The sequence below is a fragment of the Felis catus genome, chromosome X (genome assembly GCF_018350175.1).
Source record: "Felis catus isolate Fca126 chromosome X, F.catus_Fca126_mat1.0, whole genome shotgun sequence".
Lineage (NCBI taxonomy): Eukaryota > Metazoa > Chordata > Mammalia > Carnivora > Felidae > Felis > Felis catus.
The window spans coordinates 23,412,756-23,484,844 of NC_058386.1; the positions used below are offsets into that span (position 1 = coordinate 23,412,756).

Here is a 72,089-nt window from a genome sequence, read left to right on the forward strand (position 1 = left end):
TCTTGCCATTTGCAATGACGTGAATGGAGCTACAAAATATTATGCTAAGCAAAAGAAGTCAGACAGAGAAAGACAAATACCATGTGATTTCACTCATATGTAGAAGTTAAGAAACAAAACAAATGAACAAAGGGGAAAAAAGAGCAAGGCAAAATGTGTATGTGTGTGTGTATTTATACTTATTTTTATATTTGTATTTATGCTTATTCATTTTGAAAGAGAGAGCATGAGCAGGGGACGGGCAGAGAGACAGGGAGAAAAAGAATCTGAAGCAGGCTCTATGCTGATAGCACAGAAACTGATGCAGGACTTGAACTCATGAACCATGAGATCATGACCTGAGGCAAAATCAAGAGTTGTACATTTAATTGACTGAGCCACCCAGGCACCCCAAAAGTGTGTGTTTGTGTGTGTGTGTGTGTGTGTGTGTGTGTGTGTGTGTGTATGTGTATTTTAAGGGTATATATTTTTTATTTTTATTTTTTAACGTTTATTTATTTTTGAGACAGGGAGAGACAGAGCATGAACGGGGGAGGGGCAGAGAGAGAGGGAGACACAGAATCGGAAGCAGGCTCCAGGCTCCGAGCCATCAGCCCAGAGCCGACGTGGGGCTCGAACTCACCGACCGCGAGATCGTGACCTGAGCTGAAGTCGGACGCTTAACCGACTGAGCCACCCAGGCGCCCCAGGGTATATATTTTTTAATGAAAAGAGAAATCACAAGGAATTTCTAGAGCCTTAACAATTCAGATTCATTTCTTTTGAGGTCTCTTTAGATAATTTTCTAGAAGTGCTTACAGAGAAATACTTTCTGTGCAAACTGGTTCCGAGAATGTGCTGCAACTCCAAGCACTCCTACAAACCTAGGGACTCGTGCAAGAGAGAGACCCTAAAGCTTAAGCTTCATCACTCTCAGAAAATCTGCCACTGGGTATATGCAGTGTGGGTAGCCAGTGTATAGAGCTTAGTTGTGCAAAAAAATACAATTATTTTATTTTTCTCATATCTACTTTATTTTTATTGAAGATCTCCATTCTATTGGAGTAGTGGAAACTTGTTCTAGTCAGTTGGGGCTTTATCCTTTTTCTTAGAGATTTGGTCAAAATTCACGGAGACTTAAAGGTGCAAAGGAATGAAAACAGATAGTGCTTGGTAACACCTTTGAAGATCTGAGTGTCTAGGCCCATCATATAGCCAGTTTTTCTCCCTTGGTTCTTTCTTTCCCAGGGCTTGTTCCCTCTCTCTGGCACACTCCAGTACTTGGACTCTTATGTAGCAGGTTATCTCCAGAATAGCTCATACAACTTGTTTATAACACACATGTGTGCCTGATAGGTCAACAGCAGACCAGTACTGGTCATTCCCTATTTTGAATACCACTCTATTGTTTTCTCCTTACCCTCAAACTTATAAGATAGCTTGTGTAGAGACAATTGTAAAACTGAAGAAATTCTGCTCATTCCTATAGATTTTCCCCCATTTTCATCAATGCTGAACATGTTCTCTATCTAAGGACTTTAGATTTTAGGTGTCTATATCCAGAAGAAACATGAAGACTCTTTTCTTTCTCATTCTTCCCCTGGAGCTATGAACTTAGGAATTTGAGTGGGGTAGGGGGACAGAATGGGATGGCATGAAAAGTAGTGGATAATTACCAGGGAAATAATTAGTTAAAATTTAATAAGTAATCTAACTGTATGTTTTCCAGCATATAAAAGATATCATCAATTATACCATTACATTAAATATACACAATTTCGTTTTAAAATTTTTACCACTTGATTACATACATTAATCTATGCAGTATCTTACTGATTTCTTTTTCCGTATCACAGTCAAAGTTTGAGGATTAGCTGATATCACGTGGAGAATATAAAGATTCTGTTGCATCACTTTAGGACCCCAACAGTGAAGGCATAATATTACCCCTTTTTAAAATTTTTTTAAAAAATGTTCATTTATTTTGAGAGAGAGAGCTCAGGCAGGGGAGGGGCAGAGAGAGAGGGAGAGAGAGGGAGAGAGAGAGTCCCAAGCAGGCTCTGAGCTGTCAGCACAGAGCCCCATGCGGGCCTCGATCTCACAAACTGTGAGATCATGACCTAAACTGAAATCAAGAGTCAGTTGCTTAACTGACTGAACCACCCAGGTGCCCCTATATTACTCCTTTGATATACATTGAGAACCTATTATATGACAAACAATGTTCCAGGCGATGCAAGTGCAGGGGTTTGCAAAAAAGTCTCTGTCCTAATGAATCTTTGATTTCACTGGGAAGAAGGATAATAAAGAAGTATACACATTTATAATGTCAGGCAGTGCAGGTAAAGGCTATGAAGAAAAACAAGCCTTGTGAAGTATTAGAGAATGAAGAGGGTAGTCAGGGAAAGTGTTTTTCAGGAGCTCTGAAAAATTAAGAGTGGGCCCCGTGACCATCTGGAATAAGTTCCTTGAGGGAGGAGCAGGTGATGGAGGTACTGTGAGAAAGGCAGTCTCTGGGAAGAGCGAAGGCGGGCTGCAGGAATGGGAGATGGAGAGAGGTGTCAGAGCCCGATCACGCGATCAGCTCTGGTATTGTAGGCTTGGAATAAGTGTGATAGGCTTTTGAGAGTTTTCTTTTTTGCTTTTGTTGCTTAGCTTTGTTTCTTAACCAGAATGTCGTATTTTTCATAAACAGTGCACAGCGTCATTATATTTAGGACTGACAACTTAATCTCAAGGCATACATACTGAAGTATAACCAGGTCTCATTTGCATTCTGAATTTAATAAAAATAGGATGAAATATAAATAAAGTGTATAATTTTAAGACTAGCAGTTTATAGCACATGAATTTGGTCACAAACATGTACTTCACTTAGAATATGCCGCACTCTATATCAAGCAAATAGGCAATTTCTCCAGCCTTTAATCACATTGCCTGACAGGTGACAGACATGTTCTGTAAAAAATGTAATAAAAAACCTTTAGAAAACATATTTTTCTTAAAAAAGAAATTTTCGAGTCAGTGTAGTTGGTGCTGAAGAAAGATTTAGGTTCAAAGATCTTTGTCCTAGTATGATAAAAGAAAATTTGACAAAATGTAAATGCTCAGCAATAAGGCAATAATCAATATATTGTGCTATTTTGTATCATGAAGTATTACCGTGACAGTGAATGTTCAATATTCAACATTCGAAGTTTAAAATAAAGGAATGAAATCTCTGTGTTTTTTTGTTTTCCCTTTCAGGTTAACCAAGCTGTCAAGTTTGATTCTTCAAAATATTCATCTTTTAACTTGACAAATCCAACATTTGCTTTTTCCAATGTTACTATTATTGATCTTAAATTCAGAAATACCAACACTAGTCATTGATTCATTTGAGGTCTTTTGGGATACTTCCTAGATTACTTTTGTCTACATGTACTTCATTTTATTTTATAACTTGGAGAGCTGAGTAAGCAGTCACAAGGACTTCCTGTCCCCGTTAAAGCAAAATGTACTATTAGTCCTGTCTTTCCCTCAACATTTGTAGATATATGTATCCAAAAAGCATGTCAAGGCCACATATTTCTGAGTTTACTCCCTTCTGATTAAACAACAGAATATTCTTTCAATAGCTCAGTTTTGAAGGGAGAGGATCTCACTTGTTATCAGTTTTATTTACTCTTACTCGAATTTTCCTTTTTTTTGCCAGTTGTCAAGTCATATTATATTGAAGATATGAGTGCCATGCCAGTCTCTGGAAGTATTGTTCTACCTTATCACTTCATTCCAATCTTATTTTATCTCCCTCTCTGTATTAGAAGTAAAATTGCCAAACATCCATTTCTGAAATTACCACTATATTTAACCATTGATAAATTTATAATTTAATGATAATTTATAATTATAAACTTATAATTTTATTTATAGCATAAATGAAAGTTACATATTTTCTTAGATGTTTGTATGTTATTGGTAGTAGAATGTATGGCTCTAAGAAAAACAAAAGATAAATTGTAAGTTTTCTTTCTCTGAAATGAATAGTAAATTGACCATTCAATATCTGTGTAAACTGTAAATATGTTATTGCTAAATTTGCCTGCATCTGTGCCATATGTTCTGGCATTAAATCTTGGAGTGATAAAATCAAAAGACTAAAGGTTATAATATTTAGTAGTATTACCTACGAGAAATGCACTAGGAAATGAAACAACAATGAGGAAAATCGACGTAATTACTTCTTTTTCTGTTTTGGGCAGTATTTCACAAAAAGAAGGACTATAAAGTAGATGTAAGATCTCAGCTCTATAGATATCTGTACCATGAAGACTCAGGTATAATTAGGCATCTGCACCAGAGAAAAGTCAGAGAGATTCTTCACGGCAGAATATTTCCTATGTAATGTATAATTTTAATTTTCCAGTAACTGCTTAAGTGACAATGAAAGGTAGTATGTGTTATAATGGTTAACAGAACAGCCTTTGGAGCCAGCCTTCCTTAGTTCAAATCCAGGATCTGTCATTCACTAGCTGTTTGACCTCTCTGCCTCAGCTTCTCATCTGTAAAATGGGAAAGGCAATAATATACTTTTAAATGTTTCTTTGTTTTTGAGAGAGAGGGAGACAGAGGATGAGCGGGAGAGGGGCAGAGACAAAGGGGGACAGAGGGTCCAAAGAAGGCTCTGTGCTGACAGCACAGAGCTCGATGTCGGGCTTGCACCCATGAGCCGCAAGATCATGACCTGAGCCAAAGTTAGGATGCTTAACCAACTGAGCCACCCAGGCGCCCCTGGAATGACAAAAACATTATGCATTTCATAGAGTTTTCTCAATGTTAAATGCGTTACTAATGTGTATGAGCACTGGGAACTATGGCTGACAATGATAGTGTTCTTTAAATATGAGCTATTATTATTATGACCCCTCTTTTTGTCACCCATTCATGTTTCTCATATTTCAGGAGTATTACCTCATGGTGTGCTGGAGAAAATTTCAGAAAACAAATCAAACAGAAACACAACAAAATATACTGCTGTAACCAGATATTAGAAGATTTTACTGACAGTAGAGAATTATTCTTATATCCAATTCCAAAAGCATCTAAGCAAAAAGGCTAGCTTTTGTTTTGTTTTAAAAGCTCAGTTTAGGGGCGCCTGGGTGGCGCAGTCGGTTAAGCATCCGACTTCAACCAGGTCACGATCTCGCGGTCCGTGAGTTCGAGCCCTGCGTCGGGCTCTGGGCTGATGGCTCAGAGCCGGGAGCCTGTTTCCGATTCTGTGTCTCCCTCTCTCTCTGCCCCTCCCGCATTCATGCTCTGTCTCTCTCTGTCCCAAAAAAATAAATAAACGTTAAAAAAAAAAAAAAAGCTCAGTTTAATGTAAATCTGGTCAGAATAAAGATGAAAGAATATAGATTTGGTTAAACTACAAAAACACTAAAATGTTTGGTCTCCTTTCCCATTCATCATCTAGAAGTAAATTATGTCATGATATGCCTTTATTCAATGCTCTTGAATTTTCTCCAGTCTTTTTATATAATCTAAATTTCAATATCAGGGATTATTTTTTTAATTTTAATTTTTTATTTATTTTTGAGAGAGAGAGAGAGAGAGAGAGAGAGAGAGAAAGAGAGAGAGAGAGACAGTGTGCACGTGGGGGAGGGGCAGAGGTAGAGGGAGACACAGAATCTGAAGCAGGCTCCAGGCTCTGAGCTGTCAGCACAGAGCCCAACATGGGGCTCGAACTCACAAACCATGAGATCATGACCTGAGCCAAAGTTGGATGCTTAATCAACTGAGCCACCCAGGCGCCCCTTGACTGGGGATTATTTTAATACAGGCATAGCTATAACTGACACATGATCTTATTTTGTGTTTTTAAAAGTTCTTGGGACCCCAAATATAAAGTAATTTCTCATTTTATCAATTAATATGCCAAACCAACAAAGATAATTTATGTGGTGAGCTTTATTCAAAACATACTGCCTAAATAAGGTATAATGTTACTTTCATCTGACATGATGGAAAGGAAATATGTCACATCAACTGTTTTTTTAAACCATATATTGTATGCATCCTCATGGAGATTTTATTCTTGTGTCCACAGTTTCCTGAAATTTGATATGTATACTAAAAAATAATTTGTTAAAATTGAGTAAAATTAAATCCCATTGTAACAACTTTACATTTTTTATATATGTATTTGTTCACTCTAATTTTAAAATCACAGTAAAATTTTTTGAACATTGCAGCCCCTATTTCGAAAAAAATAACCCTAACCTAAAAATCACCTTACACAGAAAGCAACTTATTGGCAGTAAATTTATTTCTAGATTATTGATCTATCCATTAATTTCTCTAAATATTCATATTGCTATCTCATCTTGGGTTCCTAACAACATATAGTCATTTCCCCCTGCTTTTCTAAAATTAAATGTTATTCCATGACTATTTCTATGCTATTCTTTATTCTCAGAAAACTAGATTATATGGGTTCCATGATAATTTGAGACTCCAACCTTGTGTGCTTTTTCATATTTCTTGGACTATCTCCTTCTTTCACTTTCTTGGGTGGTGGACAAGCTATTCCTTCCTCCCTTTTTTGAATTTGCATGAAACAGTACATTGTGAAGAGCAGTATCCAGTTTCCAGAGTGTGCACCAAATTAGCAGGGGATTAGCTACCCTTTGGTCAACTTTGGCCAATAGGAAATAAGAAACAGAAGAGAGCAGGGCATATAAGTACCCCTTTTTTCTGTCTTCAGTGGGCTATTCTCAGGACTGGTTACCCTTCAAGAGAGGTCTCATATGCTAAGTGAACATGCCTCCAGAGCTATTTGATCCCTTTGTGGCTTAGCTGAACCAGCAGCAAAAGCAGGAATGTACTGTTTGACATTGCTTTAGATCTTAACTCATTTCCTTTTTTTTCCTTACCCCCACTTCACTGGGCTGACACCTCCCAAGTGAAATTTAAGCAAACTAATCCTTTCTTCAGATTCAATTTTCTTAAGAAAATTAATTTTTCTTAATTTATTTAAACATTTTCATTTATTGGAGATGCTATTTCTGTTGTTTTGCTGTTATAAATTTTAGCATAATAACATAATGGTTATTTTGTGCATGTCATTGACTGCATTTCTTTGTATTTCACAGGACTGATGAGAAATGCCCTTGTTAAGGCTCTTAAAATATTCATTGTAAATGGATATTTCAAAAAGGTTATGCTTTTACATATACATACCCACAAAAAGTCAAAAGAATGTTCATTGCTGAAAATGTTTTTAACTTTAAAATTTGCTAATCCAATGTTCCTAAGTGGCATTTATTACTGAGACTGAATATTTTTTCATATATTTCCTGGTCATCCATATTCTTTCATAAACTGTGAGTTCACATTCCAATTATTTACATGAAAGTTAGTTTCTGTTGCTTTATAAATATTCTTTGATAATGACAGCATCCTTTACTGATTTTGACAAAAATATATTTCATATGTTTATATTTGCCCTTTTTATGGTATTTAAAAATAATTACATTTAACAATATATACCATTCTGTCACCTCCCATTGTGCTCACATATAGAAAATTTTTCCTCACATACTAAATATGAATATTTGCATATTTTTCATGAAAAATAGGTCTCTATTTATTACTTTTCTAAGTATCCTGGCAATTTTTACTTAATAATATTTCCTTTCCCTACAACTCTTCTAGTCTGTGTCAGGAACTTCTCTTTCTTTGTCATAGTACATTTGTTCATCATTGGACTGGTATACACTTTAATTAAGATAGTTTTAGATACATCTAGGTTCAAACCTTATCAAATTATGTTTTATTATGAAGATAATAAATGTACATGTTAAAGAAATTATTACAGAAAAGACTAAAATAAAAAAGTAAAACTGTCTTCCTTTCACTCACACACAATTTAGAGTCATCCACAGTCAATGGTTTCTGAGTTTAGTTCTCATGGTAATTATCATTCTAACTTCAAAAATAGTTTTATTTACCAAATATAAAATATGTACAGTTTCTATTGTCTCTTCTCCTTGGAAGTAGAGGATGTATGACATTTACATTACTTCCCACCTGTCTTCAGACTATTTTTAGTTCTTCTGATGGTCTTGTTTTTTTTTTGTTTGTTTGTTTTTTAATTTAAATCTGCCTGAATTTGCATTTCTTAATATCTCACCTCTAGAAAATAACTCCCTGTTTTAATTTTTATTATTTTTATTATTTTTTTTAATTTATTCATTTGAGAGCCAGAGAGAGAGAGAGGGAGAGAACAATGGGGGAGGGGCAGAGATAGAGGGGGAGAGAGAGAATCCCAAACAGGCTCCGTGCTGTTAGCACAGAGCCCATTGTGGGCTTGAACCCAGAAACCGTAAGATCATAACATGAGTTGAAGTCACAAGTTGAATTCTTAACTCACTGAGCTACCCAGGTGCCCCAATAACACCCTGTTTTTAAAAGAGAGAGTTATAATTAATATGTTTCCTCCTTTGTACCCCTCTTTTCCATACTTCATAATTTTTGTTCATCATGTATTTTTGATGTGACATTTATAACATTTACACTCGTTTCTCTATAATTTTAAAAGACTTTCTCTATGTGTTGATATTAAAGCATAAAAAAGCAATAAACAGTACTTTCCATTCAAATATCCAAATGTATATCATAGAATTAAGTAGTACAACTGACCAGTCTTTGAATCTATTATTATTTTCTGTGAAAAGAAAAGAAAATACAATGCACATTTAATGGGTTTCCTTTAAATTTATTTTTAATTTTCTTTGATTTTCTAGGTCATACTCTGATGTCAGTGTTTTTTATATTACGTGTTGCCATTTTTCTTGGATATCTTGTTTTGCTGAAATGTCTTTTGGGCAACTTTTTCATAGGTATTACATTTCTCTGTTCTTAAGTGTCTGAATATATATTTATTTTACCTTCATGCCTTCGTGAATGATATAACTGGGTATAGAATTCTAGTTTCAAATATTTTTCATAAAAAAATAAAGATACTGCTTCATTTTTTTGAACATCTTGTGCTTTTTTTTAATATGAAATTTATTTTCAAATTGGTTTCCATACAACACCCAGTGCTCATCCCAAAGGGTGCCCTCCTCAGTACCCATTACCCACCCTCCCCCCCCCACCCCGCATCAACCCTCAGTTTGTTCTCAGTTTTTAAGAATCTCTTATACTTTGGCTCTCTCCCTCTCTAACCTCTTTTTTTTTTTTTCCTTCCCCTCCCCCATGGACTTCTGTTAAGTTTCTCAGGATCCACATAAGAGTGAAAACATCTTGTAGTTTTGATGAAAAGTTACCTCCCTACACTTCTTTCTTTGTAAATAAAACTTATTTTTCTCTATTAAAATCTGTAGGATTTTTATGTTTTTTAATTTCTATTTATTTTTTAAATGTTTATATTTTAGAGGGACAGATCACGAGCTGGGGAGGGGCAGAGAAAGGGAGATGCAGAATCCTAAGCAGGCTCCAGGCTCTGAGCTGTCAAAGAGTTCAATGCGGAGCTCAAACTCACAAGCCACGAGATGATGACCTGAGCCGAAGTCGGACGCTTAACCAACTGAGCTACAGAGGCACCCCTGTAGGATTTTTATTTTTAATGTTGATGATGAAATTTTCTAAGTGATGTCTTATTTTATTTATCCTACTGGGAAGCGAATGGACCCTTTATATCTAAACATTTATATCCTTCCATAATTCTTTTTTCAGTTGATTAGTTCTTCCTTTCTCTGGAGTTACCGTTTCATACTTTTCCTTCACTTTGTCTCAATTATCCTGAGAGTTTTCTAGATCTACAATTCAAACATAAGTTATGTACATTTATAATTTACTCAGTCCATTGAATTTTAAATTTCCAAAAATGTAGTTTACATCTCAGATCTTTTGGTTTTCATGGCCAACTATTCTTGTGTCACAGAAGCAATCTCAGTTGTCTCCCAGGATGTGAATTAGATTTAATTTATTGTCTGAATTATTTTTCCTCTGAATTTTTTGATCCTTTAATTCTGTTATTCTGTTTGTTCTTTTTTTGTCCATCTCTTCATGTTTTGTGTTCTCCTCAAGTGTACTGTCATAAATGTTGATCTATTAATATTTGTAAATGAAGTAATGCATTAATTGGCATCGGTACATAGCATGCTGGGTTCCACAATGGTGGTGGCCATATTTCTCCAATAGAACTTTTCCATAATTAAGTCTGACCACTGATTCTGTAGAAGTAAACATGTTTTACTCTGTGACACTTATTGACCTCTATGTGGATGGTGAGCAGGCAAACAGGCCCAAAGTCTTCCTTCCTAATTGCTAAACCAAAGAGCTTTACTATGAGAACGAAAATCACAAATAATATTTCTAGTTTTTGTCCAACACCTTCCTTTTCATAACCCCTCGAGGACTGTCTCAACTTCAGTTTAGCTTCCTTCCCAAGTCACAAAATATTTACTAGTAACCGCATCCCAGAACAGACTATTTTATCTAGAATTTTTCGTAGGCTTCATTCTGAGGGCAAAATTCAATAAAGCCAGCTGTTGTGTTTATGAGCCGTAGACAGAGGAGCACAAACATCCCGGGTGTTATCAATAAAGTTTCCTAAAATAATTATCTTGAGAATTGACCCACAGCTCAGCCTGGCTTAGATTGTTGTTGACTCTTAGCTTAGTCTTCCCAGGGTTTCCTTGAGAAGATCTGCTTATTTGTGGTGTTAGCTTTCACTTCTGGCACTTCTGAATTTGCTATCAGTCTGAGCTCATTGGCTTTCTACCTACCAATAATCACCTTATCTAAAAATATAAAGTCGTCTTAACTGACAATTTTGTTATGATTTATATACAGTATATATAATATACAATAGCAGAGACCCTGGAAAATGGTGGTATAATTCAGTTAGTCTTGAGGCCTGAAAACCAAGGGAGCAGATGGTATAAATCCCAGTTTAAGGGCCAGAGAATACGAGATGAGATATTCCAGCTCGTGCAGTGAGGCAAGTTTGGGGAGGGCAAGTGGTTAAAAAGCTGAATTCCTACTTGCTTTGCATTTTGTTCTAATCAGGTCTTCAACTGATTGGATGATGCCCACCCACACTGGACAGGACAACTACTTCACTGAGTCCACCAATTTAAAAGCAAATCTCATTCAAAAACACTCTCACAGACATACTCAGAAATTATAATTAATCTGGTCAGATAACTTGACACTTAAATTTAACCATCACAAGCCTGATATGAGTCTCTATTACTCAAGTCCTTAGGTCTCAACATAAAGTTGTATAGAGTTTTTCATGAAGTTCACATTCATTTTTTATAGTCGTACCCAAATATTACCAATTTTTTGTTATTGTTATGGATGGAGTGTTTTTTTCATTATATTTCTATAGTATTTTTGATGATATATAGAATTTTTCATAATATTTACTCATTTTTTGCTCTCAGTAATAAAATGCATTTTAAGTCGTGATAATTTTTTTCAGATAATTTTCTGAGTTTTTGTCTAGACAATAACACCTTTTGCAAACAATATAATTTTCTTTACTACTTTCCAATAGCTATATTTCATTTTGTTTGTCCACATTATTCCATAGGCTAGGAATAGCAGAGCAATGCTAAAAAATATAGTAGGAACATCACCTTTGTATGGTTTCAGAATCAGAGATGCAAATTCAGTGTTTTATAGTATAGATAATACAAACGTATTCACTCTTGTGTTAAGCAAAGATCTTTATATTTTCAATTCAGTCATTTTTAAATTTTTTTTTAAAATGTTTATTTAGTTTTGAGAAGAGAGAGACAGAGCATGAGCAGAGGAGGAGAGAGAAAGAGGGAGACACAGAATCTGCAACAGGCTCCAGGCTCTGAGCTGTCAGCACAGAGCCCGACGCGGGGCTCGAACTCACAGACCGTGAGATCATGACCTGAGCCGAAGTCAGACGCTTAACCGACTGAGCCACCCAGGCGCCCCTTAAAATGATTTTCTAATTGTTTACTGCTGTCCAAAGGAGGAATCAAAGACCCCAAAATTCATGCCTGTTGGTCTCTGTCCTTCACTTCAATCAGATATCTTTGGCCTTCAAGAAGGTATGTTCAATAATTTTGCCCTGTATGTTATTTTAAGTTAGGTAAAGTTTATTTTTTAAAGTGTATTTGTTTTGAGAGATAGAGACACAGAGAGACAGAGAGGCAGTGTGTGCTGGGGGGGAGGAGAGGGGCAGATAGAGAAGAAGAGAGAGAATCCCAAGCAGGCTCAGTGTTGTCAGGGCAGAGCCTGACCAAGGGCTTGATTCCATAAACCGTTAAGCACAAATTAATTTTAATTACCTACTCCACCGTTTCTAGAAGACTGTTACCTCATTTGTTACATAGCAATATCAATATAAAGAACTTGTAGGATCACACATCATTTTCTATCTTGTACCATACTAAATCTACTTTATTTAAGGCCATCCTGTTTTCCCCAGTTTGAAGCTCCTATATTTCTGTACTCAGTATCATGGAGCTTCCCAGCTGCTGATTTTTCTTTCAATACGTGACATCTACTAAAGCCAACCAAAAGGAGAAAAGAAGCTCAAAGTAGAAAGGTTACTAGAATCAAGCTTCTATCAATATTTCTGTTCTCTGGGCCAGTTGTTTTCCCTTCTCTATGCCTGATTCTTGTCAGATTTTATTTGTCAAATAAACTCACCCTACTTGGCTTTAAATTGGGCCCCCTCAACAAAGATCTTCAATTTTTTCCTTCCCTCAATTATCCACAAACATCTTGGAACCATCTTGCTTCTCAAATATTCCAAATATTTTTGTCTTCTAGCCCTTCTAGGACACTGCCTTCAGTTCTACTGGTCCATGGAACCATAAGTTGAAAGCAGAGACATCAACATTTCCTTCTGCTCCTCTTTATATCTAATAATTGCATCATCCAACTTAAAAAGCACCTTAATATCTAGTAAATGAAATAACATTATAAAAAGGGAGATTCACCAGTTTGTATATAATGATTTGTGTACCTTAATTCTCAACCTGAAAGTTTAAAGTGAATTGTCTCACACATACCAGAAAAATCATTTAGCTTAATTCTGTTTATGTTTAGTAAACAATATATAATCAGTAGTAACAAAAGAACACTTTATGAGGCCATGAGTGTTAGAAAACCTTTCCTATTTTAAAAGTATGTATTTTCATCAAAAGCCCTCAGGATATATGAGTAAACACAGAAGTATCATGTAATAAAAAAAGTAATTCTCTACCATATTATTTTTTTACTTTTAATATGTGATCCTATATTTTTAATATGCTTTTCTTAGATTAGTCATGTTAACTTTTTAAAAGGCCCATTTTCATATTTTATGGGGAAGGCAGACTGAAATTAACAAATGGAAGTGTATTTTAAAATCAGATTCATTTGCTAATACTTTTCGATGAAGAATCAAAAGAAATTATCATGTAAGAATACATGGATAGCTGGATTATCAGCATTGTTTAAGTGAATTAATTTTGTTTCTTTATTTTTCAGCACAGGATTACAAATAATTTGGTTTCATATCCCTTTATTTATTGAGCTAGATTCGTTTTGCATCTGTACTTTCTTTCAAACATTCGCCTTTCATCTTTATTTAAATAATCAAAGACTTTTGCTAATATATCCAACTTATCTAGGACTTAATCTCATGTCTCTGCTTTCAACTTATATTTTAGTCTTTTCTTGTAATTATGACTTTGGATGATTTTTTGTCCAATCATCTCATACTTCATAAACCTTTGAACAGAGGTAATACCATAAGTTAGTTTACCTTGGAAAACTTACTTTTATTTGAAGGTTCAATTTTGAGAGAATTTGGATTTATGATATTATGTATTATAATAATAAACTAAATATCACGAATTACAGTTTTTTAATCAGTAATTTTTTTTTTTTTTTTTTTTTTTTTTTGGGACAGAGAGAGACAGAGCATGAACGGGGGAGGGGCAGAGAGAGAGGGAGACACAGAATCGGAAACAGGCTCCAGGCTCCGAGCCATCAATCAGCCCAGAGCCTGACGCGGGGCTCGAACTCACAGACCGCGAGATCGTGACCTGGCTGAAGTCGGACGCTTAACTGACTGCGCCACCCAGGCGCCCCAAATCAGTAATTTTTTAAGTGGGGTCAGCATGTAACTTCTCATAATACGTGGAAGGAAATAAAATCTGAAATATTTCAGAAGTGTATTTGAAAGTTACTTTGACGATTGTAGGATTGCCACAAAAAAGAAACAATCGCTGCGCATATATATATATATATATATCAGAAACTTACAAAGAAGGGAACCTGAGTGGCTCAGTCGGTTGAGTGTCCGACTTTGACTCAGGTCATGATCTCGCAGTTCATGAGTTCGAGCCCCGCGTCGGGCTCTGTGCTGACAGCTCGGAGCCTGGAGCCTGCTTCGAATTCTGTGTCTCCCTCTCCTTCTCTGCTCCTCCTCCACTCATGCTCATTCCTCTGATGAGGAAATAGAAAGCCATATCTTGGAGAAGACAGAAATTCAGAGTTGAAAGCAATACTTGCAATGTTGTATGTGACCCTTTGCAGGTGGCTAAGAGGCCAACAATGGCTGAGGTAGTCTGAAAGGTTAAGTGATCAAAAGATGAATTTAATTTCAGATCCTGCCAAGATGGACAACAGTTTTGTAACCTGTCCTTCATTTAGGTTAGTTCCTGGGATCCTGTAAACTAGGACTAACCATGAACCAGAAAGAAACCTGCCCTTGCATGGACCAAAGCAGTTTTAGGTCGTCTAGTCCCTAGAAAATCTCAAACTCTACAATTGGATTATGGTGATCTTAGATTACTAATGCCTCCAAACACTTGGCAGTAGAGGGGAAAAAGTTCCCTGGAAGCTGTAGGCACAAATACATAAAATCATCATATCCATGTCCAGAACACAATAAAATGTCTAAATAGGTATCCAAACAAATCATCTGTACACAATAAAAAATAACCCAGTACATGGGGAGACACGATGATTGACAGTCCCACAATAAGAACAGATACCATATATAACCGACACACAGAGACTATAAATCAGCTATGCCACCCATGATCATGGAGGTAAGTGCTGAACTTAAACTATTCAGCAAGAAACAGCAAAGTGTAAAAAGTAGCAAGACAATTTCAAAAAGAACCAATCAGAAATTCTAGAACTAAAAGATACAATGACCAAAATTAAAAAGGTAAAGGGTAGATTTTACGGCATATTTAATTCAGCTGAAAAACAAAACAAAACAAAACTATCGTGATTTGTAAGATGCGTCAGAAGAAACTACACAGAATGAATCAGGAAGAGAAAAAGTAAATGAAATACAGAAGAAAGGCTAAGAGACAGAGAATACAATGAAAGATTTTAAATTCATTTAAAGGGAGTTCAGAAAAAGAGAAAAAGAAAATGTAACTAAAAAAGGGCTATAAATTTTCTAAAACTAATAGAACAATTCAACCCACACATTCAAGAATCCCAATGAAACCCACAAAAGATAAAAGATATTCAAGAATATGTACAATATATCTGTGGAAAATCAAAGCAAAAAATAATAACATCTTTATAAAATTCATGGGAGTATCACATTTAAAGGATCAACAGTTTAAAGGGTAGCTGTCTTTGTGACAACAATGAAATACAGAAGCCAATAGAATTATAGCTTCAAAGTATTAAAATAAAATGACTACCAACATAGTATTAAATGTTCTATAAAAATACCTTTCAAAAATGAACAGGAAATAAAGACATAGACTGACAAAGAGAAATCACGATAATCCTTCAGCAACCGTACCACAATAAAGAAAAAAATACAAAGTGTTTCTAAGCTGAAAAAAAGAATCCTAAATGTAAGGTCTTGAGATGCAGGAAGGAAGCAAAACTGTAAATACGATTAAATCTGAATCAACATAGAGTACATGAAATAAAAATAACAATAGCTGCCAGAGCTAAAAATTAAAGAATGAAACCCCACAGAAATAATATATACATAAATCAAAAACAGAATTAATTGTAGTTAAAGTAGACTACGTTTCCCACATTTACTAAGAAGAGGGTAAAAACCAACAAATATTAGTCTTTGGTAATTCAGTGGTGCATGTTGTAATTTCTAGAGACAGAGGAATTGAAGAAATAAAGAATATTAAACTATAAATATCATAGAAAGGGAAAAAGAAATAACAAAATGTTCAACTCAAAAAAATGTAAAGAATGAGAAAAAGAGATTCATCAAACATCTGGGACAATATGAATGCAAATAATAAGCCAGTATTTGTAAACCTAAATATACTAGTTTATTAAAGAAATGCAATGAAAGTGCTAATTAAAGGAAAATAGATTTGGACCTGATTTAAACAATCAACCGTATGCTATTTACAAGGGAGTTATCTGAAACAAAAGGATACAATAATGTTGAAAAAGCTTAGAAAAAGTTTTACCATGTGAATGCCAATAAAAATAAGTCAAGCATAGCTATATTAATATTAGATAAAATATATTTTAAAAGCAAAAAAGCAATTTTAGATATAAAGATTATTTCTGAATGATCAAAAGTTTGATTTCCTGGGAAGATGCAAGTATTTTAATCATTATACCGCAAATAATATGTATTCTGCGTACACAGGCAAAAATTGACAAAAATATAAGAAGGCATAGAAAAATCTATAAAAATAGTGAAAGATTTTAGTATACTTCTCTGAACTGATAGATCAAGCAGGTAAAACATTTATAAAATACAGAATATTTTAAGATTTTTAAATTTGATGTTTAGGGTATACAGAGAACATTTTACCCAGTGAATTCAACACACACATTTTTTCAGGCACACAAGGAACATTTAAAATCACTAACCATATATACCAGGCCACAAAATAACTTTAAAAAATTTTCAGAGAATTAACGAAAATCATAGTCACTAATCATAATGTAATTAGGTGAAAATATCAATAATAAATACATCAAAATCTCCCTTAACTTTAGAAATAGATAAATACAGTGCACCTGGATGGCTCAGTCAGTTAAGCATCTGACTTCAGCTCAGGTCATGAGCTCACAGTTCCTGAGTTTGAGACTTGCATCAGGCTCTCTGCTGTCAGTGCAGTCTGCTTCAGAAATTGTCCCCCCTCTTTCTGCCCCTCCCCCTCTAACCCCACCACCCCCCCCCCGCCCCCGCGCGTGCTTTCTCTTTCTCAAAAATAAATAAAAACATTTTTAAAAAAGAAATTGAAAAATACATTTTTAAATAAACCACGGAGAAAAAGAAAAAAACAAAACAGAGATTAGAATGTATTTTGAAGTGAATGAAAATAAAAATACAGCATAACATTTTGAAAATACTCAACATATATTTATAGGGAATGTTACAGTTTAAAAGCCATATTTTAGAGAAGAGGAGAGGGTAAAAATTGATAAGTTAACAAAAGATAGCATCCATCTCAAGAAAATAGCAAGAGAAAAGCAAAATAAACCCAAATAATAAAAAACAAAATAAACAAGAGAAAAATCAATTAAATGGAGTTCAAATACATAATATAGTATCAACAAACTAAAAGTTAATACCCTAAAAAGACTAATTCAGTGGATAAATTCTTGGCAAGAGGGATCAAGAAAAATAAAGTGAAAGCATAAGAAAGCCACTGTTAGAATGAAAAAGGAATATCACTACAGCTCCAACACACATCCAAAATACTGTACTACAGAAAACTTATTAAACTAGATGGATTCCCAGAAAAGTGCATCTTCCTAAAATTTACATAAAAATAAATAGAAAATCTGAATAGTAATGAAATTAAACAGAATCAATAATTTAATTTCCCTCAAAGCAAATTCCAGGACCAAATGGCTTCATTAAGGAAGAAAAAACCCAATATTACATAAAAACACTTCCAAAGAATAGAAAAACAGGGGACATTTCAATTCATTTTATGAGAGTAGCCTAACTGTAACACCAAAACTTGACAAGGACATTATGAAAAATAATATTATAGGTAATTAGCTTTCATAAGCACAGATGCAACAATTTTAAATCATCAGAAAATTAAATACAGTGATAAATAAAAAGGTAAATTAAATAATAAATAATAAATAAATCTAGGTAAAAAAAGGTAACACATCATGATCAGTTGAGGTTTATTCCAGGAAAGTAAGATTTCTTTCACATTAAAAATATCAAATATTTTACTCAAAAAATGACAGGACCAAAAGGAGAAAATCACATGTATCAATGAAGAAAATGTATTTGACAAAAGTTAATAGTCATTATTGATAAAAACCATTAATCTAGAAAAGGAAATTTCCTGAATTGAATAAAAAGGATCTAAATTCCTACAGCAAACATTCTAGTTATAGTGAAATATTGGAAGTTTTCCCCTTGAGATCAGAAACAAGACAAAATAGGCCTATTAATAACACTGTCATCACTTATATTTAACCTTTTGAAGGCCACCCTAGCTACTGTAAGGAAGCAAGAACACATACATAAATACATACATTAATGTGTAAGGATCTAAAAAAACAATTAAATGGTTATTAATTGTCATTAATAACCATATAGGGTTCTACATACAATTTAAAAAGTTATCTATAGACAAAATATTTAAAATTAATAAGTAAAAACATCAAGGTTGTGGGATACAAATTGATAGAAACAAATTGGCTGTATCTTTATATTATGGTTTATAAACAAAAATGAGATTAATAAAAACATTTACAAAGTTACCTAAAAACATAAAATACCCAGAAATAAGTTTAATAAATATGTACAATATGTCCTTACAAAATATAGCTGAGAGAAATTAAAGAAGAGCTAAATACAAAAAAAAGATGAACTAAATAATTATTCATTGATTGGAGAACTGAATGATTTAAAGATGTCAAGTCTCCTCCAACTAAATATGAGATTAAACGCACTCCCAATCAAAATTTCTGCAGTTTTTTTAAAAATGGAAATTGACAAACTGACTCTAAATGTGTATAGAAACCTGAAGGGCCAAGTACAGCCAAGGCAATCTTGAACAAGAGCAAAACTCAGTAACTTATACCACCAGCTACCAAAAATGATTACAAAACCACAGTAACGCAGACAATATGGTATTTGCAAAAGAATAGTAAAATAGGCCAACAGAAAACACTGAAAAGTTCTAAGATGACCCACATATATATGACCACTTGATTTATGACAACTGAATGCAGTAGAGAAAGAAGTGTCTGTTTGCAAAAGGTCCTGGATGAAATGAACATTTATGAGAAAAAACATAACTCATCATTTCTAACACATATAATAGAAAAATCAGTTCTACATGCATTGCATACCTAACTGTGAAAGTTAAAACAATGTAGTGTTTAGAAGAAAATGTGGTAGAACATCTTTATAACCATGGAATAGGCAACGATTTCTCAAACAGGACCCCCAAAAAATAATAATCAAAAATGAGAAAACTGACAAAATAGACTGACATACTTTTGGTATTGAAATACACTATTAGGAGAATGAAAAAGCAAGCCAAGAAGCAGGAAAAGATAAATTCGGCAAAGACTTCCAACAAAGTTCTTATGTCTAAAAAACATACAGAACTTCTATAGAACGTTAAAAAAAGGGAGACAACCCAGTAGAAAAATAGACAAAAGACCTAAATAAGCACTTTCACAAGAGGATATTTAAATGGTCAATAATCATATGAAAAGCAGTGATTTTATTGCTTCAATTTATATAAAGTTCAAAAACTGGCAAACTTATCTTTTGGAACTTTTAAAATTTACGAGAGTGGTTATGTTTTAGAAAGAATGGCAATTGGAAGGAGGTACTTTGGGAGCTTCGGAGTTTTAAAACCAGATGGCATGTCTGCAACGTTTTTTTCACAGTACTGTCTCTGCTGTAGTTCTTTTTCTTGATCTGGATGACGGATACATGGATGTGTTCACTTTGTGAAAATACACAGAGCTGTAACTATGATTAGTTCATTTTTTTTGTTTTTATGTACATTATACTTCAAAAATAAGTTTATAAACACACACGCTGATGAACTGAAGCAACAACAACAAAAACTTCACTGTGTGAATAAAAACAATTCCAGGCAAAATCCAAACTATAGACCAACTGTTTATGATTTTGCCTAGTAAATATATCGGACGTTAAGAGTTAAAAAAAAACTGTGGAAGAATATTAAGGTCATTTGGGAGAAAGAACGACCTTTATAATATGACTCCGAATTCAGAAAACATAAATAAATGATAAATATGACAGATTTAACTACAAAAAAAATAAAATTTTGTATGTAAAATAAATGAACAAAGTAAGAATGTAGACCGGGAAAGTGCAACAAATACTAAAAATAACATTTAAAACACTGTAAATAAACTTTAAAAAATATATCTAATAGACTCTTTCTTATAGTTAATGCTTTATTTTTCTTTACTTTTTAAGTTTATTTATTTATTTTGAGACAGAGAGAGAGAGCAAGGAGAGAAAGGGCAGAGAGAGAGAGAGAGAGAGAGAATCCCCAAGCAGGCTCCTTGCTGTCAGTGCAGAGCCCAACACTGAGCTCAAACTCACAAACTGTGAGATCATGACCTGAGCTGAAATCAAGAGCTGAACACTCAACTGACTGAGCCACCCAGGCATCCCTTATAGTTAATACTTTAATACTGTTTTCTATTCAACATGTTCTACTTATGAGAATATAATTACTTTCTTTCTTTCTCCAAATTTTTATTTAAATTCTAGTTAGTTAACATACAGTGTAATATTAGTGTCAAGTGTAGAATTTAGTGATTCATCACTTACATGTAACACCCAGTGCTTATCCCAACAAGGGCCCTCCTTAAGCCCCATCACTATTTAACCCATCTGCCTGCTCACTTCCCCTGCAGCAACCCTCAATTTGTTCTCTACAGTTAAGAAACTATTTCCTGGTTTGCCTCTCTCTTTTTTACCCCCCATGATTATCTGTCTTGTTTCTTAAATTCTACATATGAGTGAAATTATATGGTATTCAAAGGGATACATGCACCCCAATGTTTATAGCAGCATTATCAACAATAGCCAAATTATGGAAAGAGCCCAAATGTCCATCAACAGATGAATGGATAAAGACGATGTGGGATTCCAGAAGAAACAAGAGTGCGGCGTGAACATGGGGAGGCAAAAGAAAGCAAGAAAGTATGCAACCATGAAGCGAATGCTTAGTCTCCGAGATCAGAGGCTGAAAAAGAAGGATAGATTGAAACCTAAAAAGAAAGAAAAGAAAGATCCAAGTGCACGCAAGGGAAGAGAAGTCCCCCAACATCCTTCCTGCTTATTCTTCCAATATAACACACAGCTGGGCCCACCTTACCACATCCTGGTTGATACCAACTTTATCAACTTTTCCATTAAAGCCAAACTTCACTTAGGACAATCAATGATGGACTGTCTGTATTCCAAGTGTATCCCTTGTATAACTGACTGTGTAATGGCTGAAATTGAGAAATTGGGGCAAAAGTACCGAGTGGCTCTAAGGATCACCAAGGATCCAAGATTTGAACAATTACCGTGCACACACAAAGGAACCTATGCAGATGACTGCCTAGTAAAGAGAGTAACTCAGCATAAGTGTTACATTGTGGCCACAGTTGACTGGGACCTTAAATGAAGGATCAGAATCCAGAAGATCCCTGGAGTTCCCATCATATACATTTCTAACTATAGGTACAACATTGAGCAGATGCCAGATGATTATGGAACCCCTCGGTTCTAATTCTAACACTCTAAAGATAGAGTTCCTCTGCCTTCCTTTACCAACTTTTTCTGTTGCCAGTTCATGTAGCAATATGCTATAACATTAATTATTCTCCTTCTTACCCATTTGCTCTGTTATAAGCTGAGTATGGTTAAATACACTCACTTTTGATGTTGTTTTGAAATTGATATTTTGTATCATTTGAATTTTGTTGCATCTTTTTATAAATCAGATGATTGCACACATAAAAAAATAAAGATGATGTGGTACATATACACAATGGAATATTACTCAGCCATCAAAAAGAATGAAATCTTGCCATTTGCAACGACATGGATGAAGCTAGAGAGTATTATGCTAAGTGAAATAAGTCAGTCAGAGATAAGCTATCTTTTGAGAGGAAATTATGGGTGATTTTTATTTCTTCTTGGGACAGCTCCTTACTTTTAAAAATAAGTGTGCCTTGTGTTAATGTCTGAATAGCATACAATGAATATTTTAAAAATATGTTCATATATATATATATATATATAAATTAATCTAGAAATCAAGAAATCAAGAAATCTCTACTCCCCCTCAAAAGTATTCTTATTTCTGAACACCAGCTGATTTTTATTTCACAAAATATCATTTCTGTTCACCAATTATCATACCCCATTACTTCACACTATCATGCTCATTCTGGATAAGCATATGTCTCGATACTCTTATTATTGCCTTCTCAAGTACTTTGTGAATCCTTGAAATCTTAAATATATACATTACTAACATCTTACTAAAAATACTACTTTTTGAATGTTTATTTTTGAGGGAGAGAGAGAGAATGAATGGGGGAGGACAGAGAGAGAGGGAGACACAGAATCTGAAGCAGGCTCCAGGCTCTGAGCTGTCAGCACAGATCCCGATATGGGGTTCAAACCCATGAACCGTGAGATCATGACCTGAGCTGAAGTCGGATACTTAACTGATTGAGCCACCAAGGTGCCCCTAAAAATATTACTTCTTATAGTCAACAAATGAGCAGCAGACTTTCCTGTAAAAAAAAGTCTTTTAAAGTGATAAAAAGCAGTTACTTTAAACACATGCCATAGTAAAAATCAATAAAAAGATGTGCACGCCTGGCAAACTGCCTTTAAAAAAAAATCTTTTAAGTTTCTTTGTTTATTTATTTTTGAGAGAGTAAATGAGGGAGGGTCAGAGAGAGAGAGAGAGAGAGAGAGAGAGAGAGAGAGAGAGAGAGAGAATCCCAAGCAGGCTCCACAATGTCAGTACACAGCCTGGCGTGGGGCTCGAACTCACTAACTGTGATATCATGACCTGAGCCAAAATCGAGTATCGGATGCTTAACTGACTGAGCCACCCAGGTGCCCCTGAAAACTGCCTTTTTGATCAATTTTATGTAACATGTGAAACAAATTCAACTAAAAAAGTCTAATCTTTCTTAAATGTTAATATCATAGAGGGATAATAATCTTATATCTTAGAGTCTCTTATAGTCTTGTTAGTTTTGCTTCATTGTGACTGTCATCAACTGAAATATTGACACCTCTATGATTGCAGTATTTAATTGTCCCATCATTCAAATATTAAGCCATGAACTCTTACTATTTGTTTCTTTTTTTTTTTTTTTCAACGTTTATTTATTTTTGGGACAGAGAGAGACAGAGCATGAACGGGGGAGGGGCAGAGAGACAGGGAGACACAGAATCGGAAACAGGCTCCAGGCTCTGAGCCATCAGCCCAGGGCCTGACGCGGGGCTCGAACTCCCGAACCGAGAGATCGTGACCTGGCTGAAGTCGGACACTTAACCGACCGCGCCACCCAGGCGCCCCTCTTACTATTTGTTTCTATACCAAGTTAAAGACTTTGTTTCCTCAAATATTTTTCAAGTTATTTTCATAATACTTTCTTATTATGATTGTTATATTCCATGAACCAATACGAGCTATGTACCCATAGCAAAGCCTTCTTCCAATGTCTCTTGAGACATAATCACCTACACACAAACTGTGTTTACCATTTGTAAACAAGGAAATCATTACCAATATGAAATACTTTAATGTGGAGTTCTAAATCTCTGAAATTAAAGATTAGCATCTTTCTTTGGGAATTGATATGGGGGGGGGATTACATAGATCATGAGTTTAAACCAGAAATTCATGTATCAAATGAACTATGAAAACCACAAAGGGTAAGCATTTTAGAAATAGATGTTATGTCTGCAACATTTTTCTTACAGAACTATATCTGCTGTGGTTTCTTTCTCAGTTATTAATGTCACCATGATACTCAGTTGACATTTTTAAGTTATTAATAACAGAGCCACATGCCAATGGACATCTTTTTGTCAGGGTATCGACCAAAACTAAGAATGTGAATAATTGGATTCTAACCTGGCTTTTTTTTCTTCTCCATTTTGTTCTACCCTCTTTTCTAAGATCTTAGATTAAGTACTCTAACTTGCTGAATTAAAGCTAGGTCATTCAGTGTTGTCTTTCAGTTGACTATAGCTCCCAGTATGTAAACAACTCAAAAAGGAAAATTAGTGTGAGAGTAAAATATTGGAGTTTCATAAGCTAATAAATATCCAAGTATGCATTCTATGTAATGGATGAGGGTTATTCCCTAGTGCATTCCAGAAGTGCTAAATGAACTTAAAGACCCGACAGTCTGCTGGTGGTATTTATAATTCTTTTTGTTCTAACAATGTTCTATTCGACAAATATTTATTACCTGCTTAATATGTGCAAGACACAGCTATAGATATTGTAGAGAATATAAAGGTGAGTAAGGTATAATTCTTACAGTCTAAGAATGCGAGTGGATATGCCAATTTGGTTCTTACATGAAATACCTCTTCTAATTATTTTTCTTTCAAATCAATGGTGTAGTACCTTCAACATATTTATATTTTTGGAACTTGAGATAGAAATGAGAACCAGCTCCCCTAACACATTCCTGTCATCCAACTAATGTATTATTTAAATAATACCTTTAATTAGCAAATGAATATTATGTCCATATTACATCAAATATTTTGTCATTTCCAAAATTTTAATTCTTAATCAGTGAGTTGTTAACTTGTTTCCAAACTACAAGCTGTTAAGAAATGTAAGTACTTAGAGGATAAAAGGACAGATTAACTATTAATGTAATGTGCCTGCAATAGTTGACACCCTACTTAGCATGACCATTATGTACTACAGCCTACAAAATTATTCTTCATGCTCCCACAGCAGAGCTAGAGTGCCATATGGCTATGCTTGTTTTTCGTCAAATAATTTTTACATAAACAGCTGGTGAACTGTTTTTATTGTAACAGTGCACATATTTTTTGAGACAGTTGGGAAGGATTGATGCAACTCTCGACACTGCCTGCTTTTATGTCCACATTAAGGAGAAATTCAAATTCATATTTTTAAAAATGCGGACTTTTGTATTCTTGTCACCATGGTCAGTTCACAAGAAAGAATTTTTTAATGTAGTGCAGGAATTATTGGCATGTTTATAAACTTGCAGCAAGAAACAGAAATTAATCATAAGGGATCTCAACTTAGATGGCATATTCAGTATTTTTATTTTTACACCCTCATGAATTTTTAGAGGCAGAGCTGATATGTTTTGGACTATTTTATAGGCAGTTTTAATATGACTATATTTGGTTTTGAAACATAGCGTCAACACATTCTGATAAGTGATATAATAACCAGAAGATTTTTAGCAGTTTTGTATGTATCTGTGATTTGAGTTGATTTAAAGACTATCGAATCCAGAAGCAACCCCATCCTCCTTGACAAGAAACTTCATTTATTAAAACACTAGTGGTTTCAAAAATGCAAGTAGGAACATTTTCTTTTGAATTCTAAGGTAATGATGACCATTCTGCAGGGTTTTGTAAGGAGATTATCCCGGTGCTTAGAATGTTAAATGTTAAATCTTTAAATATAATTTTATATTTAATACTTCAAAAATGTCCCTATAACCAGAAGTTACTCCCATTAGAACACTGGTAAGGATTCGTGTATTATTATATCTCACTGATTCCTTATTCACAGGATATTAGAGACTATAAAATATGTTTCATTAGAGAAGGAAATGAATGCTTATTACTGTGCCATTGAAAAGCTTAGGACCTTGGGGTCAAAACAGTAACATACTAATGGTAAGTGTGTGTAAAATATAAGAGGAAGGAAGATTTTTCCCAACCCTCCAGGTTTATTATGTTCATTTATGTACCTTTTCTATCTTTGATTAATTCCATTTGGGGGCACATAGATGTTTTCACAGACTTTTATTTTGATAAACAAAATGGAAAAACAGAAGATCTTTTTTCATTTTGCTTAAGCCTTAACTTTCCATTGGAGAAACTCACCTGGAATAAGCTTTACAATAGTAAGTGTATTTTGTGAGTAAATCGTCACTTAAACATATAATACATGAAACCAATTTGTTTATGTGGACTTTAATTTATGTCCTGCTGTTTATTTTTCTCCCAATAAAATATGCACCAGATGGATGTTGAGAAAATGGATTGAGACAATACATTTTTTTTTAAATTTTTTTTTCAGCGTTTTTATTTATTTTTGGGACAGAGAGAGACAGAGCATGAACAGGGGAGGGGCAGAGAGAGAGGGAGACACAGAATCGGAAACAGGCTCCAGGCTCCGAGCCATCAGCCCCGAGCCTGACGCGGGGCTCGAACTCATGGACCGCGAGATCATGACCTGGCTGAAGTCGGACGCTTAACCGACTGCGCCACCCAGGCGCCCCGAGACAATACATTTTTGTAAGGGTGTTTCTCTTCTGCAAGTAAATCCATTCATATTACTTCACCAAAGGCTTAGGTCTAAGAAGGAGTAAACCAACCGTACAAATGACTTTAACTACTAATTAGAATATGTAATGGCTAGGGGACAATTCTCTATGGATCACTTGCATTTCTGTTTATCATGTGAGGCACTGGTTGCCCTTTGTTCCAGACGATCTTGTCAAGAAAGTCTTGTTGCAAACGGCCTCAGAAGATATCTATCTATAGATACAGATATAGATATAAATATAGATATGCATATAGATGTACATAACATATAGATGTACATATATACACATACACATATATAGATGTACATATATATACATACATATACATATAGAAACAGACATATAGATATAGATATAGATATAGATATAGATATAGATATAGATACAGATATAGATATATAGATATAGATATAGATAGATATACAACATGTCCAGAGCAAGGGGGAGGGCATGCTCACTGCCCACTATACACGATTCAGGTTACCTAAGCACAGAGCTCCTCTTCTGCACTGCAACTCACAGCAAGTTTTGGTATCACCTGGTCCTCTTTATACCAGTCTGTGATTACTGGGGTTTGCGATGCAAACTGCAAATGCAGGTACTATGGCAACTACTACTACTAAGAGAATAAAGTTCTTTGTCTCTTACCCAAGAGCCTCATGTTTTTTTGCCAGTATCCATGAAAGTGCGACAGGCTAACTTGTTAGCTTCCAAGAAGGATAAAAACCTTAGCGCCTTCACAGTTCTTGACAGCTACCACATATCTCCATTTCTCCTATTTGCAAAACAAAAAGCAAATAAAATCAGTCTATAAAATAGCATTTAAAAGGTATAAAAATGGATAGCATTTTAAGTTTTCATTTTGCCCCGATTTTGTTCTGTGATAAATTTTAATATGTGTCACCAGTTTGAACTTATTCAGATCATTTAAATAGCTTCACATATATCATTAAAAAGTGAGATATGTAATATGACAAGGAGTGGAAGTACATCAAGGAATATACTTTTGATATTAGTTATTTATCAAAGTGAATCTACAGCCACTTTAACTTATCTACTTGGAGCACTGCATTCATTTTTTAACAGAATATCAAACTCACTGAGTTTAAGTAATGATGATAAAAATAAAGTACATATTGTCACATACACATTATTTTTACTTGTTTATGTTCATATTTTTTTACTTTAAATTTTGTCAGAGCTGTAAGAATAATATATACATGTATATGTTATATACTTATATAATATATATATCAATATAAATTTAGATGTATTTATATTTCAATATTATTTATATATTTATGTTAGATATAAATATATATATATATATATATATATTTTACACACGGATATATTTCACTCACATATGGAGGAACACGTGAATATTTAAGCCACATCACTATAATCTCCTTTGTTAAATACTTAACTGAATGTCTTCTGTATTTAAGCAGCATGAACAATAAAAAAGGTAATAAACAAATTCATTCTACACATAATTTGCATATTTATCTTATATAATTATTTAAAATAGTTGCATACAATGTTTGTATGGGAGTGTATACAAGAATATAGGGGAAACAGAAGTATTTACTGAAAATTTTCATGGCTTTCTGTCATAGGCTCATGTCTGATCTCCTTCCTCATGTCTTCTTTTTTTATTTGTTTTCATGGAAGTGTAATTACCAAACAATATTATATACTAACAGATGTATAATATAATGATTCAACAATTCTATCTTGCCATTTGCAAATCATGTCTTTTTTATTTTTTTTAATGTGTATTTATTTATTTTGAGAAAGAAAGTGCATGCGAGCAGGGGAGGGGCAGAGAGAGAGGTAGAGAGAGAATCACACACAGGCTCCACACTGTCAGCGCAGACCCCGACGTGGGGCTTGAAATCTTGAACCTTGAGATCATGACCTGACCTGAAATCAAGAGTCGGTTGCTTAACCGACTGAGCCATCCAGGCGCCCCTTTTTTCTTTTTAATTTTAACTATTGCACAAACACTTCAAAGAAGTACTCCCGTGGTGGAGGGAAGACATGCAATTTTACATCCAGGTGTGATGCTACAGATAGCATCAATGAGTTCTGCAGACACGTGGCAGCACTATTACCAACTCCATGTCACAGTTAGCTATACTAATAGTGTGCTTGCTAGAGCAGGGGACACATTCTCCCTAGATTTCATCAGCATGATTAATTTGTTGGCCCCAGTGTTGACCAGAATACTGGTGCTGGTGGGGCTACAGCTCTGAACAACGTTCACCAAGTTATTTCTCTCACCAAGAACAAGGACTAGCCTGAGGAATAGGTACAGCTTTAGTCAATCATTTTTAATACAGCTGCAAATGTCATTATGGAAAACTTGGAGACTAGAATTAAAATACATTTTTGAATTTTTAAGAAACTTTTCTAGCTCAGTAGACTATGAATGCTGTTAAATGTCCTTCAGATATAGTACCAGCATGACTCCATGCTTAGGATTGGGCCCTAAAAACCCAGATAGAAGTAGACATGAAAAAGAGACTTCTGGACATTTGCCACATTACTATTAGTTTGAAGACGCTTGAAGTCTATGCTTCCTCTTTCATTATTCCTGTTTTTAGACCTAGAAACTCTGAAGAGTCAATGTTACCATTTGTCCCAAATTGCTAAGCACTATGCTCAAAAATACAGATAAGTAAAAAATTAAAACAAAAATGTTGATGGCTTTTATATCTAAGCTAGATGACAATGGAAGTATTTATTTGTTGTTTAAAACTAATTCTATATTGGGGCATCTGGGTGGCTAAGTCAGTTAAGTGTCCGACTTCAGCTCAGGTCATGATCTCGTAGTTTGTGAGCTCTTTTTTAATTCAAGTTAGGTAACATATTGTGTAGTCTTGGCTTCAGGACTAGAACCCAGTGATTCATCTCTTACATATGACACCCAGTGCTCATCCCAAAAAGTGCCCTTCTTAAACCCCATCATACATTTAATCCCTGCCCCCACCCATCTCCCCTCCAGCAACCCTCAGTTTGTTCTCTACATTTAAGAGTTTCTTATGGTTTGCCTCCCTCTCTTTTTTCTCTTATTTTTTCCTTTCCTTATGTACACTGGAATATTACTCACCAATGAAAAAGAACAAAATCTTGCCATTTGCAACAACATGGATGGAACTAGAGGGTATTAGGCTAAATGAAATAAGTCAGAGAAAGACATATATGATTTCACTCAAACGTGGAATTTGAGTAACAGAACAGATGAACATAGAGGAAGGGAATGAATGACATTCTTTTTTTTTTTTTTTTTTTAATTTTTTTTTTCAACGTTTATTTATTTTGGGGACAGAGAGAGACAGAGCATGAACGGGGGAGGGGCAGAGAGAGAGGGAGACACAGAATCGGAAACAGGCTCCAGGCTCCGAGCCATCAGCCCAGAGCCTGACGCGGGGCTCGAACTCACGGACTGCGAGATCGCGACCTGGCTGAAGTCGGACGCTTAACCGACTGCGCCACCCAGGCGCCCCGGGAATGAATGACATTCTTTTTATCAGTATATTTTCATTTTCATTTCCTAGAATCTTATATAAGTGGAATCATACAGTATGTGCTCTTTAGCCTGGCTTCTTTCATTCAGGGTAATTACTTAGAGATTCATGCATATTATAGCATGTATCAATAGTTAATTCCTTTTACTGCTGAATGATATTATATCATGTATATACTACAGTTTGTTTATCTGTTCACCTGATGGTGGATGTTTTGAGGTGTTTCCACTTTTTCGCTATTACAAATCAAGATGCTATGAACTTTTGCATAACACATCTTTGCATGGGTATAAGCTTTCATTTCTCTCAGATTAATACCTGGTAGTATAATAGTTAGGTCATATTGCAGGTGTATGGTTCACTTTTTAAAAAACTGCTAAACTGTTTTCAAAAGTGGATGTACCAGTTTACATGCCCACCAACAATATATAAGAGTTCCTTCACACCCTTGGCAGTACTCAGTATGATTTGTCATTTTACTGTGTATATTCTAGTATGTGTTGGAGTGGTATCTCATTGGGATTTTAATTTTTATTTCCCTAATGATTAATGATGTTGAGCATCTTTTCATGTGCTTCTTTGTCACTCATAAATGTCTTTTGATGAAATGTCTGTTCAAAACTTTTGACCTTTTATATTGGGTTGTTTTCTTATTATTGATGTGTTGTTGTTTTTTGTTTTGTTTTGTTTTGTTTTGTTTAGAGAGAGAGAGAGAGAGAGAGAGCACGAGCAGAGAGGGGCAGAGGGAGAGGGAGAGAGAATCTTAAGCAGGCTCCACACTCAGTGCAGAGCCCAATGCAGGGCTCGATCCCAGAACCCTTGGATCATGAACTGAACCTAAATCGAGAGTCAGACATTCAACCGAATGAGCCACCCAGGGATCCCTTACTACTGAGTTTTGAGAGTTCTTTATACATGTGGCATACAAGTCTTTTATCAAATATATGTCTTGCAAATATTTTATTCCACTCTATGGCACGCTGTGGATTGTCTTTTCATTGTCTTAGCACTGTCTTTTGAATAACATATGTTTTTAATCTTAGTGAAATCCACTTTACCAATTTGTGTTCTTTTTTGAATTGTCTTTTTGGAGATGTTGCTAAGAAATCTTTGCCTAGCATGAGAACCCAAAGGTTTTCTCCTGTTTCCCTCTAGCAGTTGTATAGTTCTGCATTTTAATTTAAATCTGTGATGGTTTTTCTGTTAATTTTTTTATATAGTGAAAGGAATGGATCAAAGTTGGTGTATGTGTGTGTGCATGTGTATGTATGTGCGTGTTTCCAATTGTTTCAGTACCATTTTTTTTAAAAAGACCATCTTTTTTTCACTGAAATGCATATGGACCACTGTTGACAATCCATTGCCTTTATATGTTAGGGTCTATTGCTGGTCTTCCTATTCTGCTCCATTGATCTATTTGTCTATATTTTTAAAAAATCACACTGTCTTGATTATTGTAGTTTACACTAAGTCTTGAAATAAGGTAGTGTTAGTCCTCCATATTTCCTTTTCTTTTTCAAAATCATTTTGGGTATTATTGTCCATTGTGTTTCCATATAAATTTTAAAATGTATAAATTTCTTTTTAAGATGTCCTGTTGGGATTTTGATGGAAATTTTATTAAACCCAAAGATCATTTTAGGGAGAACTGACAACTAAAGCATCTTACTTTCCAATCTCTGACTCTTACTTCATTTGTTTCCTTTTATGGGCTGGCAGGTACCTGTATTACAATGTGGAATAAAAATAGTGATAGCAGCTATTCTTATCTAATTCCCAATTTCCATTCTTTCTCCACTAAATATGGTGCTTGATATAGGGTTTGTTTGTTTTGTGGCTAGCCATTATCTACTTTGATAACATCTCTTGTTTTATCATGGATTAATACTGATTTTTATAGAGCAGATATATACCATCTTGGATATTTTTCACATTTAATTTGTCAATGTGGTATATCTGTCCTGTACTTAATTTTTTCCTCATATTCATTCTTTACTCTTTCTTTCCTCCGCTTTCTAGTGTTCAGGAGATAACTCCTGCAGGCTCCAATTCCTAGGTTCTCCAATATTTGGCTGCTCTCATAGTTCAGGCAATAAGGACACCAGCAGATTATCACCCAGGAGGGCAGGAACAGCCATGGTTTTTCTCCTTCTGCCTCTGCATCGGGTGGCTTCTCCTTCAATGGCTATTTCTTCCCCATGGCTCTAGCTCCCATCATATTGGTTAACTGTGGTTTTAGATTCTGTTGACTCCAATTACCAATCTCTAGTAACATTATCTCTTTCTTCTCTTTGTCCTTCTACACTAGAGATGAGAGTGACTTCCTCAAGTTGCTAAGTATTGGTTTGCCTGACTCTACTTGGTTTGGTTCTCCATCATGTGAATAACCAGTAATTTCCATTAAATTCTGTCTGAGTTATAGAATTAGAGTAATTTCTGTTTTCCTGAATAATCTCTGACAGTTGCACTTAGCTAATTATATTGTTTTGATTTTCTAGCTGTGGATCCCTCTTTTCATTCCTAGAAAAAACTCAACTCAGTCACAAGCAATTAAATGCATTCAAGTCCCTTATGTCACATATAACCAAAACAAACAAAAAACAAACAAACAAAAAACAAAAACAAAAACACCCCTGGGACTCTGATACTTCCTCTAAATAATTCTGTTTCTCTCCTCTTCTTCACATCCTTATCAAAAATAATTTTCTGCACTTACTAGTATTTTTTTGTGTGTGTGTATTCAAAAAATTCTAAGATAAGGAATATAGAAGCTATTCATTCAGCTTGTAAAAAATTCCAGCACTACACATAAAACTCTATAGAATTACTTGTGGGAAACAGCCCAAGGGTACTCACAAGGATATTTATAGTCTTAAGTAGATTTATTAAGAAAATAGTGCAGCCACTATGGAAAACAGTATGGGGGTTACTGGAAAAATTCAAAATAGAACTACCATATGGTCCAGCAATTCCACTTCGGGGTATTTATTGGAAGAAAATGAAAACAATAACTCAAACAAATATATGCCCTATGTTCACTGCAACATCATTTACAATAGCCAACATATGAAAACAACCTAAGTGTCCTTCCGTGGATGAAGGGACAAAGATGTGATATACACACACACACATCTCACACACAAATATGCATATACACATTCACAGTAGAATATTATTCAGCCAAAAAAATGAATAAAATCTTGTTATTTGCAACAGCATAGATGGACCTTGAGGACATTACACTAAGTGAAATAAGTCAGAGAAAGACAAATACTGTATGCTCTCATTTATATGTGGAATCTAAAAAAAAAAAAAAAAAAGAGCTCATAGATACAGAGAACTGACTAGTGGTTGCCAGAAGCAAGGGTGGAGGGTGAGTGAAATGGGTGAAGGTGGTCAAAAGGTACAAATCTCTGGTTATAAAATAAGTAAGTCTTGAGGATGTAACATATAGCATGGTGACTATAGTTAATAATAGTGTACTGTGTATTTGAAAGTTGCTAAGAGGATAGATTTTTTTTAAATTTTTTAAAACTTTATTTATTTATTTTGAGAGAGAGAGAGAGGAGGGGCAGAGAGAGAGGAGAGAGAGAATCCCAAGCAGGCACCACACCATCAGTGCTGAGCCTGATGTAGGGCTCGATCTCACCAGCATCAGATAATGACCTGAGCCGAAATCAAGAGTCAGACCTTAACCAGCTGAGCCACCCAGGCACCCCCTAAGAGGATAGATCTTAAGAGTTCTCATCACAAGAAAAAAAACTGTAACTATGGGTAGTGATGGATGTTAACTAGACTTACTGTGGTGATCATTTCACAATATATGCAACTATGGAACCATTATGTTGTACACCTAAAACTAATATAATGTTGTATGTCAATTATATCTCAGTAAAAAATAAAGTCCATTAAAGAGAAAAAAGAATTACAGAGATCATAAGAACAACAAATTGGAAAAAAAAGAAGAGGCTAATTTGAAAAAGAACTAAAATAATATCTAGAAATAAAAATATAGTTATTGAAATTAAAATCTCAGTAGACAAAAAATGAAAATATTTATAACATGCAAAAATTTCAAGAAACTAGAGAAATACTAAAGAAATACAATGTAGGAAATAATAAAGTGCAGAAAATCATGAATTAGAAGACAATACAGCCAACAAACAAAAGACTGTTCTTTGAAAAGACTGATATAACTGACAGTTTTATAAGTATCATCACTTAACAAAAGAAACAGAAGTAAGCGATATTACTTAAATAATGTACAAAAAGGGGTGCAAAAGGAATTTAAATATTATAAGAGAACATTATAAATATCATTACTAAATGGTGCGCAAGGATAGGTTTTTGCATAAAAATTTATTTCAACTAATAAACTCAGAAAAAATGATAGAAATACAAAATTAACATCGTGTAACCCTTAATTAATTAATGGATAAATATGTTAATCTTAAAAGATTGCAAACATCAACACAAAGGGAGACAAACATTAGGTTCCTTGCAATAAAAATTCACAATATCACCATGAATGTCTTTCCAAACAACAAAAAGGAGACAGTAAAAAGTTACACTTAATCTGGTGAATCTTCTAGTGATTTAAAGAAATACAGAAGGAGAAGGACACCAGTGTTGCAATCAGAAAAAATCCATGTCATGTGGAACTGGAAAAAACATGAGGTTATTTTTTTCAACAAAGAATGACACGGAAAACAGGTAATGTATATATGTGGGAGGGTGTAGGATCTACAAATTAATGGGCATAAAAAGCAAGGACAATGAATAGACTTTATTTGACCCAAATTAAAGAAAAACATTAAAAGGATGTCAGTCAGGTAAATTTGAAAAATAACTGGATATTTGAGTATATTAATTTTTTAAGTATTGAACATTTGTTTCACGAAGGAAACTTGTGTTTTAGAAATAGATACTTAAATATTTAAAGATGAAATGGCATGATATCTAGGATTTGTTTCTCATTACTTCAGTGGCAGAAATGGGGGTAGATATGGGTATAAATGTAAACAGGTAGGTCATGTATTGATGATTGTTGATTCTGATGTCAGGTCTATCGGTTTTACTACGCTATTCTCTTTACTGCGGTGTATGGATGAAAATTTCTCCACAAATAGAATATATATGTAGCCACTAAATTTCAAACTCCAAATGATAATAGAATATTATTCAGAAAAAGTATTAATTACCCAAGAGGTTCAAACAGAATAGAAAACTGTTACTGAGAAATACAAACGTAAACCATCCTCAAAGCTTCAGTCACCTTCAAATGTTTCAGGACAAGGGCAGTCAGGGACCAGTTCTACCAAGTAACAAGCAAATAATTAATTGCCATCTCATGTAAGCACATCCAAAGCATCCCAAAATGGGGAATTTTCCAACTTATTTTCCTAGGCTAGCTCTCCTTGATAAGAAAACCAGCTGAGGACACTTTGAAAACAGAACACTTGAGCCAAGCTCACTCACCTACAAGCAAAGATCCTAAATAAATTCATATAAGTTTCAATATAGCAGTGAATGAGAAGGAAAAAAAAAAAGAGGCTGACTCCAAGAAATGTAACGATGCTATAACATTAGAAAAAACTGCCTAAAATATTACATTAACAGATAATATTTAAAAGGGCATTTGATCATGTACTGAAGTACAGAAAAAACTTCTGAAAAAAATTCAACGTGAATGCATGATTTGGCAGACTAACATTAGAAGAGAACTTCCATTTCCTCACATCTATAGGAAACAAACTTAAATGTGAAATGTCTGTAGCATTCCCATAAATGTAAGGAACAGCACATAGCAGTATGCTACCAACTCTAACTGTTCAAAACTGGATCAGAATGCATAACCCGAGAATAAGCACACAGAAATAAACGTTAGGAATAGTAAAAAGGAATAGAAATTATTTGCTTTAAATATGAGCATCATTTACAAAATCCAAAGGAAAAGGCTATGGATTATTTAAGTAAATAAATGACTATAAAAAAAAAAACTGGTGTATAGATAACTACAGTAAATTCAAGAGCCTTGCCATACAATACAATAATTATTAGGACATGTACATATGTATTATAAATGAGAACCAAAAGTAAAATGAATTTCACTACACTGTTCAATATTAGATAAGATAAAAATACCTGGGTCTCACAAAATTATGCAGATCTGCCTCTTTCCTATAGGAAGTAGATCTTTTCTAACAGAAAGTTCCCAAAAGTCTGTTTGAATAGTGAAGAAAGCCTATCGTCACTATGCATTTTCTCTGACATCTCAGAACCTGTTCTGGCCCCTCCTACCTAGTGTTGCAGTTTCTCAATCTCACACCCTGCCTAGGACACTGATCCGCCATCTGCAAGGGTTTAAATTGAGAAACTGTCCAGAGTTTGGGGGGGGGGGGGGGGGGGAGGGGTGTGGGGTGTGGGGGAGGGGTGTGGGAGGAGGGGCAGAGTGGAGGGGAGGTGGGGGGAGGGATGTAGGAGGAAGGGCGGGTGGAGGAGGGGTGGGGTGGTGGTGGAGGAGGGGTGGGGTGGTGGTGGAGGAGGGGTGGTGGTGGAGGAGAGGGGAGGGGCGGGATGGGGAAGGCGGAGGAGGAGTGGGGTGGGGTGGGGGAGGAGTGGGGTGGGGTGGGGTGGGGGAGGAGTGGGGGGGAGGATGGGGTGGTAGAGAGGGGGGTATTTCCCAGGGAGCCTTTAGTCAATGCACCAGGAGCCAAAATGAGAACCTACTTAGATATGACTTTGAGTACTACTGACACTTTAACAGGGGGGGCACCACAGAGTCACTCTTTATCGTCCGACTTCTGCAGTCCCCCCTTGTGAGGCCCCAGGCAGGAGGAGCCGGATGTGCCCACACTGACTTCCGTTTCTGGGGTCTGTGGGAGGTGCGCCCCTGTTGTGAGAGGGTCGCGGCGGATCTGTGGAGGGGGGAATTCACGTTCATCTCCGGTAAGATAAGAATATTGAGTAAGGTTTGAGGAACCCCCGCCTCCACTCCGTCCCTATAGACATAAGACTTCGCAGTCCTGCCACTGCAGGTAGCCCTAGATGGTTCCAGGCAGGGATTACCCGATGTACTGCTGGGTGAATTCTCCTTCGGAGAACTCAGATAAATAATAGCACCGAACCAGGGTGTTAGTATCAGAGGAGTAAGTAGAGGACGTAGAGTGAACTCAGTGGAACTTCCCCTCCCCCATAAGAGAGGAGCCCCCTCTGAGCCGTGCCCCTGCTGTCAGCCTTAGGAGACCCCAAGGGGTGAGGATATTTGACTCCAGTGTGTGCCTCAAGCGATCAGAGGACCGAGTCTCAGGCTCTGCCTGGAGTTGATGAATGCCCCTATTTGTGTTCTAGGAGAAACCAGAGCTCTAAAGAGCCCCACCCCTGCTGTGTGCCCTTGGAGGCTCCTAGTGTGGCCGCCATAAGGCTCGGGTGTCCCCTTGCTTCATCTTTTGGTTAGTTTCGGGAAGAGGTGTGCATAAGAGCCTTGGTCTAAGGTTATTGGACTCAGGTTAGCAGATGGAGGCCTAGGGGTGGTTTTTTTTTTTTTTTTTTTAGATTTTTTTTCCAACGTTTATTTATTTTTGGGACAGAGAGAGACAGAGCATGAACGGGGGAGGGGCAGAGAGAGAGAGGGAGACACAGAATCGGAAACAGGCTCCAGGCTCTGAGCCATCAGCCCAGAGCCTGACGCGGGCTCGAACTCACGGACTGCGAGATCGTAACCTGGCTGAAGTCGGACGCTTAACCGACTGCGCCACCCAGGCGCCCCAATAGTTGACTTTTTCTAATGCCTCATAAAGTTTCATGGGTAATCTAAACAAAATTGTTAAGAAAAGTAAATTAATTAGATGGAAATAAGATAAAAAGTTTGGTAAGTAAATTTTTTTTTTAATTTTTTTTTTCAACGTTTATTTATTTTTTGGGACAGAGAGAGACAGAGCATGAACGGGGGAGGGGCAGAGAGAGAGGGAGACACAGAATCGGAAACAGGCTCCAGGCTCCGAGCCATCAGCCCAGAGTCCGACACGGGGCTCGAACTCACGGAGCAGGAGATCTTGACCTGGCTGAAGTCGACGCTTAACCGACTGCGCCACCCAGGCGCCCCCTAGGGGTGGTTTTGAGTGACGTTCATAACCTTGAAAAAGGACTGAGGGGAATTCCTCCCTCAAGACAAAAGGGGTCCCAAAGAATACTTCCCGTCTATAAGCCCTGGTGGATCCTTAGCAGGGCTGTGAGGCTAAGATGCCTCTCACTTTATCCTCAGTGGTCCCAGGGAGACAAGAGCCCTATTATAAGGAGATAACTTGGTTACTTCTAGGTGTCAAAGTGAGAACAGAGGGGGATGCACAGAGTCAGGACCTTCCTCTGTGATCAGCTCTGGAAAACCCTGGGGATATCTATCATTTTGGGTCTCCTCCCACTCCTACCTCCCCCCCCCCCCACTGCATATTCTAGGATATCTGGTGGATAACTGCCTTGGTCTGATTATTATAGCCCTCAAAGTCTGCAGAAGGGAGGGTAACTGGCAGTCAAGGAGAGGAGCCAAAATAAGGAAACTGAGCATTGGGCAGACCACTCATCACAGAACAGAGGCTTTTCACAGAGCCCTCCATGTGATATCATCCCTCGAAGGGGTCCCTGGGGAAGATACGTTAGACTGAGTCCTCCCCAAACTCCTCAAATTTTTCAAAAATGTATAATTCTTGCTCTGAGGGGATAGGTCTAAGGTCAGCCAAGAGACAGTCCTAGGCCCTGCAAGAAGCCAAGTTGTGGACTCTAAATGTGAAGTGAGAACCCTAATTATCCTAGGATGAAGAAGGTCCCACATAGCTTTGCCATTTCTGTCGTCTTAGGGCGACCCTGGGCAGATGTGCTCAGATACAGTGCCCCTTCAGTTCCTCCTCCAGGACGTCAGTTGAGGTGAGGGCTTTGGAATGAAGAGGCAGCATCAAATCGGTTAATCAGAGGACCACAGGTCCTATCAGAAGTCAAGGAAATGGTGCTGAATGTGAATGGAAATGTCCCTTACTCCACAACAAGGGAGGCTCCATAGAGCCTGGACCTGCCAAACCCTGTATCAGCTCCCGTAGACTCAGGTAGGGGTGGAAAGCTTCAGCCCAAGGTGAACTCTGGCTACTTCCAGAGTCCTCAGAGGAAAGGCTAATCCAAAAAGAGGAGTCTTGTGGGATCCTAGAGCAGTACCCTCAAGGAACCTGAAGAAGTGGCTTTTGATAAAGCCCAAGGTGGTATCTCTCTGCCAAAGGATATCACACTATTTCATCCTCTTTTCTCCAGGTCACTGAATCATCTATCCTCTTTTCCACATTCGTGCCTGCTCTCCCTGACCAGAATCATGCCTCGGGGCCAGAAGAGTAAGCTTCGTGCCCGTGAAAAACGCCGCCAGGCTCGAGAAGGGCCAGAGCGTCTGCTGCCTGCTCAGACCACTGCCCCAGAGGAAGAAGAGTCTCCCTCTTCCCCATCTCCTCATTTCAAAGATGCTCCCCAGAGCTCCCCTGCCACGGGAACACCCGAGAATCCTAAAGTTCCTGGAGGAGTCTGCTCCACCAGCACTACTGCTGCAGCTGCTTCAAACACAAAATTTAATGAAGATGCCAGCAATCAAGTGGAGGAAAATCAAAATACCTCAAAGGCCAGGGATACCACTGAGCAATGTCGAAGAGGCCCTATAGAAGAGAAAGTTGCTCTGTTGGTATACTACCTGCTGTACAAGTATCAAGTGAAAGAGCCAATTACTAAAGCAGATATGCTGAGAAATGTAATCCAGATTTATAAGAATCACTTCCATGAGATCCTAAGGAAAGCCTCTGAGCACTTGGAGCTGGTCTTTGGCCTTGATGTAAAGGAAATGGATCCCAACAGGAACACCTACATCCTTATCAACAAACTGGAACGGAGCTGCGATGCAAGAGTGAATGATAATGGAGCTGTGCCCAAGACAGGCCTGTTGATGACTGTCCTGGGTGTGATCTTCACAAAGGGCAACCGTGCCACTGAGGAGGAAGTCTGGGAAGTGCTGAATATGATGGGGTTATATGATGGAATAAAGAATTTCATCTATGGGGATCCCAAGAAGCTCATCACCAAAGATTGGGTGAAAGAAAAGTACCTGGAGTACCGCCAGGTGCCCAACAGCGATCCTCCACACTATGAGTTCCTGTGGGGCCCCAGAGCCTACGCTGAGACCAGCAAGATGAAAGTCCTTGAGTTTGTGGCCAAGAGCCATGATACCGTCCCCACTGCCTTCCCAGGCTGGTATGAAGAGGCTTTGAGAGATGAGGAAGAGCGAGCCCGAGCCAGAGTTCTAGCCAAGGCTGGTACCGCTGCCATGGCCAGTGCACGTGCCAAGGCCATAGCCAGCAGCTTTTCCTGCCCCAAGTGAAGGCTGAGGAAGGTTATTTACTATCTGTTTGAAGAGAACAGTTAATGTTCTCATTAGTGAAAAGTCAGGGTGGGGCTGGAGACCAGAGAATATATAACATGTTTGTGTTCTATGTAGGAACCTGGATATTTGTTTAAATGTTGCTCCTTTTAACAGAAAGTTTAAGTAGCTTCAGAGTATGAGTTTATGAATAAGTAATTCATTTATTGATGTTCATGAGTTTTAAGAGTAAGAGTTTTACAATTTTATAGAAAAAATTGGGAAATTTTCCATTTTATTTAGTTACTTGGAACATAACATCGTAGCATTTCCATGAAAGAACTCAGCAGTAAAATGCTGGGATCAAGAAATAGAGAGTGTAAAAGATGATGAATTTTTTACATTCCTTTATCACCATTTGGTCTGTTCTCTCAAGTTAATATAGACACACACACACATACATATATATATATATATATACACACACACACACACACACATATATATACACACTTAGATGTGCTTAGTTTATTCAATAATGTAGAATTAATTATAGCATAATAAATTAGATGTCTTGCACACTGTCTCGTTTATTTCTCAAACATTCCTTGAGCATCTGCTCTTTGGGAGTCTTCCTGCTAGTACTGGGAGTGTCAGGATAATCAAAACCCACTGTGCCCATAGAATTTGAGAGTGTAGAAGTAGCTGTCAAGTAGGACAGAGGATGGGATACACCCACTGGCCTCAGGGCACTTATCACTTCACTTCTCACATCCTCCCATGGGGAGGATCCAGATGTGAGAAGTCAAGTGTAAGGTGCCCTGAGGCTAGCGGGTCTGGGGCTTTGGGCAACTGCAAGTCCTTTGGTGTGAGTCAGTTTTGCAAGAAGCTGGGTGGTGGGTCAGATGAGGCTTGGGGGGCGGTGGGTAGGGGCCAGACCCGCAGAAGTTGTGTCCAGAGTTAAGAGACGTAAAGCCTGGAATGGAAAACTATTTAGCAGCTACTTGAAAATCATGAATTAACCAGAGAGAAATCTCCTGGGGAATGTAAGGTGTCCTGCATCCTTCCCCACGGTTCTTTTCCCAGTGCGGTTCAACACAGCACACAAACTGTGTTTTAGGCATATCATCCCCAGGGAGTTTCTGAGAAATAGAGGTGATACTCACATGACATGGGTATGCTTAGAAGCCACTGTGCTAGCAATCTTTGCTCTGGCCTCGAGAGACCTCCCACTACATTCAAGTTCATCTTATTAAGCTTTGTGTAATTTGGCAAACTCCAAGTGAGGGATAGATTTTGAATGGAACTGAAATAAATGAAAAGAGAAGTGGTTTGGATGGAAGGACAGTTGGAGGGAGTTGGTTCTTGACCCCAACGACTCTTAACTTCCACCTAACTGGGAAGACTCTCCCCAACATGCCATAAATAACATATCCTGAAAAGCACGCATAGTAAGTAATTTAGCTTTACTTGCTATGCATCATGTTGGCTGATTTGTTGTGCTGTCTCATAGGGTGCTGCATATTCTCTGATACCTCTTGGATTAAAAAAAAATCACAGAGCAGATTTTAGTAAAGTCTGGGTCAAAAAAGTAATAGTCATTACTGCAAATTATTAAAAACAGAATACATGCTAGACATATGACAAGTGCTTTCATACATTATATACATCCCAGGAGTCCTACAGAATAGGACCTCTCTAGCTCATTTCACAGAAAAGTCTTACAGAGCTCTGCAATTTTCCTGACTTCATCTGGCTCATAAATGTCAGAAGTGGGACTAGACATCTGGTCTGACTTCATTTAGGGTCCCTCACTATTCCACTCCTTCTTGAATAAAGCAAATGTTTTGTCACTTAATTCATTTCTACTCTCACTACTCCACAATGTCTCAGGAAATTGAAATGAAGGACCCTGTGGCCAATGTATTAAGCCCAGCTGAAATAAATAAAGAAGAAAATGAGAATTAAAAACAATTTCAGGAGAGTTGGTGGGCTTAATCTACCTAGGCTCCTCCTGCTTCTACCCGCAGGGTTCCTTGAGAGCTGACTCCACCCAGGTCCCAGAATTTGGGACCAGTTCCAGCGATTCCTGAATTACATCACTCTTTCCCTGGGTCTTCCCAGTATGCCCTCATGTCAAAATCTCTATCCTGACCAGCTGTCCAACTTCCTTTCATAAGGCTGCACTCTGTTCACAGTGAAACAGAAGCCCCAAAATCACGTGCCTTTCCCCTAACTTAGTGCATTCCAAACTCCTGAAGGTGTCCCCTGTCTGTCCCATACCTGACCACGGAATCCCTCTGTGATAACAGTAATCCCATTCATGTGGTTGTTTACTTTGGCAGTGAAGTTTAGACTGCTCATCTGCTCTTGGTGCTTCTCTCTCACTCAAAGTTTTTTTTTCCAAATTAGCTTGTGAGCAGTCTGATTTGGCATAGGATCTACTGATTCTTGAAAGATAACCCTGAAGTTAGGGAATATTTTTTTTTATTTATTTTTTTAAGTTTATTTATTTATTTTTATTTTTGAGAGAGGCAGGGACAGCATGACCAAGGGAGGGTCAGAGAGAATCTTAAGCAAGCTCCAGGTGTCAGCACAGAACCCAATGCTGGGCTTGCAAGACCGTGACCTGAGCCAAAACCAATAGTCAGATGCTTGATCGACAGAACCACCCAGGTGCCCCTAAAGAGTTTTTAGAAAGCAAATGGGATTAGTAAGACAAAAGAACTTAATCTGATAAAATATTTGAGACTGGCCACTGAATCCATAAATTGATGAGCGAGCTTAACTAAGTGGTCAGGAACCAAAGCCTCCCTCCTAAGTGGTAGATGATGAAGGTGTGAAGAAATCACTATATAGCAACAATCAGCAGAAGCTGGATTCCTAAAAACTCAGGTGTCCTTCCAGGAGAATGTAGTAACTTTCTATTGCTGACAAATTGTCATAAATCAAGGCACTTAAAACAACACACATTTATTATCTCACCTTTCTGTAGGTAATACATATGAGTTGGCTGTGCTGTTTTCTTTGTTCAGGGTTACACAAAGCCCAAATCAAGCTGTCAGTCTGGGTTCTTATGGGGAGATACTGAGAAGAATCTCATTCCACACTTGCACAGGTTGCTTTAGGAATCCAGTTCTATGAAGAATTCAGTTCTCTGTAATGTTAAGACCTAGGCCACGTTTCCTTGCTGACTGTCAGCTGCAGCTGCCACAGCTCCTCAAGGCCTCTCTCCACTCCTTGCAAATGGGCCCCTACTTCAGAAACAGCATGTTGACTCTGTCTCATGTGGAAACTCTCCTACTCCCACTGTGCTGCATCTCTGTTCTGCCTCTGGCCAAACAAAAGTCCTCTGCTTATAAGGGCTCATGTCATTAGATTGAGTCTGCTCAGGTAATACATTATAATCTCCCTCTCTGAAGGTCCATTCCTTAATTTTAATGGCATATGCAAAGTGCCTTTGGCCATGTGACATAACATATTCACAAGTTGCAGGGATAAGGGTATGGGCATCTTTGTGGAACAATCATTCAGTCCACCACCAAGACAGAAAATATCTCCCTGGCAGACACACCAGTTTTCATAAGAAAAGAAAAAACTTCACCAGCATACTCCTGACTCTTGTCTCTATCTGCCTCAGAGGAAAATCCTAATTTTTCAGTGTGCTTAAAGATACCTGAACAAGTGTTCAGCCACATTCTTCAGGTAGTGGATAGCAGAGACTCACAAATTATAGGTTTTCCATGCAGCAAAAGGAATCAGAAAATTCTGAGTGTATTGAGATTATAACATTATTATAATCCGTGGTCAGAGCAGAAACGGGCTATACAGTGAAAAGGGGTGACATCTGCCTGCTGAGATTATTTCCAGTGCCCTTTAGAAAACTGGTGTGATCTTGTATTTGAAAACACTGGTCACACATGGGCACTAGAAAAAGTTGTTGAAAGGCAGCTACATTTGATCTTCTCAGAAAATCCTCCAGGAATAAAGAGGGCTAATGTCATAGCAAATTGTAATAGTTGCTGTTTTCTCAGTGCCTATTATGTAACAGTTAATGGGAAGGTCTGCAGATGCTCAGTTACTTCATGTCTTGTTCTCTATTCTTGGAGGCTACTTGACACTCTACTAGTAGTTAGGAAGGGTCAAGTGACTATCCTTGGCACTGAAATATGAGCAGAAGCATGCCTCTCACCTCCAGACAAAGGTATCTGAGAACTAGTATGCCACTTGCACGCTTTTTGTTTTATCGAGCAGCACACATACAGAGCCTGTGTTGGGCTGGGGAAGTTCATGACGGAAGCACCCTGGATCCTGGGATCACCTGACAATTGAAACACCTTGCCAATGCTCATCAAATGTTATGTACCTAAGAAATAAAACGTTGTCATGTGAAGCAATTCTAAACCACGTTTTCCCATTATATCTCATAAATACTTTATCTGAATAATACGTAGATACTATTTCTGTTCTCTTATGTATTTTAATTACAAAGAAAATAGGGCATATATTCATGTTGCCAAAAAATTCTAATAATAGGGATAGATTATAATTCTGCTTCCTTACTATGTTCCTCTAAATTTTATCCCATCCTGGAGGTAACTGCATTAAAAAATCTTGTGTTGTAGTATTTTAAGATTTTTTTCCAGGACTATTCTTACATACATGTATTGGAAAAGTATACCGTGGATTTTAAAAAATACATGTAGAACAGTGTACATATCATTTTGCTTCTTGCCCTTATCACTGGATAAAATAAATGCAGGATCTTTCTGAGAGAGCACAAACAGATCCACCTCACCCTGTTAACCACTTTCTAGAATTCTAAAGTGTGTATGTACCATAATTAATTTAACCATTCGCCTCTTGAAGGATACACAAGTTGCTTCTCATGTGTCGCTATGATTAAGAGAACTGACATCAAAATCATTGAACATCAATTCTTGGGAAAATGTGGATGTTTTGTTATGGAGAGATGTAGAACAGTGCAATTAAAGTGGAAAGAATCTGACGACAGTAAATTTTTACAAATCTTGATATTCTGTTTTTTTAATTTTTTTTTAACGTTTATTCATTTCTGAGAGACAGAGAGAGATAGAGCATGAGCGGGGAAGGTGCAGAGAGAGAGGGAGACACAGAATCTGAAACAGGCTCCAGGCTCTGAGAGGTCAGCACAGAGCCGGATGCGGGGCTCGAACTCACAAACCACGAGATCCTGACCTGAGCTGAAGTGGGACGCTTAACCGACTGAGCCACCCAGGAGCCCCAATTGATATTCTGTTCTAATAATGCTATATCAAATTATTTTTCATATATTTATGTATGTGAATAAATTAGGCTCTCATTGGCATTTTACTTTATCAACTTTTTAAATTTTGGTCAACTTTTGATCAAAAGTATATTATCTCACTGCTAGTTTAATTTGTATTTCCCTATTTCCTAAACAGATTAAACAGAAAATTAATTTAATCACTCACCCATATAAAGCAGGATTTCTGCAGTGTAGATTAAGTACTAGGATTCTTCTGGGTGCATAGTTTAAAATTCTATGTCCAAAAGATTTTCCCCTTTCCTTTGAGAACATAGGATTTGTCAGAATGACCAGGTACCAGGAAATGGGCCTGGACAGGAAAACATCAATAAGTGAGGAATATCAAGAGGACCAGGGGTGAAGGAAGTAGAGCAACTTCCAGAATCCATGAGACAGCCCAGGGCAGCTGGTAGTCAGGGACCTGAACGTAGGCTTCAGCAAAAATAGACAAGGTGCCAGAAGGAGAGAACGTGGGGGAATCTGGTAGAGGGTACCAGATAGCTGGATAGGCTAGGGAATCTGTATCTTCACTGCCAGCCCAACGTTTTAGAGTGATGTGAGTGAGTAGATCTGCTGGATGAAAGGACCCTAGAGGCATGCCCGATAGCCCCCTCACCCCAGAGTGCCCCCTGCCCACCTTCGGGCAGCATATAGCTGGCTCCCCCTGTGTCACCCACCAAGTAATGTTACTGATGGAATCTGGAAGAGCTACATCTCTTCACTACTCTAATCATTCTATGCATCCTAGCCAGTGTACCGGAGCCGTGAGTGGTCTTGATGGACCACTAGCCTGATGGACAAGGCTAATTCTTCCCCTAAGCTGTGGCCCTCCTGACACTGAGATTGAGGCTCTGCAAGTGGCTGGGCTTGGTTGGTGATTCAGAATGTTTCAAAAAGGGCAAGTATTACCAGTGAGTGCTGGAAGGAGGTGTGTAGCTGCAAGGAGGGTAACTGGAGGGGGAGTTCGCTGAGGCTCATTACCCCAGTGACTCTGGGAAGAAAGGGCTGTGTATAGACCTGTCTTGATAAATAACCCAGGTGTTATCCTCAGCTTAGATTACCTCCGTGCTTCCTGACTTCTTTGCACACCAGAGGGCAGATGTACTCTGGCTGTGTCTTGTGGTCTTTGTTGCTACCAGATGCTGACTGGAGTGGGGGGTGGGGGTGGGCCCACAATGGAAATACCTACAGGTAGATGGAGAATGACTGTAGTTGGTGTAGTTCCTTATTAAATTGACTGGTAGTGACAGATATATTGTGGAGTCCAAAGCTATATTTTTTGTGTAATAACTCCAATTTGATTGAATTTTTTTAAAAAAGTCTCTGCTAGCCACTCTCAAAATCATCACATGATCTATAGTAAATATAGAAAATCTAAAATTTTGAAGTGAGGACAGTCGATCGGCCTGTCAACCTCAGGCCAGCAGACAGAGGAATCCCAGACCCTAACAGCAGGAAAGGTGAGGACTCTGAATGAGATCAGAGGGAGCAACCCATACCAGAATGGAAGATGCCACCACACAGCCCCATCCCTGTTGTCAGCCTTGGGAAATTCCAGAAAGGGGTGGATGGAAATGGTTTCCCCTGAATTCTGTCTCTGGTGTCTCAAGGAAATGAACACCTTGATCTGTGGTGGGCAGTGTCAGGTTAGCAAAAGGAAGAGTCCAGTCTCTGCCTGGAGTTGAGACAAGGTCCTGGATTGAGTTTAACAGAATCCTCACTCCAGGAGAGTGTCGACCCCACAGAGACTCACCCCTGCTTACAGTCCTAGCAAGCTCTGTGCAGGGATTGCCTAAGGAGTGACCTCCAAATTTCCCCACTGGGGAGTCAGGGACTTGAGGGCATTTGGAGGTGGGTGTGGCCTCAAGGCTACAGAGAGGGAGGTCCCAGGTAGTAACAGAAGTAAAGGTGAGGACTCAGTCTGATTTCTGTGAGAATTGCCCACCCCAACAGATGGGCAGCACAGTGGCCAGCTTCTGCTGTCAGCTCTGGGAGGCCCTGATATGCTTGTGATGAAGGTCGGAAGCCCTTTCACTTTATCCTCTAGAAACTGGAGAGTGACGTGGGAGGGCCTCGGTTTAGGGCTAACATGGAGGGGAGGATACCTAGGATCAGTCAGAAGTAAAACTAATTAAAAATTTCTTGAAAACCTATGTGACAGAGAACACCACCACTGCGACACCCCAGGCAAAGCTGGCCAGAAATGGTATACTCTGATAGCCGCCTTGGGGTCTCAGGGAAGTGAAGGCATTGGTCTGAGGGCAGTGGTGTGACATGTCCACTGAGGGAGGACCTGTGGGCTCTGCCTGGAATTAAGTAAGGTAAAGATCCTGAGTTAAGTGTGATGGTACTGCCCATCCCAGACTGGGGAAGCTCCTCCCAGAGAGTCCCGACCCTACTATCAGCCCTGACAGAACCCAAGCAAGAATCAATGGTCTGATGTAGCAAACTCTGAGAACCTTCTAAATTTCCCAAGGGGACTGATGGGGGTGAGGGTGTCAGCTTCAGAGCAGCAGAAGAATGGTCCCAGGCCCTAACAGGAGTAAAGGTAAGGATTCGGACATCTGAGGGAGCCACTCCCCTCAACAGAACAAAGGAGGCCTCACAGAGCACCACCTCTCCTATCCAACCTGGGAGGTCCCACGGGGATTTAAGAATGTGATGCACCCTGACTTCTGCCTCTGGTATCTGAGGGCAGCACTAGCTTTGGTGTTATTGGGCAGCATCAGAACAGACAAGGGAGGAGATCCAGGCCCTGCCTGGAATTAAGGGAAAACCGTGAGTTAGGGGTGAGGGGATCAGCCACTCTAGATTAGAGGGGTTCCCAGTCAGTTCTGTCCCTGCTATTTGCCTTGATAGAACTTAGCCAGGAAGCATTTGACATATGGACATCCGACTACCTTCTAAAGTTCCCCGGAGGGGAATGAGGTAGGTGAGGTAATCAGAAAAGTCTGTCAACTTCAAATCAGCAGAGGGAACAGTCTGAGGCTCTAGAGGGAGTAAAGGCAAGAACTCTGAGTGACATCTGAGGGAACCACCCACTCCAGAACACAGGGGCTTTGTGGAGTCTTGCCCATACTTTCTATTCCAGAGGCTGCAGGCTAGGTTGGATTAATGTAAGGTATCCTGACATCTGTATTTGGTGTTTCAGCGTCAGTGAATACTTTAGACTAGGAGGAGGTAGGTGTTAGGTTAGGGGAGGGAGGAGCCCCCAGGCCCTGCCACAGTGTAGTGAAGACACTGAATGAGGTATAAAGGATAAACCCACTGTCAACAAAGGGTACCTCACAAAGCCCCACCAATGAGGTCAGCCCTGGGAGGCCTTGGTAACGATGTGAGGCTGAGGCACCCCCTCACACCCTTGGGCAGTCAGGAAGATGAAATCTGGTTGAGCGGGCAGCATCAGTGTCATTACTGGAAGGATCAACGCTTTTCCAGCTTGAGTGAGGAGAACCCTAATTACTCTAGAATGGAAAGGATTCCTCAGAGCTCTGCCTGTGCTTTCTTCCCTGTGCATTCCCAGGCAGACATAGTAAGATGAAGTTCCCCTCAGTTCCTCCTCTGAGGTCTCAGAGTGATTGAGGGCTTTGAGACCAGGGGTAAGCCTCTGAAAAGCAGAGCATGGGGACCCCAGGTCCTGCCCAAAGTGAAGTGATGACCCTTAATGTGAACTGAAATGCTCCCTAACTCAGAGCAACTGCTCTAAGCCCCAGTGAGCTCCAGATAGATCTGTAGGTAGGAGCTAAGGTCCACAGGGTCCTCAGGGCAGAGGCAATCAAAGAATAGGAGCCTTGTGGGTTCCTTGAGCAGCGCCCTCAAGGAAACCTGCAGAGTTAGCCTTCAATAAAGCCAAGGCTGTATTTCTTTGTTGAAGTGGCCCTACAATGTCATTCTTTCCCTTTCAGATCACTGAGTCATCTGCCCATTTGTCTCCTGCTCTTATCAAAAATCATCATGCCCCGGGGTCAGAAGAGTAAGCTCCGTGCTCGTGAGAAACGCCGCCGCCAGGCTCCAGAAAAGCCCCAGGATCTGGTGAGTGCTCAGGCTACTACAGCAGTGGGAGAAGTTTTCCCCTCCCTTTGCTGTCCTCATTTCAACAGCTCACCTACTGCTGGGTCATATCGTGCTCCCCAGGAGCGTCAGAGAGCCACAGCCACCACCACTACTCCTGTGGCTCTTTCATACACAAAATCGAATGAAGCTGCCAACAACCGAGGGGAGGAAAGGCCAAGATCCTCTCAGGTCCAGCCCACCGCTCTGCCCTTTCAGAGAGACCTGCTAGATGAGAAGGTGGTTTTGCTAGTGCACTATCTGCTGCGCAAATATCAAAAGAAAGAGCTCATTACCAAGGCGGGAATGTTGAGAAATGTAATCCAAATGTATAGGAACCAGTTCCATGAGACCCTCAAGAGAGCCTCTGACCACTTGGAGCTGGTTTTTGGTCTTGACTTGAAGGAAGCGGATCCCAACCGGCACATCTATGTCCTTGTGAACAAACTGGAACCAAGTTACGATGCAGTACTGAGTGATCACGGTGGTGTGCCCAAGACAGGCTTGCTGATGACTATTCTGGGTGTGATCTTCACAAATCGCAACCGTGCCATGGAGGAACAAGTCTGGCAAACATTGAATGTGATGGGGTTATACGAGGGGAGGCAGCACTTCATCTTTGGGGAGCCCAGGAAGCTCATCACCAAGGATTTTGTGAAAGATAAGTACCTGGAGTACCGGCAGGTGTCCAACAGCGACCCTCCGCGCTATGAGTTCCTGTGGGGCCCCAGAGCCCACGCCGAGACCAGCAAGATGAGAGTCCTGGAGTTTCTAGCCAAAGTTCACGATACCGTCCCCAGTGCTTTCCCAGCCTGGTATGAAGAGGCTTTGAGAGATGAAGAAGAGCGAGCCCGAGCCCGAGCCGCAGCCAGGGCTCATACTGCTGCCATGGCCAGTGCACGTGCCAGGGCCTTGACCAGTGCACATTCCAAGGCCACGACCAGTGCCCGCTCCAGGGCCAAAACCAGTGTGTGCACCAAGGCCATGCCAGCAGCTCCTCCCACCCCTAATAAAGTCTGAGGCAGATTCTTTACTTTGTTGTTAAAAAGAGAAGTCTATATTTTAAGGAGTAGAGGATCAGGGTGGGGCTGGAGAAAACACAGTGTACAATGTATTTGTTGTTTCTGTTCTATGTGGTAACCTGGATAATTTTGTAAAATATTGTTCCTTTTAATAGAAGGCTTAAATAGCTTCATAATCCAAATTTATGAATGATACTGCTCAAATATTTATTGGTGTGGATGAGACTCAAGAGTAAGAGTTTTATTATTTTGTAAAATTGGAAAACTTCCATCTTATTTAGTAATCTGGAACAAGATAACGTGGCAGTAGATGAGGCATTTCCTTGGAAGTGTGAAAAACTCAGTAGTGTAATACTTGGGGTCCAGAAATGGAGAGATAGATAAAAAATGATAAATCCTTAGTTTCATTTATCACTTTTAGTCTTGTTTTGTAACTATATACATACATATACATATACTGTATACTATATACATATATATACATATATATATGTATATATATATATACATATACATATACATATATATACTATATACATATATATATATATACACACACACACACATATACACACAACTGGATATATTTAGTTTATTCAAGAATGAAGGATAAATAATTATATTGCAATAAATTCTTTAAATTTTTTAAATATGTATTTACTTTTGAGAGAGAGAGAGAGAGAGACAGAATGTGAGGGGGGAGGGGCAGAGAGAGGGAGACGGAATCCAAAGCAGGCTCCAGGCCCTGAGCTGTCAGCATAGAGCCTGACGTGGGGCTCAAATCCATGAACTGCAAGATCATGACCTGAGTCAAAGTCAGACACTTAACCTACTGAGCCATCTAGATGCCCTATGTTGTAATAAATGGTACCTGTTTCTCAGTGGCCCATTTTCTTTTCTCCAACAATAATTGAGCATCTACTCTTTGCAAAGCTCCATGTTAGTACTGGAAATGCTAACATGAACAAGAACTATCCCTGCCCACAGAATTCTGAAGTCTCAGAGCAGCTATGATACAAGGAATATTGTAAGATACTCCCTATGACAAAAAACACAAATCAAAAGATGGTGTGAGGACACGGAGGTTTTAGGTGTGAGCAGTCAGGTGTAAAAGCCCTGTGGCAAGGGGGTTTGAGACCTTGGGAAACTGAAAGTCCTTCAGGGTGAGGTACTTTGAACTAAGCTGCATGGTGGGTCAGATGAGTTTGTCTGAGTGCTGAGCAGGGTCCAAAACCTCAAATGATGTGTCTCACAATGAGACCGAAGCCTGGAATAGAAAAGCGTTTTTAATACTTAAAGATCATAGATAAAGCAGAGAGAAATCTTCACCTGGGCCAGGAACAGAAGAGGTGCTATGGTCTTGTCCCTGTGCAGAACACAGTGCACAGAATAGGCAATTTGTGCATGTCATATTAAAAGAGTGGCTGTGATACTCACAGGAGGTAGAATGCTCAGAAGTTGCTGTGCTGGCGATCTTTGCCCTGGGATGGAAGAGGCAAAGCCCATCTACTACATGAGCATTTTTTTTTTGAGAGAAAGAGAGAGAGAGGACACAAGTGAGCAAGGGGCAGAGAGAGAGGGAGGGAGGGAGAGAGAGAGAGAGAGAGACAGACAGACAGACAGAGACAGACAGAGACAGACAGAGAGAGAGAGAGAGAGAGAGAGCAGCAGGGCTCAAGCTCACCAGATTTGGGGCTCGTGCTCACCTGAAGCGGGGTTTGTGCTCACAAAGCAGGGCACGAGCTCACCCTATGAGGGACTCAAACTCATGAACTGTGAGATCATGACCTGAGCCGAAGTCAGATGCTTAACTACTGATCCACCCAGGTGCCCTAAATGGGCATTTTAATTAAGTTATCTGAAATGTAATTTGGTAAACTCTAAGCTAGAATTATATTTGTGATCGGGGTGAAATAATTGCAAATAAAAGTGTTTCAGATGGAAGTCCAGAGGGAAGGAAGAGATGGGAACAGACTTTAATACAAATTCCAGGAGGTTTGATATGCATAAAACTGAGCAAGATTTTCCCACAACAATAAATAACATAGCCTCAAAAAAGTTATACAGCAAGCAACTTAGTTTAACTTGCTTAGCATCATATTGGCTGTTTTCTTGTGCCATGTCCTAGAGGGGTATGAATTCACTGAAATTTCCTGGACTAAAAAAAAATCTCAGAAGGGAGGGTGGTAGGTTTTAGGGTAAAAATGATAGCAGCAGTAATAACTAAAATTTATCAAAGTATAATACATGCCAGACACTGTGCCCGAGTCTTCCTTAAGTTAGATATATCCTACCATTCCTACTTACAAGATATATGTAAGCCAAAAACAAGAGGACTGCTTATAAAACTCAGTTCACAGATGAAAGCTTACGTAACTGAAATTTTCCTGAGTTCACCTGGCTTGTAAGTGACAAGGCTGGGACTTAGGGCCCTGATCTGATTTCTTCTAGAACACACACTGTTTGGCTTCTCCCTGCCTGAGGTTGACCTGTGTCTCTTACTTCATTTCTCTGCTCCCTACTCTTCAGTGTGTCCCAGAGAGTAAAAGGAAGCAAGATGCAGCCAATGTATTAAATTCAGATGGATTAATAAGGTGAAATGAGAATTAAACATTACGCGGGGAGTATCTCTGGGCTGCATTTGCATAAGGTGCACCTGCCCCTAGCCCCAGGGTTCTTTTAAAGCTGACTCTGCCCAGTGCTAGTACACAGGATGAGAACCAGCGCGCTCCCAGTTATGACTCTTGCCCTGGGTTTTCCCCAATGTGTCCTGGTGTCCAAATCTGGATCCTGACCTGCTGTCCAGTTCTCCCCTGAATCCTTTCATAAGACTGCACTCTGCTCTGGAGGGGGGGGGGCGGAGAGGGTACAACAACCCAGAATCACCTTTCTTTTCCCTGCCTTAGAGCATTCCGATTCACTGCAGACAATTCCTGTCTGTGTCATCCCTGACCATGGAACCCCTCTGCTAACAACAGCCCAGTATATGTGGTCGTTTACTTTGGCAGTGATGTTTGATGTTTGCTCATCTGATCTGGGAGCTGCCAGCACACTCTTAAAAGTATTTTCCAAATCAGCTCCTGAGGTAGAATCTGATTTGGCACAGAATCTACAGATTCTTGAAAGATAGCCCTGAAATAAGAGAGGAGATTTTATAAAGCAGATGAGAAATCTGGTGACTTATCGGAGACTGGCCACTGAATCCATACACTGATGAGTGAGCTTAACTAAGTCATGAGAACCAAAGCCTCCATCCCTAAGCAGTAGATGAGGAAGGATGGGGGAAGTCACTGTGCAGCAACCATCAGCAAAGGCTGAATTCTAACAGACCCTGTACTCCTTCCAAGAGGCTGGACTAGTATTCCACAACTGCCATAACAAATTACCACAAATTTAGCAGATTACAACAGCACACGGTTATTATCTCACATGTCTGTGGGTGAGAAATCCAAGTTGCTTCTGTTGAATTCTCTCTTCCGGGTTTCACAAGGCCCAAGTCAAACTTTCAGCTGGCAGGCCTCTCATCATGAGTTCTGGGAAGAGTATCTTTCCAAGATCATTCAGGCAGTTGGCACAATCCAGTTCTTTGTGGTAATAAGACTGAGGCACTGTTTTCCTGCTGACTGTCAGCTGGAGCTGACATAGTTTCTCCAGGCCTTTCTCCAATCCTTGCATCTGAGCCCATATATATTTTTTAAACTTTATTTTTAAAACTTTATTTATTTTTATTTTAGAGAGGAAGAGCATGGGAGCAGGGTAGAGAGGGGAAGAGGAACAGAGAATCTTAAGTAGGCTCAAACTCAGCATGGAGCCTGACATAGGTCTTGATGTTAGGACTCTGGATCATGACCTGAGCTGAAATCAAGAGTCGGATGCTCAACCAACTGAACCACCCAGGTACCCCTGAGCCCATATATTCTGAATCAGCAATAAAACCTTGCATTCTTCTCACGCTTGGAATCTAACTGCCCCTCCCCCAACTGTGCTGTATCTCTTTCGTATCCACCCAGAAACAGTTCTCTGCTAATAAGGCCTCATGTCATTAGATTGGTCCCACTCTGATAATCCAGTGTAACAGCTTTATTTTTAAAGTCATTTTCATAACCTTATTACATCTGCAAAGTGTAACATACCATATTCACAGGTTCCAGGGATAAGATATGGATATCTTAGTGGAACAATTATTCAGTCAACAACTATTCAGTAGGAAAGGTCTTCCCAGAAGATGTGCCAGCTTTGATAAGAAAAGAAAAGCTAACTGACCACCATTTTCCTGACTCTTGTCTGTATCTGCTGCAGGGAAAAATCCTGGTTTTCAGTGTGCCCTAAGGTATGTGTGCAAGTGGTCAGTTGTATTTATCACGTGGTGCATAGCAGAAACTCAAAAGTTGTGATTTTTGATCATGTAGCAAAAGGAAGAAGCAAAGTGTCAGTGTATTGAGATTACAGAGGTTATTGAAAAGGTCAGTACAGGAAGGTCCTTATAGCATGAGGAAAGGTGACACCTCCCTGCTGAGATTTCCAGTGTTCTTTAGAAAACAGGTGTGCTACTATATTTGAACACCTCTCACACAGTAGACTTAGAAAAATTTGGAGTGTTGCAAGGCAATTCTGGCCTTCTCCGAAACTTCTCCAAGAATGAAGAGGGCTTTTGTCATACAAATTCAAAGTGTTGTACATTACTGATAACTTGCTCTGTAACTATTTATAGAGAGACTGTAAGTGCTCTTCTGCAGCTGTCTTGCCCTCTTTCCTGGGCTCATAAGCTATACTATATCATCAAATGCACTTGTATTAGAACAGGTTTTGTGACTATCCTTGCCCCTGAAATATGAACAGAAGCAGTGTTTGTCATCTGCAGACCAACACATTTGAGTCAGTAAGCTACCTCCATGCTTTCTATTCAATGAACAGCAAACATGCAGAGCATCTGCTGAGATGTAGGGACACATGATGGGAGCAGCCTGGATCCTGGGGTCACCGGACAGCAGAAGTATTGCCTACCTTTGTCACATTTTATGTGCATGAGGAAGAAACTTTCACAGTGTTAACTCATACATATTTCAGGCTTCTTCCATTACATCAGATAGCAGTTACTTCATCTGGATAATACACAGCTACTTTTTCTGTTGGGAGCCTTTCTTAAATACACTTATTATAAAAGAAATAGGGCACATATCCTTGATGCTAAAGAAATTCTAAAAACGTGGATAAATCAAAAATCTCATTCCTTACTCCATACCCCAAAATTCAGCCCTCCTCAGAAGTAACCACAATTTTAAAATGTATATATTATATTAAAATATAGTCTGGGCTTTTTCTTACATAGATGTCCTAGAAAAATATAATTTGTTTTTTTTTAATGTACTTGGATAATGATACACATATTGTCTTGCCTCTTGCCCTTATCCCTAACAAAATGAATGCAGGATCTTTCTGTGAGAGCAATATAGGTCCACCTCGCTCTTAACTACTGCCAAGAATTCTAAAAAGTGCAGATGTACCATAAGTAATTTAACCATTCTCATCCTGATGGACACGTGTTTTTTTCCCATTTGTTGCTATAACTAATAGAACTGATACCAACATTATTAAATATAAATTATTAGGTAAACATAGATGTTTTCTTACAGGAAAGACATAGAAGTGAACATTGGGTTAAAGTGGAAGTAGTGTGGTGACTGCAAATTTGTATGAGTATTGCTATATTCTGTTTCAACAATGCTGTACCAATTTATGTTCTCACACAGTAATGTATGTAAATATCCTGAACTCTCATAAGCATTTTAAATTGATCAATTTTAAATGCTGATCAATCTTTTGTGTCAAACTAATTCTCACTGTTATTTTATTTGGTATTTCCATGTTTTCAAATTATGTTGTTCAAAAATGAATTCTTCACTAATTAATTCCTCATCGGTAGCAAGCATGATATTTGCAAGGTATCTTGAGTACCAGGATATCTATGGGGGAGTGTTTTAAAATTCTGTATCAATAAGATTTTTTTCCATTTACTGTAAGAAGCAAGGATTTGATCAGAATGACTGAGTCTCAGGAAATATTCTAGATAGGATGCTGTCAGCTAGTGAGGAGTATCAGGAGGTCTGGAGAGCGAAGAAATTTCTAGAGTCCGTGAGAGAGACCACATACTAAATGAAGCCCAGATAGCCCAGGCCACGCTGGCAGTCTGGGTTGTGAATTTACAGCTCAGCATATAAGGGAAAAGGGACCAGAAGGAGAGAGCATGTGGAATCTTGGAGGGTCCTAGACAACTTCTAGGAAAAGGCTTGGAATATCTATGAATCATTATTATCAGTCTAAAGTTGCACAGCAATCTGAGTGGGCAGATGTATTGGATAAAGGACCAGAGGCATGCCTAATACCCCTCCCTACCTTAGAATCCCCCCCGCCCACCTGTCAGGCAGAATATAGCGAGCTCCCATGCATCATCCAGTGGTAATATTAATGAATTTTGGGAAGCCTATATCTCTTCACTACTTTCATGGTTCTGTGCATCCTTGCCAGTGTACCAGGGCTAAGAGCTGTCTTGATGCCTGTTGGGGAAGGCTATTTCTTCTGTGTATAGTGCCCTTCCAGCACTAAAGTTGGGGCTAGATCATTAAAAAATGATCTAGATGCTAACTCAACTTAGACCGCCTCCTCTGTTTCCTGAGTTCTTCGCAGCCATAGCATAAAGTCCTATGGCTCTATTTGCTGGTGTAGGTTGCCACCATATACCTGCTGGGGTAGAGGGCTGACTCCAGGCGTGTAAACCTTTTACAGAATGGAAGGAGAGAATCATTTTAGATAGTGCAGTTCCTTGTTAAATTGACTGGAGGTGACGATGATGTGGTGTTCAAAGCTCTTTATAATTGTAGTAACTCTGGCTTGATTGAATTAAAAAAAATAAAATTCTATCAGCTATACTCAACATTTTCACATGGTCTGTAGCAAATACTATTACTTTTTGAATGAAAGGTGATGTCATTGGACCAGAGTGTCTATCTCAGGCCAGCAGAAGCGTCTCAGACCTGAATAGAAGTGACGGTGAGAAGCAGGAGGAAAACCTAGAGGAATTGTCTACCAGAGAACAGATTGCCTCACATAGAGCCTTGACTCTGTTGTCTGTCTGCCTTGGGAGCACCGGGTATGATTGTTAAGTGCAGGCACTATCCTCTTGAGATTGGGATTTGGGGTGGAAATATAGGAAGGGGTGGGGATTTGGCTTTGATCTAAGGCCGGCCAACTCAGCAGAAGGGTGAGTCCCCAGTCCATCTACAAGTCAAGTTTAGAAATCTGACTGAGGACTGAGGATATTTCTTCCTGCAAACCAGAGGGACCAGCTTAGAGCCCCAACCCTGCTGTCAGCCCGGCAGGCCCTATGCAGGGATCTCAGTAATTGACTTCCCTGTACCTGTGCCTCTGGTGTCTCAGAGTAGTGAAGATTTTGTTATGAGTGCGGAGGAGTCCAGTCAGCAGATGGAAGAGGAGCCCAGGCCCTGCCAGGAGGTAAGGTAAAGACCCTGAGTGATGCTTGAGGGGACTACCCACCCCAGATTAAAGGGTATCCCACAGAGTACCAAGGGTTTTCAGCCCCAGTAGACCCAGGCAGGGACTATCTGATTTCACCCTGCTAAATTTTCCCTGTGGGTTCTGGCTGCTGAGAGTATCAGACCAGGGTACTGACCTCAGGCCAGCAGAGGGAAGGTGCTCAGGCCCTAAAAAAGTGAAGGCAAGAACTTCAAGTGAAGTCTAAGGGAACCACCCACAGCAGAACAGAGGGATCTCCACAGAGCCCCATCCCTGTGGTCAGTACTGGTAGGCCCCAGACAGGGTGGCTGAATGGGAGAACTGGACACTGATAGACCCTAGGTAAGTACATCACAATTGCAGTGTTCATGTTTATTTAAAATCATTTATTTTAAAATAAGCTTGCAAAAAATAAAATAAAATAAGCTTACAAATTAAAATGGTTCTATATTTACAGAAAAGTTGCAAAGATGGTATAGAGAGTTCCCTTACACCTAGCACTCACTCTCCCCTATTGTTAATATCATATATTAATATGATACATTTGGCACAGATAATGAACCACCATCTACACATTATGATTAATTAAAGTCTATACTTCTTTCAGGTTTCCTTTATTTTTTCCCTAACATCCTTTCTCTGGCCGAAGATCCTATCCATGATATCACATTGCATTTGAACATCATTTCTCCTAGGCCCTTCTAGGTAGTGACAGATTCTCACTTTCCTTATTTTTTATGACCTTGACAGTTTGGGGAAGGTATTTATTTTTTTTTTATTTTTTTTTTTTTTTTTTTTAATATGAAATTTATTGACAAATTAGTTTCCATACAACACCCAGTGCTCATCCCAAAAGGTGCCCTCCTCAATACCCATCACCCACCCTCTCCTCCCTACCACCCCCCATCAACCCTCAGTTTGTTCTCAGTTTTTAAGAGTCTCTTATACTTTGGCTCTCTCCCACTCTAACCTGTTTTTTTTTTTCCTTCCCCTCCCCCATGGGTTCCTGTTAAATTCTCAGGGTCCACATAAGAGTGAAACCATATGGTATCTGTCTTTCTCTGTATGGCTTATTTCACTTAGCATCACACTCTCCAGTTCCATCCACGTTGCTACAAAAGGCCATATTTCATTTTTTCTCATTGCCACGTAATATTCCATTGTGTATATAAACCACAATTTCTTTATCCATTCATCAGTTGATGGACATTTAGGCTCTTTCCATAATTTGGCTATTGTTGAGAGTGCTGCTATGAACATTGGGGTACAAGTGGCCCTATGCATCAGTACTCCTGTATCCCTTGGATAAATTCCTAGCAGTGCTATTGCTGGGTCATAGGGTAGGTCTATTTTTAATTTTCTGAGGAACCTCCACACTGCTTTCCAGAGCGGCTGCACCAATTTGCATTCCCACCAACAGTGCAAGAGGGTTCCCGTTTCTCCACATCCTCTCCAGCATCTAGAGTCTCCTGATTTGTTCATTTTGGCCACTCTGACTGGCGTGAGGTGATACCTGAGTGTGGTTTTGATTTGTATTTCCCTGATAAGGAGCGACGCTGAACATCTTTTCATGTGCCTGTTGGCCATCCGGATGTCTTCTTTAGAGAAGTGTCTATTCATGTTTTCTGCCCATTTCTTCACTGGGTTATTTGTTTTTCGGGTGTGGAGTTTGGTGAGCTCTTTATAGATTTTGGATACTAGCCCTTTGTCCGATATGTCATTTGCGAATATCTTTTCCCATTCCGTTGGTTGCCTTTTAGTTTTGTTGGTTGTTTCCTTTGCTGTGCAGAAGCTTTTTATCTTCATAAGGTCCCAGTAATTCACTTTTGCTTTTAATTCCCTTGCCTTTGGGGATGTGTCGAGTAAGAGATTGCTACGGCTGAGGTCAGAGAGGTCTTTTCCTGCTTTCTCCTCTAAGGTTTTGATGGTTTCCTGTCTCACATTTAGGTCCTTTATCCATTTTGAGTTTATTTTTGTGAATGGTGTGAGAAAGTGGTCTAGTTTCAACCTTCTGCATGTTGCTGTCCAGTTCTCCCAGCACCATTTGTTAAAGAGGCTGTCTTTTTTCCATTGGATGTTCTTTCCTGCTTTGTCAAAGATGAGTTGGCCATACGTTTGTGGGTCTAGTTCTGGGGTTTCTATTCTATTCCATTGGTCTATGTGTCTGTTTCTGTGCCAATACCATGCTGTCTTGATGATGACAGCTTTGTAGTAGAGGCTAAAGTCTGGGATTGTGATGCCTCCTGCTTTGGTCTTCTTCTTCAAAATTCCTTTGGCTATTCGGGGCCTTTTGTGGTTCCATATGAATTTTAGGATTGCTTGTTCTAGTTTCGAGAAGAATGCTGGTGCAATTTTGATTGGGATTGCATTGAATGTGTAGATAGCTTTGGGTAGTATTGACATTTTGACAATATTTATTTTTCCAATCCATGAGCAGGGAATGTCTTTCCATTTCTTTAAATCTTCTTCAATTTCCTTCATAAGCTTTCTATAGTTTTCAGCATACAGATCCTTTACATCTTTGGTTAGATTTATTCCTAGGTATTTTATGCTTCTTGGTGCAATTGTGAATGGGATCAGCTTCTTTATTTGTCTTTCTGTTGCTTCATTGTTAGTGTATAAGAATGCAACTGATTTCTGTACATTGATTTTGTATCCTGCAACTTTGCTGAATTCCTGTATCAGTTCTAGTAGACTTTTGGTGGAGTCTATCGGATTTTCCATGTATAATATCATGTCATCTGCAAAAAGCGAAAGCTTGACTTCGTCTTTGCCAATTTTGATGCCTTTGATTTCCTTTTGTTGTCTGATTGCTGATGCTAGAACTTCCAGCACTATGTTAAACAGCAGCGGTGAGAGTGGGCATCCTTGTCGTGTTCCTGATCTCAGGGAAAAAGCTCTCAGTTTTTCCCCGTTGAGGATGATGTTAGCTGTGGGCTTTTCATAGATGGCTTTTATGATCTTTAAGTATGTTCCTTCTATCCCGACTTTCTCAAGGGTTTTTATTAAGAAAGGGTGCTGGATTTTGTCAAAGGCCTTTTCTGCATCGATTGACAGGATCATATGGTTCTTCTCTTTTTTTTTGTTAATGTGATGTATCACGTTGACTGATTTGCGAATGTTGAACCAGCCCTGCATCCCAGGAATGAATCCCACTTGATCATGGTGAATAATTCTTTTTATATGCCGTTGAATTCGATTTGCTAGTATCTTATTGAGAATTTTTGCATCCATATTCATCAGGGATATTGGCCTGTAGTTCTCTTTTTTTACTGGGTCTCTGTCAGGTTTAGGAATCAAAGTAATACTGGCTTCATAGAATGAGTCTGGAAGTTTTCCTTCCCTTTCTATTTCTTGGAATAGCTTGAGAAGGATAGGTATTATCTCTGCTTTAAACGTCTGGTAGAACTCCCCTGGGAAGCCATCTGGTCCTGGACTCTTATTTGTTGGGAGATTTTTGATAACCGATTCAATTTCTTCACTGGTTATGGGTCTGTTCAAGCTTTCTATTTCCTCCTGATTGAGTTTTGGAAGAGTGTGGGTGTTCAGGAATTTGTCCATTTCTTCCAGGTTGTCCAATTTGTTGGCATATAATTTTTCATAGTATTCCCTGATAATTGTTTGTATCTCTGAGGGATTGGTTGTAATCATTCCATTTTCATTCATGATTTTATCTATTTGGGTCATCTCCCTTTTCTTTTTGAGAAGCCTGGCTAGAGGTTTGTCAATTTTGTTTATTTTTTCAAAAAACCAACTCTTGGTTTCGTTGATCTGCTCTACAGTTTTTTTAGATTCTATATTGTTTATTTCTGCTCTGATCTTTATTATTTCTCTTCTTCTGCTGGGTTTAGGCTGCCTTTGCTGTTCTGCTTCTAGTTCCTTTAGGTGTGCTGTTAGATTTTGTATTTGGGATTTTTCTTGTTTCTTGAGATAGGCCTGGATTGCAATGTATTTTCCTCTCAGGACTGCCTTCGCTGCGTCCCAAAGCGTTTGGATTGTTGTATTTTCATTTTCGTTTGTTTCCATATATTTTTTAATTTCTTCTCTAATTGCCTGGTTGACCCACTCATTCGTTAGTAGGGTGTTCTTTAACCTCCATGCCTTTGGAGGTTTTCCAGACTTTTTCCTGTGGTTGATTTCAAGCTTCATAGCATTGTGGTCTGAAAGTATGCATGGTATAATTTCAATTCTTGTAAACTTATGAAGGGCTGTTTTGTGACCCAGTATGTGATCTATCTTGGAGAATGTTCCATGTGCACTCAAGAAGAAAGTATATTCTGTTGCTTTGGGATGCAGCGTTCTAAATATATCTGTCAAGTCCATCTGATCCAATGTCTCATTCAGGGCCCTTGTTTCTTTATTGATCGTGTGTCTAGATGATCTGTCCATTTCTGTAAGTGGGGTGTTAAAGTCCCCTGCAATTACCACATTCTTATCAATAAGATTGCTTATGTTTATGAGTAATTGTTTTATATATTTGGGGGCTCCGGTATTCGGCGCATAGACATTTATAATTGTTAGCTCTTCCTGATGGATAGACCCTGTAACTATTATATAATGTCCTTCTTCATCTCTTGCTACAGCCTTTAATTTAAAGTCTAGTTTGTCTGATATAAGTATGGCTACTCCAGCTTTCTTTTGGCTTCCAGTCGCATGATAAATAGTTCTCCATCCCCTCACTCTCAATCTAAAGGTGTCCTCAGGTCTAAAATGAGTCTCTTGTAGACAGCAAATAGATGGGTCTTGTTTTTTTATCCATTCTGATACCCTATGTCTTTTGGTTGGTGCATTTAATCCATTTACATTCAGTGTTATTATAGAAAGATACGGGTTGAGAGTCATTGTGATGTCTGTATGATTTATGCTTGTAGTGATGTCTCTGGGACTTTGTCTCACAGGGTCCCCCTTAGGATCTCTTGTAGGGCTGGTTTAGTGGTGACAAATTCCTTCAGTTTTTGTTTGTTTGGGAAAACCTTTATCTCTCCTTCTATTCTAAATGACAGACTTGCTGGGTAAAGGATTCTCGGCTGCATATTTTTTCTGTCTAGCACCCTGAAAATCTCGTGCCAATTCTTTCTGGCCTGCCAAGTTTCAAAAGAGAGATCAGTCACGAGTCTTATAGGTCTCCCTTTGTATGTGAGGGCACGTTTACCCCTTGCTGCTTTCAGAATTTTCTCTTTATCCTTGTATTTTGCCAGTTTCACTATGATATGTCGTGCAGAAGATCGATTCAAGTTACGTCTGAAGGGAGTTCTCTGTGCCTCTTGGATTTCAATGCCTTTTTCCTTCCCCAGTTCAGGGAAGTTCTCAGCTATTATTTCTTCAAGTACCCCTTCAGCACCTTTCCCTCTCTCTTCCTCCTCTGGAATACCAATTATGCGTATATTATTTCTTTTTAGTGTATCACTTAGTTCTCTAATTTTCCCCTCATACTCCTGGATTTTTTTATCTCTCTTTTTCTCAGCTTCCTCTTTTTCCATAACTTTATCCTCTAGTTCACCTATTCTCTCCTCTGCCTCTTCAAGCCGAGCTGTGGTGGTTTCCATTTTGTTATGCATTTCGTTTAAAGCGTTTTTCAGCTCCTCGTGACTGTTCCTTAGTCCCTTGATCTCTGTAGCAAGAGATTCTCTGCTGTCCTGTATACTGTTTTCAAGCCCAGCGATTAATTTTATGACTATTATTCTAAATTCACTTTCTGTTAAATTATTTAAATCCTTTTTGATCAGTTCATTAGCTGTTGTTATTTCCTGGAGATTCTTCTGAGGGGAATTCTTCCGCTTGGTCATTTTGGATAGTCCCTGGCGTGGTGAGGACCTGCAGGGCACTTCCCCTGTGTTGTGGTGTATAACTGGAGTTGGTGGGCGGGGCCGCAGTCAGACCTGATGTCTGCCCCCAGCCCACCGCTGGGGCCACAGTCAGACTGGTGTGTGCCTTCTCTTCCCCTCTCCTAGGGGCGGGATTCACTGTGGGGTGGTGTGGCCCGTCTGGGCTACTTGCACACTGCCAGGCTTGTGATGCTGGGGATCTGGCGTATTAGCTGGGGTGGGTAGGCAAGGTGCACGGGGGTAGGAGGGGCAGGCTTAGATCGCTTCTCCTTAGGTGATCCTCTTCAGGAGGGGCCCTGTGGCAGCGGGAGGGAGTCAGATCCGCTGCCGGAGGTTTGGCTCCGCAGAAGCACAGAGTTGGGTGTTTGCGCGGAGCGAGCAAGTTCCCTGGCAGGAACTGGTTCTCTTTGGGATTTTGGCTGGGGGATGGGCGGGGGAGATGGCGCTGGCGAGCGCCTTTGTTCCCCACCAAGCTGAGCTCTGTCGTCAGGGGGCTCAGCAGCTCTCCCTCCCTTTGTCCTCCAGCCTTCCCGCTTTCCGAGCAGAGCTGTTAACTTATGACTTCCCAGACGCTAAGTCGCGCTTGTTGTGGGAACACAGTCCGTCAGGCCCCTCCGCTTTTGCCAGCCAGACTCGGGGGCTCTGCTTGGCCGGCGAGCCGCCCCTCCGCCCCGGCTCCCTCCCGCCAGTCCGTGGAGCGCGCACCGCCACGCCGCCCTTCCTACCCTCTTCCGTGGGCCTCTCGTCTGCGTTTGGCTCCGGCGACTCCGTTCTGCTAATCCTCTGGCGGTTTTCTGGGTTATTTAGGCAGGTGTAGGTGGAATCTAAGTGATCAGCAGGACGCGCGGTGAGCCCAGCGTCCTCCTAAGCCGCCATCTTGCCGCTTCTGTCAAGTAATTCTGGGGAAGGTATTTAATAGTGTCCCTCAACTGGGATGTGTTTGGTGTTTTTCTCATGATTAGACTGGCACTATGGGTTCTTGGGAGAAATTTCCTCTTGGGAGGAAATTCTCAGGACTTAAGAGGCTATTTTCATTGCATTCCATCAAGGGCACATATTATAAACATGACGTAACTGATGATATCACCTTGATCAGCTACCTAAGGTAGTATTTGTCAAGTTTCTTTCCTGTAAAGTTACTCTTCCCCCCTTCTTTCAATACAGTACTCTATTATCCCTGATTTATTTATTGATTCAGTCACTTATGTACAGCAGTATGGGTTCATGGATATTTATTTTATACTTAGGTCATAACCCAGTATTAGGTTATTTATTTTCCTGCTTAAATTATTCCATTACTACTAGAATCTTAGTAGAATCTAATAAGCCCCCTTAGAAGACAAAGCTAGGAAAATGTCTGTATACTACCCCATGTATGCACATGTATCTATAATTTCTATATTTCTCCATCTGTATCTATACCAAACTAAACATAAGTCATACTGATTTCTCTAACTCTAACCTTGAATCACATTATTCATTCCAGCCTTCCCCCTTTGCTTAGCTCCATGAGAAAATTGGCTCCAACTATCCACCATTCATATACTTATTTATTCAATCCCAGTAAACATGTATGTTGATTTCAGATTATTAGCCCATACCTTTCTGAGAAACTTTACTAACTGGAATACAGTTCCTTTTTCTTTAGTCATAAATTATCCACTCATTTTCAAAGTCACTTAGGTCAGCACCTCTTTTCCTTCATCCTCTTCACTGATATTATTTCACACATTTGTAATACAGCTAGAATTATTTGGTCACAGTCTGCATTCCATCCTGGGACACCCAGGTCTCTGAACTGATTTTCATTTGCATACATTAAGGTTCACTCTTTGTGATCTCATGTTCTATGAGGTTTGAAAAATGCATAGTGTTGTTAGAGTATTATAGAGGATAGTTTCACCATCCTAAAAAATCCCCTGTGCTCCAATTATTCAACCACTCCCTCCCCCCCTGCAAAACAAAAACAAAAAGAAAAACCAACGAACAAAACTGTTGTCTCTTTAGTTGTGTCTTTTCTATCATGCCATATAAACGGAACCAAACAGTATGTAACATTTGTGGACTGGCTTCTTTTGCTTAGCAACATGCATTTAAGAGTCATCCATGTTATGGGGCGCCTGGGTGGCGCAGTCGGTTAAGCGTCCGACTTCAGCCAGGTCACGATCTCGCGGTCTGTGAGTTCGAGCCCCGCATCAGGCTCTGGGCTGATGGCTCAGAGCCTGGAGCCTGTTTCGGATTCTGTGTCTCCCTCTCTCTCTGCCCCTCCCCCGTTCATGCTCTGTCTCTCTCTCTGTCCCAAAAATAAATAAACGTTGAAAAAAAAATTAAAAAAAAAAAGAGTCATCCATGTTAGGGACACCCGGGTCACTCAGTCGGTTAAGCTTCTGACTTCGGCTCAGGTCACGATCTCATGGTTTGCTGGTTTGAGCCCCACATCAGGTTCTGTGCTGATGGCTCAGAGCCTGGAGCCTGCTTCAGATTCTGTGTGTGTGTGTGTGTGTGTCTTCCCCACTCACACTCTGTCTCTCTCTCTCCTTCTCAAAAATAAATACAATTTTTTTAAAAAATTAAAAAAAGAGTCATCCAGGTTATATCATAAATCGATAATTTATTACTTTTTATTGTTGAATAGTATTCCATTGTTTGTATGTACCACAGATTATTCACTCACCTATTAAAGACGTCTTGGTAGGGGTGCCTGGGTGACTCAGTCGGTTAAGCGTCCAACTTCGACTCAGGTCATGATCTCGTGGTTTGTGAGTTCGAGCCCTGCATCAGGCTCTGTGCTGACAGCTCAGAGCCTGGAGCCTGCTTCAGATTCTGTGTCCCCCTCTCTCTCTGTCCCTTCCATTCTCGTGCTCTGTCTCTCTCTGTCTCTCAATAATAAATAAACGTTAAAATTTTTTTTAAAAAGACATCTTGGTTTTTGGTGATTATGAATAATGCCACTATAAGCATTTATGTGCAGTTATTTGTGTTGAGATGTTTTCAAGTCAGTTGGAAAAATATCTAGGAGCACAATTTCTGGATCATATAACAAGACAATGTTTATAAAAAACTGCCATTGTTTCCAAAATGGCTGCACCATTTTTCATTTTCAACATCACTGTGTGAGAGATCCAAATTTATGCTCGCTTAATGGTGTTCTTTGGTGTTCCTTGGCTTGTGAATGCATAGCTTCAGTCTCTGCCTCCAAACCTGTCTTCACATGGCCTTCCCCTCTAAATGCTTCTGTCTCAATTTTCCCTCTGTTTTTTTTTTTTTAAGACCTATCTTTGGAAACACGGCTCACCCTAAATTCAGGATGATCACATATTAATATCTTTCACTTAATTACATCTGCAAAGACTTTTTCCAAATAAGATCACATTCACAAGTTTCAAGGATTAGGAAACAGACCTATCTTTTTAACTTTTTTTATTATTATAATTTTTTAAAGTTTATTTATTTATTTTTGAGATAGTTGGGGAGGGGCAGAGAGAGTAGGGAGAGAATCCCAAGCAGGCTCCGCAGTGTCAGCTCAGAGCCCAATGTGGGGCTCGAACTCACTGGCCATGAGATCATGACCTGAGCTGGAATCAAGAGTCAGATGCTAACAACCTGAGCCACCAGGCCCCCCAGACATATCTTTTTACAGACACCATTCAAACAACTACTGGTTGCTTGTTTTATTATTCTTGAGTTTTATAAGTTCTTTGTACATTCAGATACAAGTCATTTATTAGATATGTGATAGACAAATATTCACACCTTGTTTTTCACTCTCTTAACAGGGTCTTTCACAGAGCAAAACTTTCTAACAAAGTCCAACTTATCATTTTTCTTTTATTGATTGTGCTTTTGGCACTGTGTCTAAAACTAATCATCACACTCAAAGTCACAGATTTTCTCCTGTGTTTTCCTCTAGAAGTTGCACAGTTTTGCATTTTACATTTAGATCTATAATATATTTTGAGACAATTTTTGTGGAAGGCGTGAGGTTTGTGTCTAAGTATCTAAGTTCATTTTCCTCCCATATAGACATCCAATTGTTCTAGCACTATTTGCTGAAAAAATATTAGTTTTCATTTATTTGCCTTTTCACCTTTGTCAAAATTTAGTTGACTATATATTTGTGTGGGTCTATTTTGGGGCTCTCAATTCTTTGTTCCATGATCTGTTTGGTTATTTTTTCAGCAACACTATGCTGTCTTGATTGTTACAACTTTATATTGAGTCTTGAAATAGGGTAGTGTGAGTCTTCAAACTTTGTTCTTCCTTTTCAATATTGTGTTGGCTATTCTAGGACCTTTGCCACTCTATATAAATGTTAGAATAAGTTTGTTGATATCTACAAAGAGTTGCTAAGATATTAACTGGGATTTGCATTAAATCTATAGATCAAGTTAGAAATAATTGACATCATTTTTTTAGATATAATTTATTGTCAAGTTAGCTAACATACAGTGTATACAGTGTGCTCTTGGTTTCAGGGGTAGATTCCCGTGATTCATTGCTTATGTACAACATCCAGTGCTCATCCCAACAAGTGCCCTCCTCAATGCCCATCACCCATTTCCCCTCCCCCTATCCCGCATCAACCCTCACTTTGTTCTCTATATTTAAGAGTCTCTTGTGGTTTCCCTTCTCTCTGTTTGAAACTATTTTTCTCCTTCCCTTCCCCCATGGTTTTCTGTTAAGTTTCTCAAGTTCCACATATGAGTGAAGACATATGATATCTGTCTTTCTCTGACTGCCTTATTTCACTGAACATAATATCCTTCCAGTTCCATCCACGTTGTTGCAAATGGTAGGATTTCATTCTTTCTCATTGTCAAGTAGTACTCCATTGTATATATAAACCACATCTTCTTTACCCATTCATCAGTTGATGGCCATTTGGGCTCTTTCCATAATGTGGTTATTATTGAAAGCACTGCTATAAACATTGGGGTACATGTGCCCCTATGAATCAGCACTCCTGTATCCTTTGGATAAATTCCTAGGAGTGCTATTGCTAATATTGATAATAGCAATGAATATTGCTATTAATTTTTTTTTGAGGAACGTCCACACTGTTTTCCAGAGTAGCTGCACCAGTTTGCATTCCCACCAGCAGTGCAAGAGGGTTCCCGTTTCTCCACATCTCACCAACATCTGTTGTTTCCTGAGTTGCTAATTTTAGCCATTCTAACTGGTGTGAGGTAGTATCTCAATGTGGTTTTGATTTGTATTTCCCTGATGATGAGGGATGTTGAAAATCTTTTCATGTGTCTGTTGGCTATCTGGATGCCCCTTCTTTGGAAAAATCTATAAAGAACTTACCAAACTCAACACCTGAAAAACAAATAATCCAAGGAAGACATGGGCAGAAATAATTGACATCTTAATAATAGTGAGTCTACCAAGGCGCGTGGGTGGCTCAGTCAGTTAAGCTTCTGACTTCAGCTCAGGTCATGATCTGGCGGTTTGTGATCTTGAGCCCTGCATCGGGCTCTGTGCTGACCGCTCAGAGCCTGGAACCTGCTTCGGATTCTGTATCTCCTCTCTCTGCCCCTCCCCCGCTCATGCTCGCTCGCTCTCTCTCTCTCTCTCTCTCTCCCCAAAATAAATAAATATTAAAAAATTTAAAAAAATAATGGTGAATCTACCAATTCATGAACAGGGAATAATTTTTCCATTTACTTAGATCCTCTTTGATAAGTGTTTTACAGTTTTCTGCAAATGGATCTGGTATATATTTTGTTACATTTATCTAAGCATTTAATTTTTGTGTAACTGTAAATGTTTTTGCTTTTTAAATTTCTAATTTCAATTGTTTATTGCTGGTACATAGTAAAGAATTATACTTGGTTATTAGTTCCAGGAGGTTTTCTTTGTAGGCTCTTTTTACATAAACAATCATTTTCTGCAAAAATTAAAAGTTTTATTTTTCTCTTTCCTATATGTATACATTTTATTTATTTGTTATTGTTTGTCTTGCACTAAATATGACTTGCATTTTGATGTTGAATAGGAGTAATGAGAAGATATCCTTGTTTCATTTTCAGTCTTAGGGTGAAAGCATTCACTCTCAGATCATTAGCCATAATGTTAGCTATAGGTTTTCTTACATACCCTTTATCAGGTTTATCATTCCCTTCTAATCCTAGTTTTTAAAGTTTTTATTATAGGGGCGCCTGGGTGACTTAGTCGGTTAAAGGTCTGACTCTTGATATAGCTCAGGTCATGATCTCACAGTGTGTGAGATTAAGCCCTACATCAGGCTCTGTGCTGACAGCATGGAGCCTGCTTGGGATCCTCTCTCTCTCTCTCTCTCTCTCTCTCTCTCTCTCTCTCTTCCTCTCTCCCTCTTCTGCTCTCTCTCTCTATCAAAACAAATAAACATAAAAAATAAAGTTTTTGTCATAAATGGATATTAACATTTTCAAATTATTTTTTTACATCTACTTATATGATCACATTTATTTTCTTATTCAGTATGTTATATGATGAAATACACTAATTGATTTACAAATGTTGAATTAGGATTGAATTTTGGAAATGAGTCCCTCTTGTTAATGATGTATTATTCTTTTTGCATACTGCTGGATTCTATTTGCTATTATACTGTTAAGGATTTTTCCTTGTCTATATTCATGAGAGATATCTGTCTGTGCTTCTCTTTTCTAGTAATGTATTTATTTGGTTTTGGGCTTAGAATGCTGTTAGTCTCACAAAAAGAACTGGGAATACTTCCTTCTCTGTTCTATTTTCTGAAAAAAATTATAGATTATTTTTATTATTTTGTCCTTAAATGTTTGATGTAATTCACCAGTGTAACTATGTGGGCCTAGTCATTCCTTTTTTGGGAAGACTTTAAAACTATTATTTGAATTTCTTTAATAGATATAAGGCTCTTCACATTATGTTTCAACTTAAATGAATTTGTTAGTTTGTGACTTTCAAGGAATTGATCCATTTAATCTGTTCTCAAATTTGTACAGATAGAGTTGTTTATACTAGTCCATTTTTATCCTTTCAATGTCTCTGGAATCAGTACTGGTGACCCCTCTTTCATTCGTGATATTGGTAGTTTAGATCTTCTCTCTTTTTTTCTTTCTTCGTTATTCTAGCTAGAGACTTACCAAGTTTACTGATGTCATTGAGGATTGTATTGATTTTCTCTGTTGTTCTCCTGTTTTAAACTTTATTTATTTATGGTCTATTTAAATTTTTTTTAAGTTTAATTCTTTATTTTGAGAGAAAGAGAGAGAAAGAGAGAAAGAGTGGGGGAGGGGCAGAGAGAGAGTAAGAATCCCAAGCAGGCTCTGCACTGTTAGCACAGAGTCCTACCCGGGGCTCCAACTCATCAACCATGAGATCATGAGATCATGACCTGAGCCACAATCAAAAGTCTGATGCTTAATCAACTGAGCCACCCAGGTGCTCCTGTGGTCTATTTATTATTATTATTATTCCCTTTCTTCTACTCAGTGTAGGTATAATTTGTTCTTTTTTCTCTAGTCTTCTGAGAGAGAAACTTAGGTAATTTACTTTAGAGCTTTCCTTCCCCCCCCCCCCCAGTACATGAATTTAATCCTCTAAATCTCTGTATAAACACTAGTTTAGTAACGACCTAAAAATTTTGGTAATTTGCATTTTCATTTATTTCAAAATATCTGGAAATTTCTCTTGACATTTCTTCTTTGACTCATGTGTTATCTAGAAGTGGTTTAAATTTGCAAATATTTGGGAACTCTCCACCTACCTTTCTGTTATTGATTTCTAATGTAATCCTGTTGTGACCTTATAACATATTTTGTTTGATTTCCATTCTTTTAAAAGTGTTAAGATTTGTTTAATAGTGTTTTATGGATGAAAATATGGATTAAGGTGTGGTCTATCTTGGTGAATGTAACATGTGAGGTTGAGAAGAATGTGTATTCTGCTGTTGTTAAATGAAGT

General features: G+C 38.7%; 3 protein-coding genes across 4 annotated transcripts; all 3 read left to right on the forward strand.

The window, feature by feature from the left end:
• Positions 1–21,084: 21,084 nt before the first annotated feature.
• LOC101100111 (rRNA-processing protein FCF1 homolog) lies at positions 21,085–21,608 on the forward strand. Its single transcript, XM_045051101.1, has one exon. It carries the CDS (start codon positions 21,111–21,113, stop codon positions 21,606–21,608), a length of 498 nt encoding a protein of 165 aa, XP_044907036.1. The 5' UTR covers positions 21,085–21,110.
• A 15,298-nt stretch (positions 21,609–36,906) lies between these two features.
• LOC101100370 (melanoma-associated antigen B10) lies at positions 36,907–41,004 on the forward strand. Its single transcript, XM_004000376.5, has 2 exons — positions 36,907–36,995; positions 39,342–41,004. The coding sequence occupies exon 2, from the start codon at positions 39,400–39,402 to the stop codon at positions 40,444–40,446; it is 1,047 nt and encodes a 348-aa protein (XP_004000425.1). The 5' UTR covers positions 36,907–36,995; positions 39,342–39,399; the 3' UTR covers positions 40,447–41,004.
• An 8,029-nt stretch (positions 41,005–49,033) lies between these two features.
• LOC101082378 (melanoma-associated antigen B10-like) lies at positions 49,034–50,803 on the forward strand. Of its 2 annotated transcripts, none has more exons than XM_023249039.2 (2): positions 49,034–49,176; positions 49,639–50,803. In XM_023249039.2, the coding sequence occupies exon 2, from the start codon at positions 49,688–49,690 to the stop codon at positions 50,801–50,803; it is 1,116 nt and encodes a 371-aa protein (XP_023104807.1). In that variant the 5' UTR covers positions 49,034–49,176; positions 49,639–49,687. The 2 variants fall into 2 exon arrangements, with proteins under 2 accessions (XP_023104807.1, XP_044906864.1); XM_045050929.1 differs by having other exon boundaries at positions 49,125–49,265.
• Positions 50,804–72,089: the final 21,286 nt, after the last annotated feature.

Coding starts and splice junctions, on each gene's coding strand:
- LOC101100370 (XM_004000376.5), top strand. CDS start 39,400: ATGCCTCGGGGCCAGAAGAGTAAGCTTCGTGCCCGTGAAAAACGCCGC.
- LOC101082378 (XM_023249039.2), top strand. CDS start 49,688: ATGCCCCGGGGTCAGAAGAGTAAGCTCCGTGCTCGTGAGAAACGCCGC.
- LOC101100111 (XM_045051101.1), top strand. CDS start 21,111: ATGGGGAGGCAAAAGAAAGCAAGAAAGTATGCAACCATGAAGCGAATG.